At 43.4% G+C, this 68,285-nt stretch overlaps 2 protein-coding genes and 2 non-coding genes across 4 annotated transcripts in view; 3 read left to right on the top strand and 1 right to left on the bottom strand.

Annotated features, from left to right (window-relative positions):
• Positions 1-23,415: 23,415 nt before the first annotated feature.
• LCA5L (LCA5L, lebercilin like) lies at positions 23,416-49,614 on the top strand. Its single transcript, XM_027546519.1, has 7 exons — positions 23,416-23,738; positions 30,156-30,670; positions 33,997-34,134; positions 39,141-39,225; positions 42,553-42,659; positions 42,824-42,941; positions 48,078-49,614. The coding sequence occupies exons 1-7, from the start codon at positions 23,420-23,422 to the stop codon at positions 48,806-48,808; spliced, it is 2,013 nt and encodes a 670-aa protein (XP_027402320.1). The 5' UTR covers positions 23,416-23,419; the 3' UTR covers positions 48,809-49,614.
• LOC113899680 lies at positions 27,253-27,332 on the top strand. Its single transcript, XR_003512956.1, has one exon. It is a non-coding gene; the product is annotated as a small nucleolar RNA U2-19 (small nucleolar RNA).
• Positions 27,462-27,531, top strand: LOC113899668. The gene has a single exon (XR_003512953.1). It is a non-coding gene; the product is annotated as a small nucleolar RNA U2-30 (small nucleolar RNA).
• Positions 49,615-61,438: 11,824 nt separating the features above from the next.
• The window catches only part of WRB (tryptophan rich basic protein), a 15,032-nt gene continuing 8,185 nt past the window's right edge, over positions 61,439-68,285 (bottom strand). Inside the window, exons 2-5 of the mRNA XM_027546507.1 lie at positions 68,259-68,285; positions 67,183-67,250; positions 64,059-64,173; positions 61,439-62,342 (exon numbers count right to left, since the gene is read on the bottom strand). The exon at positions 68,259-68,285 is cut by the window's right edge and continues 139 nt beyond it. Coding sequence (XP_027402308.1) covers positions 62,269-62,342; positions 64,059-64,173; positions 67,183-67,250; positions 68,259-68,285 — 284 coding nt within the window. The 3' untranslated portion in view covers positions 61,439-62,268. The remainder of the gene's footprint in view (positions 62,343-64,058; positions 64,174-67,182; positions 67,251-68,258) is intronic.

The following is a 68,285-nucleotide window of genomic DNA, read 5'->3' as shown; positions in this document are numbered from 1 at the left end:
AATAAAATCATAGTAAAGTGTCACTTTAATATATATATATATGTGTGTAGTTATCATTTATTTATTTGACTGTTCTGAGTATTGCTTGCTCTGTGGATCTAGTTCCCAGTTCAGTCTCTCAGTCGTGTCTGACTTTCGCGACCCCATGGACTGCAGCATGGCAGGCCTCCCTGTCCATCACCAACTCCCGGAGCTTACTCAAACTCATGTCCATTGAGTCAATGATGCTATCCAACCATCTCATACTCTGTCGACCCCTTTTCCTCCTGTATTCAATCCTTTCCAGCATAGGGTCTATTCCAATGAGTCAGTTCTTCATATCAGGTGGTCAAAGGATTGGAGTTTGAGCTTCAACATCAGTCCTTCCAGTGAATATTCCAGACTGATTTCCTTTAGGATTGACTGGTTTGATCTCCTTGCTGTCCAAGGGACTCTCAAGAGTCTTCTCCAACACCACCGTTCAAAAGCATCAATTCTTCAGTGCTCAGTTTTCTTTATCGTCCAACTCTCACAGCCATGCATGACTACTAGAAAAACCATAGCCTTGACTAGATGGACCTTTGTTGGCAAAGTAAGGTCTCTGCTTTCTAATATGCTGTCTAGGTTGGTCATAGCTTTTCTTCCAAGGAGCAAGTGTCTTTTCATTTCACGGCTGCCATCACCAGCTACAGTAATTCTGGAGTCCAAAAAAAAAAAAAAAAGTCTTTCACTGTTTCCATTGTTTCCCCATCTATTTGTCATGAAGTGATGGGACCAGATGCCATGATCTTAGTTTTCTGAATATTGAGATTTAAGCCAACTTTACACTGCCCTCTTTCACTTTCATCAAGAGGCTCTTTAGTTCCTTATCTGCATATCTGAGGTTATTGATATTTCTCCCGGAAATCTTGATTCCAGCCTGTGCTTCATTCAGCCTGGCATTTCACGTGATGTACTCTGTATATAAGTTAAATAAGCACGATGAAAATATTCAGCCTTGATGGACTCCTTTCCCAATTTGGAACCAATCTGTTGTTCCATGTCCAGTTCTAACTTGCTTCTTGACCCATATACAGATTTCTCAGGAGGCAGGTCAGATAGTCTGGTATTTGCACCTCTTTAAGAATTTTCCAGTTTGTTGTGATCCATACAGTCAAAGGCTTTGACAGTCAATAAAGCAGTAGTAGATGTTTTTGTGGAACTCTCTTGCTTTTTCAATGATCCAATAGATGTTGGCAATTTGATCTCTGGTTCCTCTGCTTTTTCTAAATCCAGCTTGAACATCTGAAAGTGCATGGTTCACCTACCATTGAAGCCTGGCTTGGAGAATTTTGAGCATTACTTTGCCAGCATGTAAATGAGTGCAATTGTGCGGTAGTTTGAACATTCCTTGGCATTGCCTTTCTTTGGCATTGGAATGAAAACTGACCTTTACCAGTCCTGTGGCCACTGCTGAGTTTTCCAAATTTGCTGGCATTTTAAGTGCAGCAATTTCACAGTATCATCTTTTAGGATTTGAGATAGTTCAACTGGAATCCCATCACCTCCACTAGCTTTCTTCATAGTGATGCTTCCTAAGGCCCACTTGACTTCGCATTCCAGAATGTCTGGCTCTAGGTGAGTGATCACACCATTGTGGTTATCTGGGTCATGAAGATCTTTTTGTATAGTTATTCTGTATATTCTTGCCACCTCTTCTTAATATCTTCTGATTCTGTTATGTCTGTACCATTTCTGTGCTTTTTGTGCCCATCTTTGCATGAAATGTTCCTTTGGTATCTCTATAGTTTTTCTGTGTATTCTTGCCACCTGTTCTGAATATCTTCTGCTTCTGTTAGGTCCATACCATTACTCTCCTTTATTGTCTCTATCTTTGCTTGAAATGTTCCCTTGATATCTCCAATTTTCTTGAAGAGATCTAGTCTTTCCCATTCTATTGTTTTCCTCTATTTCTTTGCATTGATCACTGAGGAAGGCTTTCTCATGTCTCGTTATTCTTTGAAACTTTGCATTCAGATGGGTATATCTTCTCTTTTCTCCTTTGCCTTTCGCTTCTCTTCCTTTCTCAGCTATTTGTAAGGCCTCCTAAGACAACCGTTTTGCCTTTTTGCATTTCTTTTTCTTGGGGAAGGTCTTGATCACTGCCTCCACAATATCATGAACCTCCATCCATAGTTCTTCAGGCACTCTATCACATCTAAACCCTTGAATCTGTTTGTCACTTCCACTGTATAATTGTAAGAGATTTGATTTAGGTCATACTTGAATGGTCTAGTGATTTTCCCTACTTTCTTCAATTTAAGTCTAAATTTTGCAATAAGGAGTTCAGGATCTGTGCCACAGTCAGCTCCCAGTCTCATTTTTGCTGATTGTATAGGCTGTATATTGTCACCCTGCTTATTTAACTTATATGCAGAGTACATCATGAGAAATGCTGGGTTGGATGAAGCACAAGCTGGAATCAAGATTTCCAGGAGAAACATCAATAACCTCAGATATGCAGATGACACCACCCTTATGGCAGAAAGCAAAGAAGAACTAAAGAGCCTCTTGATGAAAGTGAAAGAGGAGAGTGACAAAGTTTGGCTTAAAGCGCAACATTCAGAAAACTAAGATTGTAGCATCCGGTCCCTTCACTTCATGGCAAACAGATGGGGAGACAGTGGAAACAGTGGCAGATTTATTTTGGGGGGGGGGGGTCCAAAATCCCTGCAGATGTTGATTGCAGGAATGAAATGAAAAGACACTTACTCCTTGAAAGAAAAGTTATGACCAACCTAGACAGCATATTAAAAAGCAGAGCCATTACTTTGCCAACAAAGGTCCATCTAGTCAAGTCTATGGTTTTTCCAGTAGTCATGTACAGATGTGAGAGTTGGACTATAAAGAAAGCTGAGCGCCAAAGAATTGATGCTTTTGAATAATGGTGTTAGAGAAGACTCTCGAGAGTCCCTTGGACTGCAAGGAGATCCAACCAGTCCATCCTAAAGGAAATCAGTCTGGAATATTCATTGGAAGGACTGATGTTGAAGCTGAAACTCTAATACTTTGGCCACCTGATGTGAAGAACTGACTCACTGGAAAAGACCCTGATACTGGGAAAGACAAGGCAGGAAGAGAAGGGGAGGACAGAGGATGAGATGGTTGGATGTCATCACCTACTCAATGATCACTGAGGAAGCCTTCTTTATCTCACCTTGCTATTCTTTGGAACTCTGCATTCAAATGGGTGTATCTTTCTTTTTCTCCTTTACCTTTCACTTCTCTTCTTTTCTCGGCTATTTGTAAGGCCTCCTCAGACAAACATTTTGCATATTTGCATTTATTTTTCTTGGGGATGGTCTTGATCACTGCCTCCTCAACCAATGTCACAAACCTCCATCCATAGTTCTTCACGCACTCTGCCCATCAGATCTAATCCCTTGAATCTATTTGTCACTCCCACTGTATAATCATAAGGGATTTGATTTAGAGCACACCCGAATACTCCAGTGGTTTTCCCTAATTTCTTCAATTTAAGTCTGAATTGGCAATAAGGAGTTCATGATCTGAGCCTCAGTCTTGCTTTTGCCAACTGGAAAAACAGCCCTAATATTTTTTGATTTATAAGGATCAGATCAGATCAGATCAGTCACTCAGTCGTGTCCAACTCTTTGCGACCCCATGAATCGCAGCACGCCAGGCCTCCCTGTCCATCACCAACTCCCGGAGTTCACTCAGACTCACGTCCATCGAGTCAGTGATGCCATCCAGCTATCTCATGCCATCCAGCCATCTCATCCTCTGTCGTCCCCTTCTCCTCCTGCCCCCAATCCCTCCCAGCATCAGAGTCTTTGCCAATGAGTCAGCTCTTCACATGAGGTGGCCAAAGTACTGGAGTTTCAGCTTTAGCATCATTCCTTCCAAAGAAATCCCAGGACTGATCTCCTTCAGAATGGACTGGTTGGATCTCCTTGCAGTCCAAGGGACTCTCAAGAGTCTTCTCCAACACCACAGTTCAAAAGCATCAATTCTTTGGCGCTCAGCCTTCTTCACAGTCCAACTCTCACATCCATACATGACCACAGGAAAAACCATAGACTTGACTAGACGAACCTTTGTTGGCAAAGTAATGTCTCTGCTTTTGAATATGCTATCTAGGTTGGTCATAACTTTCCTTCCAAGGAGTAAGTGTCTTTTAATTTCATGGCTGCAGTCACCATCTGTAGTGATTTTGGAGCCCAGAAAAATAAAGTCTGACACTGTTTCCACTGTTTCCCCATCTATTTCCCATGATTTATAAGGATATCAACCCTAAATATTGGAAGGACTGATGCTGAAGCTGAATTTCCAGTACTTTGGCCCAATAGTCCAGTGGTTTTCCCTAGTTTATTCAATTTTAGTCTGAATTTGGCAATAAGGATCCTGTTCATGATCTGAGCCACAGTCAGCTCCCAGTCTTGTTTTTGCTGACTGTATAGAGCTTCTCCATCTTTGGCTGCAAAGAATGTAATCAATCTGCTTTTGGTATTGACTATCTGGTGATGTCCATGCATAGAATCTTGTCTTGTGTTGTTGGAAGAGGGTGTTTGCTATGACCAGTGCATTCTCTTGGCAAAACTCTGTTAGCCTTTGCCCTGCTTCATTTTGTACTCCAAGGGAAAATTTGCCTGTTACTCCAAGTATCTCTTGACTTCCCGCTTTTACATTCCAGTCCCCTATAATGAAAAGGACATGTTTTGGGGGTGTTAGTTCTAGAAGGTCTCAAAGGTCTTCATAGAACCGTTCAGCTTCAGCTTCTTCAGCATTACTGGTTGGGGCATAGACTTGGAATACTGTGATATTGATTGTGTTTGCCTTGGAAACAAACAGAGATCATTCTGTCATTTTGAGATTGCATCCAAGTACTGCATTTTGGACTCTTTTGTTGCCTAGGAGGGCTATTCCATTTCTTCTAAGGGATTCTTGCCCACAGTAGTAGATATAATGGTCATCTGAGTTAAATTCGCCCATTCCAGTCCATTTTAATTCACTGATTCCTAAAATGTGGTTATTCACTCTTGCCATCTCCTATTTGACCATTTTCAATTTACCTTGATTCATGGACCTAGAACGTTAGGTTCCTATGCAATATTGTTCTTAACAGCATCGGACTTTACTTCCATCACCAGTTACAACCACAACTGGGTGTTGTTTTTGCTTTGGCGCCATCTCTTCATTCTTTCTGGAGTTATTTCTCCACTGTTCTCCAGTAGCATGTTGGGCACCTATCGGCCTGGGGAGTTCATCTTTCAGTGTCCTATCTTTTTGCCTCTTCATACTGTTCATGGGGTTCTCAAGGCAAGAATACTGAAGCGGTTTGACATTCCCTTCTCCAGCAGACCATGTTTTGTCAGAATGCTCTACCATGACCATCAGTCTTGGGTGGCCCTGCACGGTATGGCTCATAGTTTCACTGAGTTAGACAAGGCTGTGGTTCATGTGATCAGTTTGGTTCAGTTCAGTTCAGTCACTCAGTCGCATGCGACTCTTTGCGACCCCATGAACCACAGTATGCCAGGCCTCCCTGTCCATCACCAACTCCTGGAGTTTACTCAAACTCATGCCCATTGAGTCGGTGATGCCATCCAACCATCTCATCCTCTGTTGTTCCCTTCCTGCCCTCAAACTTTCCCAGCATTAGGGTCTTTTCAAATGAGTCAGCTCTTCGCATCAGGTGGCCAAAGTATTGGAGTTTCAGCTTCAACATCAGTCCTTCCAATGAACACCCAGGACTGGTCTCCTTTAGGACGGACTGGTTGGATCTCCTTGCAGTCCAAGGGACTCTCAAGAGTCTTCTCCAACACCACAGTTCAAAAGCATCAATTCTTCCGCACTCAGCTTTCTTCACAGTCCAACTCTCACATCCATACATGAATACTGGAAAAGCCATAGCCTTGACTAGACGGACCTTTGTTGACAAAATAACGTCTCTGCTTTTTAATATGCTGTCTAGGTTGGTCATAACTTTCCTTCCAAGGAGTAAGCATCTTTTAATTTCATGGTTGCAATCACCATCTGCAGTGAATTTGGAGCCCAAAAAAAAAAAAAAAAATAGCAACTGTTTCCACTGTTTCCTCATCTATTTGCGATGAAGTGATGGGACCAGATGCCATGATCTTAGTTTTCTGAATGTTGAGCTTTAAGCCAACTTTTTCACTTTCCTCTTTCACTTTCATTAAGTGGCTCTTTAGTTCTTCTTCACTTTCTTTCAGTTTGATTAGTTTTCTGTGATTGTGGTTTTCATTCTTTCATTCTGGTTTCCAAACTAGAGATCAAACCCAGGGCCCTGCATTGGGAGTATAATCTTAACCACTGGACCACCAGAGAAGTTCCAAGGTGTCACTTTGCGACAATAACATGGGCATACATTTTTTTTTAAGAAATACGATTACCCTCAATGTGGATTAAGGTTTGGAGACATTTATTGTTTCACCCACCAGGGAAGCTCTATTGTACCACTAAAAACTCCTCATCAATCACTCATTTTTTTTTTACTTTTCCTTGGTACTTTTCTCTACATGGTAATTTGTCTTCACCAAATATGCATTGCTTTGGGATCACATTTTCTGCTACGGAGAAATCCATCTTTATAGAGTTTAACACGGGCGCTGTGCTCTAGGTACACGGCCCTACCAGGCTGGGGAGCGGACATACACATCGGACTTGGATTCAACACAGCCGGTGCGCGGACGCGAGGGACCCGACGCGGGAAGGATCCGCGGTAACTCCGCGCCCACAAGGACGCCGAGGGGCCGTCTCCCTCGCCACGAGCGCGCCAGGACGCAGGCGTGGTCCTAGGCGCCGAGGAGGAGCGGTGGGAGGCTTGTTTGCGAACATCTTCGCAGCCAGCTGACTTTACCCTAACAGTCCATTGGGACGGAACTCACGTCCCGGCCCAGGCCGCACGGACGCGGTCTCGAGTGCGCGTGTGCGCAGGCCTTGCGGGCCCGTTCCCTAGCCCCTTCCGGCTGGCGGGCCAGTCCCAGGAGGCCCCGCGCGCCGGTTTCCAGGGCGACGCGTCAGAGCCGGAGGCCGCGGGGCTGGCGCTGCCGCGCGAGTAGCGCTGAACCGTTAACGGCCCAGCCGCCGCCGCGCCCCAGCCGAGCCTCCTGCTAACCTTTCTGAGCCCTCCGGTGTCTCCCGATCACTCAGTCCGCCCCTGCCCAACTCGGGCATCGCAGCCTGGCTCTGGAGTTGGTAACGTAGCCGGGTCTTCAGGCCGCTTCCTCCTGCAAACGCGGTCTGGTGAGGAGCGGCCCTCGGCGTCCTCTTTCCTGGTTCAGACACTGTGACTCAGCCCACACAGCGCACTCACAAGCCCACGCTGTCCCGGGCGGGTGGCGGGTCGCGGACCCGCCCGCACGCAGACTGGCCGCCAGAGGCTGACGGGCAGGGGACGGCCGGGCCCAGTCACCCCACCCCACCCCCCCACCCCCGCCCCATCACGCGGGGGCAAATTTCACCCCTTCCCCAATTTACTCGCTTTCACTATTTCCCTTTTAAATCTGACACCTTCATTTATGCATCTACCGGCTTGCTTTTGCTTTGCTTTGTTTTCTTCTAATCTCAGCGCTGACGGTCCCTTAATCCCCATCCCCTGGAAGTCTGAACCCTTTGCAACAGCATCTGTATGTTTGCCCCTCCCCCGCTGAACTCAGGCTCGGAGCTCTCTGTCCGCAATTTCCCGGTGGCGCATTAACATTTCCTTGCCACACTTGTGCCAAAAGGTAACTTTTTTCAGACCAGATTTTCACTGCGGAACGTGACCTTGAGTCTTTTTTTTTTTTTTTAATCTACACTCACTTTCTTAATGAATTCATCCAGTGTCATAGGCTCAAAACCAATCTCAATGCCGATGAACCCCAACTGCGTTTCTCCTGTCCTGAGCCTCCTCTGAGCTACAGACTCGTGTCTTCTGCCCACATCTCTCCATAGATGACTAACCATCTCCTACACAGCAAGTCCAGAACGCTTCTCCCAAACCTACTCGTCCCCGGCTTTTACCCATCCCAGTTACTAGAAGCCATTGTCAGTTGTCTGGGCCTTGGGAGTCCTCCTATACTCCCTTTCTTCCTCCATCTGCACCTTCAGTCTGTCAACACATCCTTCAGAATGTACCTAGAATAGATGTACAGTCCTACCATTTCTCCCAACACCCACTGTCACCACCCCGGTCCAGTCCTGGATTATGTCAGAAGCCTCCTAATTGGTCTCTCTGCATTGAGTAGAGACAGTCTTAGGCTATTTTCCCTTTCTCTGTTATTTCATGTGAGTTAGGTGGGGTTATTTTTTTTTAAGGATTTGAATTTTATAGTTTATAGATAACAATACAACATTTTTAGTATGTATTTTGAGAATTGTGACCTTTAAACCAGTAGATAAAGCTCCGTAAGTGCCTTACTATTAAGCTAAAAATCAAAAGATGCCCTTTAGCTTTCTGAGGCTTAGGACAGTGTCTCTGGATAGAGCTATGGCAAGAACATTAAAACTAACTGATTTTAGGGAAGAAATAAAGAATCTGTAGACTTCTTCCCAGTGAGAAAAAGAAGTCGTGGAGGAATTTTACACTCTATCTGTTAGTAGTCTTTCTTGTTTGGTGTTTTAGAGAAGCACCAAGAGAGGTGAATTGAAATGGGGACACAGTAGCATTCCTGGGCTGATCCCTTTGGTAGCAAGTCCTGTCAGTCACAGAGTGATGCAATGACTGACAAGACTTGTCCGCTACTCTCTGGGAGCGGATGGCCCCGCCCACCTGTCCCCTGGCCAATCGCAAACGCCCACCTTCGTTTTCTTTTTTTTTTCCATCCCGTGAAACCCTGACTGAGGAAAGGAGCAACAGTAGAACAATTGCGATTTGCAGAGGGTTTGTGGGATGTTCCACTCTCCCGTGGCTCCTCCTCATCCCGCGTGCTTTTACGTCCCAGAGCCTCTTAAAGCCACAGGAGGGGACTCTCCTCCAGCTCCAGCCACCACCGCAGCAAGCTCCCCTGCCCGTTGGGTCTTACCCCTCCTGCTTGCTGTTACTTTTGGCTGCCCATTCTTTCACCCGTGTCATCACCTCTCCCATCTCTGCTGGCTCTTTCCCTTGGCTTTTAAACATGTTTAAGACCTCCCATTCCAATCCCAAAGAAAGGCAATGCCAAACAGTGCTCAAACTACCGCACAATTACACTTATCTCACGGGCTAGTAAAGTAATGCTCAAAATTCTCCAAGCCAGGCTTAAGCAAAACGTGAACCGTGAACTTTCAGATGTTCAAGCTGGTTTTAGGAAAGGCAGAGAAACCAGAGATCAAATTACCAACATCCCCTGGATCATTGAAAAAGCAAGAGAGTTCCAGAAAAACATCTATTTCTGCTTTATTGACTATGCCAAAGCCTTTGACTGTGTGGATCACAATGAACTGTGGAAAATTCTGAAAGAGATGGGAATACCAGACCACCTGACCTGCCTCTTGAGAAACCTATATGCAGGTTAGGAAGCAACAGTTAGAACTGGACATGGAACAACAGACTGGTTCCAAACAGAAAAAGGAGTATGTCAAGGCTGTATATTGTCACCCTGCTTATTTAACTTCTATGCAGAGTACATCATGAGAAACGCTGGGCTGGAAGAAGCACGAGCTGGAATCAAGATTGCCGGGAGAAATATCAATCACCTCAGATATGCAGATGACACCACCCTTACGGCAGAAAGTGAAGAGGAACTCAAAAGCCTCTTGGTGAAAGTGAAAGAGGAGAGTGAAAAAGTTGGCTTAAAGCTCAACATTCAGGAAACGAAGATCATGGCATCTGGTCCCATCACTTCATGGGAAATAGATGGGGAAACAGTGGAAACAGTGTCAGACTTTATTTTGGGGGGCTCCAAAATCACTGTAGATGGTGATTGGAGCCATGAAATTAAAAGACGCTTACTCCTTGGAAGGAAAGTTCTGACCAACCTAGATAGCATATTGAAAAGCAGAGACGTTACTTTGCCAACAAAGGTCCGTCTAGTCGAGGCTATGGTTTTTCCAGTGGTCATGTATGGATGTAAGAGTTGGACTGTGAAGAAAGCTGAGTGCCAAAGAATTGATGCTTTTGAACTGTGGTGTTGGAGAAGACTCTTGAGAGTTCCTTGGACTGCAAGGAGATCCAACCAGTCCATTCTGAAGGAGATCAGTCCTGGGATTTCTTTGGAAGGACTGATGCTAAAGCTGAAACTCCAATACTTTGGCCACCTGATGCGAAGAGTTGACTCACTGGAAAAGACTCTGATGCTGGGAGGGATTGGGGGCAGAAGGAGAAGGGGACGACAGAGGATGAGATGGCTTTATGGCATCACCGACTCAATGGACATGAGTTTGGGTGAACTCCGGGAGTTGGTGATGGACAGGGAGGCCTGGCATGCTGCAATTCATGGGGTCGCTAAGAGTCGGACACGACTGAGCGACTGAACTGAACTGAACTGAAGACCTCCCATCACAAAAGAAAGAGAAACAAGCTCCCTGACCCGCGCTCCTCTTCATTTTCTAGTTACTAACTGTCGACTAAAAAAACATGCACAACGTGAGAGCTGCAAGTTAAGTTTTATGTGGGGCAAAATGAGGACTGCAGCCTGGGGAGGCAGCACCTCAGATAGCTCTGAGATACTGCCCTAAAGAGGCAGTGCTGTGCTTAGTCACCCAGTCGTGTCCAACTCTTTGTGACCCTGTGGATTGCAGCCCATCAGGCTCCTTTGGCCAGGAGATTAACCAGGCAACAATGCTGGAGTTGATAGCCATTCCCTTCTCCAGGGGAGCTTCCTGACTCAGGGATAGAATCCAGGTCTCCTGCATCACAGGTGGATTCTTTACCACATGAGCCACCAGGGAAACCTGAAGAGGCAGTGGGGGAAGATCAATACATAAGATTTTGGTGAAGGGGGAGCCAAAGCAATGAAGTACTAACTTTAAAAAAGGTTTTCTGCTAGTCACTAACTTTAAAAAAGGTTTAGTGCTTTTCTAGATATAAGGAGATGCAAAGATTGAGATCATGCAGTCAGTTCCTGAAAATATCTATCTAAAGACTTGTCCCACGTTTCCTTGGAGCACAGAGTGCCTCACTCTCCACCCTATATTCCCTTCAGGGAGTGTTGAAGGTCAGTAGCTGCAGCACAGGCAGATGGCAAATGTCCTTCTTGTTTTTTGTGTGTGTGCGCTAAATCACTTCAGTCATGTCCAACTCTTTGCAACTCCATGGACTGTAGCCCACCAGGCTCCTCTGTTCATGGGATTCTCCAGGCAAGAACACTGGAGTGGGTTGCCATTCCCTCCTCCAAGGGATCTTCCAGACCTAGGAATTGAACTCACATATCTTACATCTCCTGCATTGGCAGGCAGATTCTCCACCACTAGCGTCACCTGTTGTTATTCAGCTGCTGCCAAATGCTCTTGGCAAGTGCCAGTTTGTAGTTGACATGTCCTATTTCTCATCCCCCTCGACAGGCAAACTTTGGTAAAGAATCGCGGTATTCAGTGTATCCATTCCTCATCTCTCATTCCTCAGCCTGCTCCAGTCTGCCCTCCACTCTCACCTCTGCATTAAAACAAGAACCGCTAATCAGACATCCCTGGCCATTCAGTCTTGCTCAGTCTCCCAGCAGCATTTAAGTCTGACCCCACAGCAAAGGGCTGCCTTCCCTCGGCCCCTGTGCCCTCAACCTCCACACTTCCTGCTCCCATCCCAGCTGCTGTCCTCTCCTGGCTTCTTAGCACTGCAGTTCCTCAAAGTGCAGTGTCCTCCCCTCAGGCCCCCAGATTCCAACACTAGGCACAAATCCATGCCCACCATCTCTATGCTCTTGGCCCCCCAACTTGATCTCTCCACTTGGCATCTTCTGAGTTCAACCCATAGGTCAAGCTGTTGGGTGGCAACACAACTTAATACCTCTCAGACCCCCTGCAACTTAGCACACACAAGCCCTGATGGTCTCCCCCACCCACCCCACTGGCACCCCTGCACTGGAATCCAGGATTCCTCCTTGACATTTTCCCTCCCGCCAGCATCCAGTGGGCCTCCATGCCCCAGTGACATTGTCCCCCATGCATCTTTCAGATCATCGCAGGCACCTCGGTCCAAGCTCCCGCCTTCCTTAGTCCCACCTTCTGCATCCACTACTCTCTGACATTTCCCTCTTCTGTTCTCCATCTTGCACAGGGATGGGGAATGCAGCCAGAGTCACCTGTTCAGAAGGCAGCTCATCATATCCCCCTTCCCCAGCCTCTCTCTGTTCTTAGTGCTAGCTGTCTGTTCCTCTTGGATGAATGAGCCATATCATAAATGTGCCTTCTGATGACCTGAAGCTTGCTCACCTCTTGGACCTCTGGAGACCCATCTGCACCCCCTGGAGTTTCTCACTGGGCCCCAAACATGGGGCCCTCCTCCATCGACAAGCCCTGGTGCTGCCTCCTCTGTCCACACCGTTCTTCCCTCATACCAAACATTTCTCTCTGCCCAGGCAGTTCCCACTGACCCCGTATATCTCAGTCAGCTGGCACTGCTCTAGAGAAGCTTCCCAGGTCACTGTCTGGATCAGGTTTTTTTGTCACGTGTCCTCACAGACTTGTAGCTCTTTGCTTTAAAACACATAGAACAGTCACTACAGTGATTATTTTATTACTGACATACTAGCTCCACAAAAACAGACACATTTCTGTGTTCACTATACCCTCCACACCTCACACAGCTCCTGGCACGTGGTAAGCACTCAACTGTGTGTTGAAAGAGTGAATGAATGAACATCCAAATGTGTAAGATCGAATTTGGGATATTTTTATGGAATTTTATTAAAATAAACATTGTAATGAAAAAGAGTCAGGTCAACACTGGAAATTAAAAAGATATGTGGCAGCGGCTGGGAGGAAGAGCTAAAAGTTTACACATCTATAAATTTAGCCCTAGAATGTTGAATTTTTCTGTAGCCCATGCAATAGTTGGGCTTCCCTGGTGGCTCAGACAGTAAAGAACCTGCCTACAGTGCAGTAGACCCAGGGTCAGGAAGATCCCCTGCAGAACGAAATGGCTACCCACTCCAGTATACTTGCCTGGAGAATCCCTGGACAGAGGAGCTTGGTGGGCTACAGTCATGGAGTCGAAAGGAGTCCCCCATGACTGAGCGAGACTGAGCACAGACGAGTGCGGTAGTTGCATTTGCCACTGCTTGGTAGGAGTAGAACTTCTAACCCTGAAGGTGCTTTTTTGGGAGGCCTAGTCTGGTAATGGATTTGAACAGTTTGTCAAAAATAAATAAAATACATAAAATTGTTAAATACCCAAAACCTACATAATTTGTCTATAACCATCCAAACCTTGAACATGGCACAATTCCATGTTATCCAAGAAAGCTTGCAACTTCTGATGTATATAGATATATTTAATGTATGGATTTTCGTGCTGGACTAAACCTTAGACATCATTGAAAGCAGAAATTTTCATACATTAAACCACTGAGACCAGACAGCTAGATATACTGCCAAGAGCAAGAGCTCAGATGCCACACAAGCCTTTTTCCCTTCTATAGTATGCTCTCTTTCTTCTCAACCCTGTGTTCATTCTTAAACTGCCTTTCTTCACTATTAGAGAGATCACATTTCTGAAGCCAAAAGTTGGGACACATCATCTTATTTATTTTTAATTGGAGGATAATTGCTTTACAATATTGTGTTGGTTTCTGCCATTACTGTTGTTCAGTTGCTAGGTCATGACTGACTCTTGCAACCCCATAGACTGTAGCCCACCAGGCTCCTCTGTCCATAGGATTTCCCAAGAATACTGGAGTGGGTTGCCATTTCCTGCTCCAGGGTATCTTCTTGACCCAGAGATGGAACCCAGGTCTCCTGCATTAGCAGGCAGATTCTTCACCACTGAGCCACCTGAAAGTTCTGGTTTCTGTCATATAGCAATATGAATCAGCCATATGTATACATACATCCCGTCCCTCTTGAACCTCCTTCCCTCCTGCCACCCCATCCCACCCCTCCATGTCATTGCAGAGCACTGGGTTGAGCTCCCTGGGTTATACAGCAACTTCCCACTGACTGTTTTACCCATGGCAATGCATATTCAATGCTACTCTGCCAATCTGTCCCACCCTCTCCTTCCCCCACTGGAACATCATCTTAAAGGTGGATACAGTGTTCAAAATCATGTTCTTGAAAACCCTAAAATACGTGATCATCTTACGTATGTAACACTGGTTTTGTAAGCTAAAGGAAGAGCTTTTGTATTCATTTTACATTCTGCTGAACTTTGTGTCAAAGAGTTCAGGCTTTTCCTCCTGTAGAATGACCCTCAACCTGGGTCCAGCTGGTGTCTCCCCGTGACCCAACTCAGGCCAGTTCCTGGCAGGGAGATTTCAGGAATGACCCTTTCCCCTTAGCAGTCTCCAGGGGGCATATGAGATCCACCTGTCCCACTGGTGGTTCAGGCCTTGCTGACCAGATGACGATCAAGGTGTCTGCCAGGTTTCTGCACAAAGCCACCCTCTTTCCATGTTTTTGGTTAATATTATGCACAATCCTGTTCCTTATCAGACTTACACTCACTGGCACTTAGCATTCAATGGCAGGTCCTGCCTGTTTCAACTAACTCCCTGATAGGCATCAGTCATTGTTTCTTTCCTCTGTTCCTTCTACATTTATTAGCTGTCATTGTGCCATAAGGAAGAGCTTTCTCTTCCTTTCTCTATTTATTTATTCATTTGTATTAGTATGGACTCATAGGTTCCTATCTTATTTAACAGGTTGTCATCTTATTTCATCCTTATTTATTTTGATGTTCAAATTGTCCTAGATTTAATGGGAGAATACTTCAAGTTGGCTTCCATGTCCTTTAAGCACATACCAGGTTTATCTTGAACTTTACCTGATCCATGCCTGGAATTATCCATTTCTCCAAGGAACTCTGATTCGAGTTAGTAGTTGTTGTTCAGTCACTGAGGTGTCCAACTCTTTGTGACCCTGTGGACTGCAGCACACCAGGCTTCCTTGTCCTTCACCATCTCCTGGAGTTTGCTCAAATTCATGTTCATTGAGTCAGTGATGCCACCCAACCATCTCATCCTCTGTCGCCGCCTTCTCCTGCCCTCAATCCCTCCCAGCACCAGGATCTTTTCCAATGAGTCAGCTCTTTGCATCAGGTGGCCAAAGTATTGGCGCTTTGGCTTCTGTATCAGTCCTTCCAATGAACATTCAGGGTTGATTTCCTTTTGTAAAGAATGGTATTTAGTGAAGAATGGAGCTCAGTGTGCTCATTGTTACAGGGGTGTCATTGCTTCTAGGTCCTCAACAGAGTTAGGAAAAATACACACACACACACACACACACACATCTGTATTTCTATATCTGTCCCTGTGTGTATAAAATGTGTGTGTATGTGTATATATATATATATATATATATATATATACATATATATACATATATATAAAACCTAACACTTCAGGGTTATTTTGAGCCTTCCCCCTCTCTGTGTAAGTAAAACTCTCTCAGGCAGAAAACAACTTGATTTCCTCAATGATCTTATTTGCTCTGTGTAGATAATCTCCCGATCTTGCTGTCATCTTTTGTCACCCACTGCCCCCTACACACATCATCTCCTCCCTACCCAGCTTTCTCAGCCTCCAGCCATGCCACCACTCCACCAATGCCTTTGCACCAGACAGCCTTCTTGGTTTTTAGAATCTCCACCCTGAGTGTTTGATGAGAGAGCTGGCTAGTTTCTCTAGCTAGTTTTTCCAAAGCAAACAATCCCACCAGCTCTCCAGAGTTGGTGATCTTTTTTCTAGATGTAGTCTGGACCAGGTATAGAAAGCTTCTTTTGAGAACATTAAGTTACTTTCCCAAAGCACTTGAAGTTACCCTCTTCTTTGACTTTAAACTGTATAATACTTTATCTTTTTATTTTACATTTTAATAGCCTATTTTAGTCTCATTTTGATTCATAATGATTTTCAAGACAATCTCTAATAGTTTCCTGTCATTGCTCTAACAAATACCACAAGCCCAGTGACTTAAACCAATACAAATCTGTTCTGGAGGTCGGCAGTCTGAAATGTGTCTCATGAGGCTAAAAATTAAGATATCAGCAGGGCTGGTTCCTTCCAGGCCTTCAGGGAAGAATCCATCCCCTTGCCTCTTACAGCTTCTAGAAAAGACTGTATTTGGCCTATGACCCCTTCCTCCATCTTCGAAGCCAGCATAAAAACGAATGGGGATATCACCGCAGTGCACAGACTTCTCATTGCAGTGGCTTCTTTTATTGAGGAGCACAGGCTGCAGGCACACTAGCTTCCATAGCTATGCACACAGGCTCAATTGCTCTGTGGCATGTGGAATCTTCCTGGACCAGGTATCAAACCTGTGTCCCCTGCATTGGCAGGCGGATTCTTATCCACTGTATCACCAGGGAAGTCGTAAAAAACTTTTTTTATATTTTTGGTTGTCTCTGTTGCTGTAATGTGCTTGGTATATAATGTGTTCATACCCTTCGCCCATTTTACTCATGGATTATCATGAGTTCTTTATAAATTAAGGAGTTGAGTTAGCTGTTTGTCATATATGTTGAGAGTAGTCTTCCCAGTTTCTGATGTGCCTTTTAAGTTTATGACTTATTTTTTGTTATAGAGAAGTTTTAAAATTTTTATATATGCACCCAACATGCTGCTGCTGCTGCTAAGTCACTTCAGTCGTGTCCGACTCCGTGAGACCCATAGACGGCAGCCCACCAGGCTCCCCCGTCCCTGGGATTCTCCAGGCAAGAACACTGGAGTGGGTTGCCATTTCCTTCTCCAATGCATGAAAGTGAAAAGTGAAAGGGAAGTCGATCAGTCTTGTCCAACTCTTCATGATCCCATGGGCTGCAGCCTACCAGGCTCCTCTGTCCATGGGATTTTCCAAGCAAGAGTACTGGAGTGGGGTGCCATCGCCTTCTCTGCAACGCTATGAGACTAGAAATACCTACAAGGGGAAAAAAAGGCAAAAACACAAACACATGGAGGCTATCTGCTACTAACTAACCAAAGGGTCACTGAAGAAATCAGGATATAAAAAAAATACCTGGAGACAAATGAAATTGAAAACACAAGGATCCAAAAGCAGCAAAAGCAGTTCTAAGAGGGAAGCTTACAGTGGTACAAGCTTACCTCAAGAAACAAACAAAAACAATTCTCGAATAAAACTTAACCATACCACTAAAGAACAAGGAAAAGAACAAATGAAACCCAAAATTGGTAGAAGGAAATAAATCAAAAAGATCAGAGCAGAAATGAAATAGAGACTAAAAAAAAAAAGTCTAAAGAATAGAAAAGATCAGTTAAACTAAGAGCTGGTTCTTTGAAAAGATACACAAAATTGTTAAATCTTTACCAAACTCACCGAGAAAAAAAAAGAGGGTCCAAATCAATAAAATTAGAAATGAAAAAGAAGTTACAACTAATACCACAGAAATACAAAGGATCATGAGATGACTACAGCCAGCTGTATGCCAATAAAATGTAAAACCTAGACGAAATGGACAAATTATCAGAGAAATGTAAAATCTCCCAAGACTGAATCATGGAAAAATAGAAAATAATAAACAGGCCAATTACTAGTAATTAAATTGAATCAATAATGTGAAAAAAAAAAACTCTCAGCTAACAAAAGTTCAGGACAAGAAGGCTTCACAGGTGAATTCTATGAAACATTTAGAGGAGAGTTAACACCTGTCCTTCTCAAATGATTCCAAAAAATTGCAGAGGGAGGAAAAATAAAACAAACTAGTGAATATAACAAAAAAGAAAAAGAGACTCACAGGTATAGAGAAGAAGCTAATCGTTACCAGTGAGGAGAGGGAGTAGGGAAAAGGCAAGATGGGGTAAGGGATTAAGAAGTATAAATTAGTATGTATATAATAAATAAGCTACAAGGAAATATTGTACAGCACAAGGAATATAGCCAGAATTTTATAATAACTATAAATGGAGTACAATATTTTAAAATTGTGAGAATCACTTTGTTGTACCCCTTAAAGATATAATATTATAAATCAACTTTACCTCAATAAGAAAACTTCTTAAAATTTTGTGCAGTTTTTCTAATTGTTTCCTTTGTGGTTTGTGGGCTTTATTTCTTGCCACCCCCCCATGTTTTCTTTTAACATTTGTTTTTCACATTTACATTTTCAATTCACCTAGTGTTTATTTCAGTGTAAGAAAGGTAATAAGAATTCACTTTTGTTTGATTTCCAGATGGAAGTCTAGTCTGTTGCCCCCACCCCATCATTTCTTGAATGTCTACTCTTCTCCACCTTTATTTTATGCCAAGTTTCCATATGTTTCTGTTTCTGAAGTCTTTATTTCATTATATTGTTCTGTCTATTCAAGCACTAGAATCAAACTCTTTTACTAACTGTAGTTTTATACCTTAGTATCTGATAGAGGTGGTCCTTTCTCATTTTTTTCAAAATCTTTTTTGTTCTCATTTTTCATATTTATAACTATGTGAATTTAGTATCATTTTGTCAAATTTCTAAAAAATTACTCAACATTTTTACTAGGAATATTTTGATTATGTAAATTAAATTAGGGAGAATTTACATCTTTATCACCAAAGTCCTTCCTATATAAGGACACAGTATGTGTTTCCACATACATAAATCTTTTATTTCAGTAGTTTTAAAGTTTTCTTCATATTATTTGTATTATACTTGTATCAGATGTTTTTGATTTTTTAGCTGATATAGTAAGTGGGGTCTTTTCATCTGTTTTCTAAGTCATTTTAATTAACATATAGAAAACATTGCTTTTATATGCATTTAATAACCTATGGCTTTATTGAATTCTCATTATTTTATAATGTTTTATGAGGTTTTCTAAGTTTAAAATTATATTATCACACATAATAAATCGGAGAAGGCAATGGCACCCCACTCCAGTACTCTTGCCTGGAAAATCCCATGGACGGAGGAGCCTGGTAGGCTGCAGTCCATGGGGTCGCTAAGAGTCAGACACGACTGAGCATCTTCACTTTCACTTTCATGCATTGGAGAAGGAAATGGCAACCCACTCCAGTGTTCTTGCGTGGAGAATCCCAGGGATGGGGGAGCCTGGTGGGCTTCCGTCTATGGGGTTGCAGAGTCGGACACAACTGTAGTGACTTAGCAGCAGCAGCACATATAATAAATAATTTGCCTTTTTTCCCCAACATTTATACCTGCTATTTTTTCTCATGTCCAATTTCAGTGGCTAGTGCCTACATAACAATTATTAATCAACAGAAGTGAGCATTGGCACCTTTATCTTAATTTTTACAACACTGTAAATTAATGTTTCACTGTTAAGCATGAGGTTTGCTTTTAGTTTTAGATATGTATTTCTTTATTATATTGGCAAGCATTTATTTAGGGCATTGAGTCGGGTCACTAGTGAGAAGTTTGTCAGGAGTAATGGATATGGAGACAGGAATTAAGCATACAGGCACCCTGAACATTAATTTATTTAATCAATATTTATTGAACACATTATTTCCAAGGAACTCTTCTAGGCACAGAGGATACAGCATAGACAAAACTATCAAAAATACTACCATCATGAAACATATAATTTACAAATCACTTTGATAGAGAAAAAGCCTTATAGTATGTGAAGTATAAAGCAATTCATATGCAAATGAATGAATATTAATAATGGTTCAAAACTTTTTTAAAATTTAATTAATTTATTTATTTTACTTTACAGTATTGTATTGGTTTTGCCATACATTGACTTGAATCTGCCATGAGTGTATATGTGTTCCCCATCCTGAACCCCCCTCCCACCTCCCTCCCCATCCCATCCTACTGGGTCATCCCAGTGCACCAGCCCCGAGCACCCTGTATCATGCAGCAAACCTGGACTGGCGATTCGTTTCACATATATTTTACATGTTTCAATGCCATTCTCCCATAACATCCTGCCCTCTCCCTCTCCCACAGAGTCCAAAAGACTGTTCAATACATCTGTGTCTTTTTGGCTGTCTTGCATACAGGGTAATAGTTAACTTCTTTCTAAATTCCATATATATGCATTAGTATACTGTATTGGTGTTTTACTTTCTGGCTTACTTCACTCTATATAATAGGCTCCAGTTTCATCCACCTCATTAGAACTAATTCAAATGTATTCTTTTTAATGGTGGAGTAATATTCCATTGTGTATATGTACCACAGCTTTCTTATCCATCCATCTGCTGATGGACATCTAGGTTAACTTCTTTTATAAATGTTTGTATATGGGCTCTTAAAATTTTACTTCTGTAATATCATTCTAGGTTTTTTGAAATACATTATTTTCTTAAAAAGAAATCAAAACATGTCAAAAAAACACTATCCTGAAAACTTCATAAATACTACAGTGTGAAGACCCCTCCACTCAGGACATAAAGTTGATTTTTCATACACTTTAGGAACATCTGGTAAAGAACACCAGGTATGCATTAATTCATTTTATCTTTATTTTAAATTGTATTCATTTTTATTTTTTGGCTGCGCTGGGTCTACATTGCTGTGTGCAGGCTTTCTCTAGTTGCTGCGAGTTGGGGCTGTTCTTTGTTGCCATGCACAGACTTCTCACTGGAGTGGCTTCTCTTGTGGAGCAGAGGCTCTAGGCGCATGGGCTTCAGTAGTTGCAACACGTGGGCTCAGTAGTTGTGACGCAGGGGCTTAGTTGCCCTTCAGCATGTGGAATCTTCCCAGACCAAAGACTGAACCCATGTCTCCTGCATTGGCAGATGGATTCTTATCCACTCCACCACAAGGAAGTCCACATTTATTCATTTTAAAACATTTTTGCTTGTGTTTATTTTTCGGTTGGCCTTGTTATAAAAGCAGAATTGAGCAACTATACAACACTGTAGAATTCAGAATTATTCAGATATAAATCTTGCTCTTCAGCAATCTTATTTCTCATTCTATAATTAAATGAATGTGATTTACAAATTTATTGTATATATAAGCAGACACCCCTTTTCACTACAGTGCATTCCAGAAAAATCATATCATCAAAAGATTCACCATTTTCCATTAGTCTTTTTAATTGTGGGTTATATTCCTGAGTCATTGTTGTTGCTGTTCAGTCGCTAAGTTGTGTCCAACTCTTTGGGACCCCATGGACTGCAGCATGTGAGGCCTCCCTGTCCGTCCCTATCTCCCAGAGTTTGTCCAAGTTCATGTCCATTGAATCGATGATGCCACCCAATCATCTCATTCTCTGCACTCTCTTCTCCTTTTGTCGTCAGTCTCTCCCAGCATCGGGGTCTTTTCCAATGAGTCAGCTCTTTGCATCAGGTGGCCAAAGTACTGGAACTTCAGTTTCAGCATCAGTCCTTCCAATGAGGATTCAGGGTTGATTTCCCAAAAGCATTCAGGGTTGATTCCCTTAGGATTACCTGGTTTGATCTTGCATTCCAAGGGACTCTCAAGAGTCTTCTCCAGCACCACAATTTGAAAGCATCAATTCTTTGGTGATCAGCCTTCTTTATGGTCCAACTCTCACATCTGTACATGACTACTAGAAAGACCATAGCTTTGACTATATGGACCTTTGTTGGTAAACTGATGTCTTTGCTTTTTAAAACGCTCAGATTGCCATATGTCATAGCCTTCCTTCTAAGAAGTGTGTTCTAATTTCATGACTACAGTCACCATTTGTAGTGATTTTGGAGACCAAGAAGAGAAAATCTATCACTGCTTCCACTTTTTCCCCTTCTATTTGCCATGAAGTCATGGGACCTGATGCCATGATTTTAGTTTTTATATGTTGAGTTTTAAGCCAACTTTTTCACTCTCCTCTTTCACTTGCATCAAGAGGCTCTTTAGTTCCTCTTCATTTTCTGCCATAAGGGTGGTGTCATCTGCATATCTGAGGTTTTTGATATTTCTCCCAGCAATCTTGATTCCAGCTTGTGCTTCATCCAGCCTGGCATTCCACATGATGTACTCTGCATGTAAGTTAAATAAGCAGGGTGACAATATACAGCCTTGTCATTCTCCTTTCCCAAATCTGAACCAGCCAGCTGTTTCATGTCAGGTTCTGTTTCTTCTTGACCTGCAATTCCGGAGTCATATGTAACAGCAAAGAGACTACTAATACTATAAACTCTATAATGATAGAAACATAGTGAAATCATGCTTCAAGTGCAATAAAATGGGAATCGTTATACTGTAAACACTGATTGTTCAAAATGTAAATGCAACTGAAAATCTGAACTGTACACTATCATAAATTGGATATATCAAGATGTAGCATGCTGTATGTTCCCCATGGTCCAGAGGTTAAGAATCCGTGTGCCAATGCAGGGAACATGGGTTCAGTTGCTGGTCCAAGAAGATCACACTTGCCATGGGACCATGTGTCACAACTACTGAACCCTTGCCCCCTGGAGCCCATGGTCTGCAACAACAGAAGTTACTATGATGAGAAGCCTGCACTCCAGAACTGGAGAGTAGACCCTGCTGGCTGCAACCAGGGAAAGCCCACGGGCAGGAACGGAGACCTGTGTGTGTGTATATATAATATTATGTACATTAAATTATATTAATATATTATCATAGATAACATTAGTTATTTATTATAATATAAATATTATATAAATAATGTAAATATAACATATTTATCATAAGTGCAAGTGAAAGTGTTAGTCACTCAGTCATGTCTAACTGTTTGCAACCCCATGGACTGTAGCTCGCCAGGCTCCTCTGTACATGGGATTCTCCAGGCAAGAATACTGGAATGGGTTGCCATTCCCTCCTCCAGGGTATCTTCCTGACCCAGGGATCGAACCCAGGTCTCCCACATTGCAAGGAAAGTCTTTACCATCTGAGCCACCAGGGAAGACCATTTATTATAAACAAATAATATTAATTTATTTATTACAAATAATAAATGTATTAAAAAATAAATAGATAAATAATTTTTTTTTAAAAAAAGAGGGAAGTCAGAGTCCTTTAGTTACCTCACCTTGGAAGCCACCTCTGAGTCACACCGGAGTGAAGGGGATTACACCAGAAAGTGGAAATCGGTGCAGGCCATCTTAGATGCTGCCTGCCACCTGTGTGCATTCCAAAGTCAACGTCCTAAGGATAAATGTGGCTCTCCTCTTGATCACTCTCTGGGAAAGAACAGGGACTACACATGGAGGAGTCAGCTGGTCATTTTCCCAGGTGAATGAATGAATGTAGTTAGGTGATCCTCACCACCCAGTAAATGGCAACCCACTCCAGCACTGTTGCCTGGAGAATCCAATGGACAGAGGAGCCTGGCGGGGTACAGTCCATGGTCCAAAGAGTCGGACACAACTGAACACACACACATAATAAAGCATAGGTCTGTTTTTAGGGCTATAGCTCTAAACCTAAAACTACTTTTCTTGTATTAGGTTGTTTACTATGTCATTGGCTGGTCCAACAGAAACAAATCTGGGTGGACATTTCCCGGGCACAGCCGTCGAAAATGGCGGGAGTTCCTCAAAAAGGGAGAGCAGCAGCCCAGGTTTTCCCAGGAACAGCGACGCTTCTGACAAGAGTGTTGATTATAGCAGATCTCGGTGTTCCTGCAGAAGCCCAAGCTCCCACTACGATTATTCCGAAGACTTTCTGTCTGCATGCTCAGAAACCACAGCTAGAAACAACTACTTAGAGAAGCCCACAGTAAAAGAAAAAAAGGAGAAGAAGAAGTATAATGTTTCTAAAATCTCCCAACTTAAAGGTAAGAAGCAAAATCTCCCAACCAAGACCAAATTTCGGGTTATAATGACATTATTATTTAATGAACTGGTAATTGGGAGTGGCCCATATTCAGTTTTATTGTTTTTCCAGATTGTACCAGTACTTACAAAATTATAAGTATTACAAGTGAATTTTTTTATAGAAGGAGTAGGAAATAGAGAAATTAAGAATAATCACAAAATTGACAGAAAGCCCTCTTGCCCAGCTCACCCTCCTGGAACCCGTGAGTGAGGTTAGTTCCGTTTTTAGTTAACAGGTGGCCCTGTTACAGCGCACCACAGTACTTGGATTTCACGGGCTTCTTGCCTTTCATCTCAGCTGAAGAGGCAAGGTTTCAATCTCCAATGAAATGTAACTATCTGTCTCAGCACCCCACGAAGATGGTCTTCGAGTCCGGTGAGGCATATTGGCAAAGATGCTCTTTAGGAACAGGGCTGGTCAAAAGGCTGTTAATGTCATTTCCTTGCGGATTTTAAGAGTAGCAACAGCATCAGCTTCTAACTGTCCAAACTGGGAGTAGCTCTGCACCATCCTCGACCTCCTCATTTCCTGCCCCCTTGCCTAGACTGTGGTTATTCCCAGACATGCAATGCCGGGCTTATAAATATTCCCTGTGTAGAAACCACTGCCACTCTTTTCCGGCTGGGACCATCAGAACTGGTGTCAGTAAGTGGCCGAAAAACAATTAAGAGCCTGTTGCATGTGGAGCACATCCAGTGCCACATTCCCCCAGGGCCTGCCTCCCACAGCCAGCCTGCCTGGGACCCTGTGAAGAGCTAGAGTCTTCAGTTGCCCTTCTTCCCAGCTTCAGAGCAGGGAGTCTTCATCTAAGACCTGACTCTGGGAGCCTTAGGGAATCCTTTGCATTTTGTGTGTGAGTGTGTGTATCTGTGTGCATCTATTTGTGTTTGTGAACTTTCTAGGGAGAAGGACTCATAGTTTTCCTCCAGGTTCTCGAAAGGTTTCACAGCCCTTCCTCTGGAGAGGTGGGAGTCCTGCACCCACTGGCAAGACCAGGGCAGAAGACCCTGCCAGGAAAAGGCTGAGCCACCAGGAAAGCCCATCCCAAAGAATAAACCCCCCAAAATTCAGAAGTAGTCTGGCCCCCATGGGTTTATGACAAGAAATCATCAAACAATATACTACATCTTACACTGAGTCTAGAATTTCACAGAACTGTGTAAGAAGGCAGTTAGTGTTTATAAAATTATTTCTATAAGAAATAAAATGCATGTTGAGTTCTAAGAGACAATACAAATTTTTTAAACTGATTCCTCATTTATTTATTCCACAAATATTTATTGTGTCCTTTATGCAAGATACTTATTCATAAATTGGCAGCAGCCCAAATGAACTATCACTTCACAGTGGACTAGAACCTAAATTCCATGATCCAAGTGAGGGTTTCCCAGGTAAAGAATCTGCTGCCAATGCAGAAGACTTCGATCCTTGGGTATGGAAGATCTCCTGGAGGAGGGCATGACAACCCACTCCAGTATTCTTGCCTGGAGAATCCTATGGACAGAGGAGCCTAGAGGGCCACAGTCCGTTGGGTCACAAAGAGTTAGACACTGCTGAAGTGACTGAGCATGCAGAACCTGCTTGTTCTCCCTTGGGTACTCTTTTGTGTATGAATACTCTTGAATTATTTTAAATAAATCTTGGCTGCTTCTTTAACCCAAATTTTATGCCCCTGAAGATCCCTGTACCCCAATGTATCATTCAGTTCAGTCGCTCAGTCGTGTCCGACTCTTTGCGACCCCATGAATCGCAGCATGCCAGGCCTCCCTCTCCATCACCAACTCCCGGAGTTCACTCAGACTCATGTCCATCGAGTCGCTGATGCCATCCAGCCATCTCATCCTCTGTCTTCCACTTCTCCTCCTGCCTCCAATCCCCCCCAGCATCAGAGTCTTTTCCAATGAGTCAACTCTTCACATGAGGTGGCCAAAGTACTGGAGTTTCAGCTTTAGCATCAGTCCTTCCAAAGAACACCCAGGACTGATCTCTTTAGGATGGACTGGTTGGATCTCCTTGCAGTCCAAGGGACTCTCAAGAGTCTTCACCAACACCACAGTTCAAAAGCATCAATTCTTTGGCACTCAGCTTTCTTTATAGTCCAACTCTCACATCCATACATGACCACTGGAAAAACCATAGCCTTGACCAGACGGACCTTTGTTGGCAAAGTAATGTCTCTGCTTTTGAATATGCTATCTAGGTTGGTCATAACTTTCCTTCCAAGGAGTAAGCATCTTTTAATTTCATGGCTGCGATCACCATCCGCAGTGATTTTAGAGCCCGGAAAAATAAAGTCTGACACTGTTTCCACTGTTTCCCCATCTATTTCCCATGAAGTGATGGGATCAGATGCCATGATCTTCGTTTTCTGAATGTTGAGCTTTAAGCCAACTTTTTCACTCTCCACTTTCACCTTCATCAAGAGGCTTTTGAGTTCCTCTTCACTTTCTGCCATAAGGGTGGTGTCATCTGCATATCTGAGGTGATTGATATTTCTCCCAGCAATCTTGATTCCAGCTTGTGCTTCTTCCAGCCCAGCGTTTCTCATGATGTACTCTTCGTAGAAGTTAAATAAGCAGGGTGACAATATACAGCCTTGACGTACTCCTTTTCCTATTGGGAACCAGTCTGTTGTTCCATGTCCAGTTCTAACTGTTGCTTCCTGACCTGCATACAGGTTTCTCAAGAGGCAGGTCAGGTGGTCTGGTATTCCCAGCTCTTTCAGAATCTTCCACAATTTATTGTGAGCCACAAAGGCTTTGGCATAGTCAATAAAGCAGAAATAGATGTTTTTCTGGAACTCTCTTGCTTTTTCCATGATCCAGGGGATGTTGGCAATTTGATCTCTGGTTCCTCTGCCTTTTCTAAAACCAGCTTGAACATCTGGAAGTTCACAGTTCATGTAACTGTGTTGATGAAGCCTGGCTTGGAGAACTTTAAGCATCACTTTACTAGCGTGTGAGATGAGTGCAATTGAGTGGTAGTTTGACCATTCTTTGGCATTGCCTTTCTTTAGACTAATGTAAATAGCAAGCAATATATTTCTATAATTTGATTTTCAAAATGTGGTTATTTCTTTCTTTTGTAGAAAAATTTACTTTCAGACTCCTTCAGTTATACCCTTCCTTGCTGTGATTTTTCAGTACAATGCCAAAACCTGTGTGCACATGGGTGCATGCTAAGCCCCTCGGTCACGCTGACTCTTTGTGACCCCATGGACTATAGCCTGCCAGGCTCCTCTATCCATGGGATTCTCCAGGCAAGGTTCATTAGTGGAATACTGGATGGGGTTGTCATTCCCTAGTCCAGGGGATCTTCCTGATCCAGGGATCAAACCTGCGACTCCTTATGTCTCCTGCACTGGCAAATAGGTCCTTTACCACTAGTACCACCTGGGAAGCCCACCAAGATGTTTTGTGATAGTCATTCAAAAAACTGGTGTACCTTCTCTGAGATCCTCTCTCACTGAAGTGGATCAGTGATGTAAATAGCCAAATCTGAGCCTCAGAAGAGCTCCCAGTCTGCCTGATGCATGATCTCTGTAGTTCTGAGAAGGAAGAGAATAATTTAAAATAAGGTGTGTGTGTGTTTGTGTAAAGGTGACTGTGGATAACTGAGGACTTATTGGTGGGTGAGTGAGAGCTGGCTGTGGGTGTATGTGTATGAAAGACTGATCATTTCTAAGCAATGATGAAAAGGTTTTATTGTGGATCTTTATAACTATGAAGGTTTCTACACTTGCTCTGAGCTCAGAAATTTTAAAAAGGGGGGAAAATGGTATAGCCAAAAAGAAAAATTATTTTACTGCATTCATTTGCTTGGGACACCTTTTGCCCTATTGTCTTTGGGCAGAGGTGGGTGGAAGCCCTAAGGTGGGGTTGAGGAGGTATGCTTTGCGACTGATGCTGGAGCTGTGGAGAACAGGAAGGGGAAAGGCCTTTGAACCTCTTCCTACCCTGGTCCTTGGAAGAAGGGGCCACCTTCTTTAAGGTGACCTGGAAGAGAGAGAGGACCCAGCACAGGGTAGAGCCAGCACCAGCAGGAACGTGGCTCAGGATGAGGACCTGAACCAGACTGAGGGTGCCGACGGCAGGAACAGAATGGGACTGCGACACAAAGATGAAGATGACAGGACCATGACGGGGCAGGGAGGATGGGCACAGCAGTGTGACAGGAGGACAGAGGTGCTTTGAAAAGGAGGATGGGGGTGAGGGTGCACCTGGGGAAAAGGCTGAGGAAAGAGGAGAGGCTGGAACCAGTGAAGCGGGGCTTGGGCTTAGGTCTGTTCAAAGAGCTTATTTCACTGTTTGTACTGGGAAGGCATGACTAGTCTTGAGTAGTAAGAGTCACTTTTTTAACTAACTATGAACCTAGATGTACATGTTTTTGGTGAAATAATTTAAGTGTTTTAGCTTAGTAGTTTAACAACTAGGTATCTTAAGAGTAGTTTAACCATTCAGCTTTTTTAAAAAAAGGAAAGTGCTAATCGCTCAGTCGTGTTTGACTCTTTGTGACTCCATGGACTATAGCCCGCCAGGCTCCTCTCTCCATGAGGATTCTCCAGGCAAGAATACTGGAGAGAGTTGTCACCTCCTTCTCCAGGGGATCTTCCCAAACTCGTGATCAAACCCATGTCTCTTGTGTCTCCTGCATTGGCAGGCAGATTCTTCACCACTGAACCACCTGGGAAACAGTGTGGTCACTGTGAAATCTGTGTGGTCTGTCACCCTCAAGATCCACATGCTTTATCCCCGGAAAGTGTCCTCTATCTCTGCTGGCTCATTGTTTCCATCACAGGCAGAATTGCCTTTCCCACCACGAGACCAAACACAGTGAGGCATGTCTCAAACAATGTGTCCTCACTTGGGCCAATAGCTCAGTGCTAAGACCCCAGTGACACTGGCCACTAAGAGCCTTTCTCTCTGCAGGATGAGGATCATACATTTTTAAATTCTAGAATCCAGTTCCAACTGCTCTTTCTCAGAATATAGGTATCCTGATATGTATACAGGCACACATATGTGTACATACACAGATGCACATATGAATATCATATAAACGCACATACCCGTGGGGAAGGGGCAAAGGCACACAGGCCTGAGTCTGTTTCACCACTTACTAGCTGTGTGCCCATTGATAAGCATCATCATTAAAATGGGATAATAGACACTACTGACACTATTTATAAAATAGATACTAATGAGAACATAATATATAGGGAATTCTACTCAGTGCTCTGTGGTGACCTAAATAAGAAGGAAATCCAAGGAAGAAGGGATGTGTGTACACATAGAGCTGATTCACTTTGCTGTACAGCAGAAAGTAACACAACACTGTAAAGCAACTATACTCCAATGAAAAATAATTTAAAAAATAAAATGGGATAATAATACAATGATGTTACATATACAGTTGACATACACAAATTCAGTTATATGAGCTTGGTGTAATATCATTTAGACGCTTTTTGATTAAAATAGTTTCCTGAGCACAAACCATCTAACTGGTTAATTGAGTGCCTAGCCAAAAGCAACACAGGAAAAACTGCCTATGTTTGATATATTGAGAGATAGAATACTTATATGAATTCTCTAAGCAATTTAATGGCTCTTTAAACATCTTTTTAAATCTATGAGACCTTCATATATAACTCTTGGCTCTAATGTTACCCTCTAATTGCCTCATAACATTTTGTTGGCAGAATTACATCAGATAATCTATTACACAAAGCATTTAATCCAATGCTTCACATATGGGAAATGCTTGGTAAATGTTATTTATTCTTATGGTTTTTAGTTTACCTTTTATAATAGAAGTAAGTGCGGGTTTTAGAGTCAGAGAAGACCTGATTTCAATTCCTTTTATGTCACTTTGTGGTTATGTAACCATGGACAAATGACTTATAATCTCCAGCTATAAAATGGACTACTACTGACCTTAAAGGATTGCATTAAATGAGATAGCTAGACATAAAGTACCTAGCCTAAAGCACGAGTATTCATTCAGTGTTAGTTCCTTCCCCTTCTACCTTGCGTGTGTATGTGTATATGTGTGTGGGAGTAGGGGAGAAGAGCGGGTGTGGGTATTACAGATACCTGCATACTTACATATCTATATGCATGATTGGGCTTCCCTGGTAACTCAGCTCATAAAGACTCCACCTGCAATGCAGGAGACCCTGGTTTGATTCCTGGGTCAGGAAGAGCCTCTGGAGAAGGGATAGGCTACCCACTCCAATATTCTTGCCTGGAGAATCCCCATGGGTAGAGGAGCCTGGCGGGCTACAGTCCATGGGGTCACAAAGAGTCGCACGTGACTGAGCAACTAAGCACATACATATGACTGTAGTAACAAACTGGATTATCTTCTTACACAGGCCAGAAGGAAATCTCGGTTAGAAAAAAGCACAGCTGGAATGTACCATTTCTCAACTCTCAGATCAGTGTGGCTGCTCAGCGACGTGATGCCATGATCCACCGCATCCTGTCAGCGAGGCTTCATAAGATCAAAGAACTGAAGAATGAGTTAGCTGATCTGCACCACAAAGCGGAAGCTACAGTCATAGAAAACCAGTTTCTGAAACAAGTCCAGCTTAAGCACTTGAAAGCTATAGGAAAATATGAGAATTCACAAAATAATCTACCTCAAATTATGGCCAAACATCAGAACGAAGTGAAAAATTTAAGGCAGCTCCTCAGGAAATCCCAGGGAAAGGAAAGAGCCACGTCGAGGAAGCTGAGAGAGATGGACGGTGAGCTTCTGAGGACAAAAGATGCCTTGCAGGCACTGCAGAAGATTTCTGAAGAGAACAATCTTCCAGAGAGAGAAGAGCTCACTAAGAGGTTGTCCATTCTTACAGCTAAGATGGAGGCAAACGACAAAAAGATACAGGTCTGTACTTCAGAGGCCTAGGAATGTTAAGGTTCCAAAAGCAATGTGGAGAGGGTGCACATTCATCCTACTTGCCTGAGGAATGAAGCACTACTGAGCTGAGCACACGGATGGTGGTATCCGGTGGGGATGGGGTGGGGGCAGGGAAGGGGAGGTGCACAGGAGAAATAGCAACAGCCCCTCTTGTTGTGGACTGAGCCAGGGCTCCTTCTGTGTTTGTGTCACCCAACCTAACTCAGGTCCACTCGTCCACAGGCAGCAAAGCCAGTCTACTGACACTGTGCTGAAGTGCTAAAGGAAAGCACAGCATTTACTGCAAATGTCAAGCAAGGAGTCCAGTTAGTTAGTGATCAAAACACCTGAACTCCCCCAGTGGCTTTCAGGGAAAATTTTTTAAAGACAAGGTTTGGGGTGGTGTGTTATGTGATCAGTTCATGGATATTCTTCTTGATTGGTTGGTGGTGAGGTATTCAGGAGTCAGCGTCATCAATCTTCTGGTTCTAACCAGTCTGGGGTTTATGTGCTTGTGGGCAGCATGCAGTTAAACTTCTTCCACCTGGTGGGGGTTCAGTATCTGCAAAACAGCTCACAGGAAATGGCTCAGAATATTACCTATAGCCCTTGAGGAGGAACTACAAGTTCTTAACTTTAATAGCTAAACTATTATTATTTTGTCTTGTGCTGTGTTTAGTCGCTCAGTCATGTCCAACTCTTTGCTACCCCATGGACTATAGCCCACCAGGCTCCTCTGTCTATGGGATTTTCCAGGCAAGAATACTGGAGTGGGTAGCCATTCCCTTCTCCAAGGTATCTTCCTGACCTAGGGATCAAACCTGGGTCTCCTGCATTTCAGGCAGCTTCTTTACCGTCTGAGCCACAGGGAAACAAATTGTCTTACTTTACTATTTTCATTTCTTTCTGCATCTTCTCACTTCTCTGATTAAATTTGCTCTTTGGAACTCAGGCAAGTTGTAGGAGGCTAAAGTTTTTCTAAAGACAGGAGGCAGACGGAGGACATGTGGTGAGGAGGGGTCCCTGTTCTAGAAAAAGCCCCATAGTGTCCTGCTCGGTTACAGTTGGGCTCATTTATCTGGAAATGACCATTCTCTGAGACGCTCTGGCTGCCAGGGTTAGGGGAGTCTGTTCATATGCTGGAGGGCAGTGTGTTGTGCTATGTCGTGTTGTGCTATGTTGTGGGAAACCTCTCTTAGAAAGTGAGCCTCTGCTCCAAAGTGCTTCTGAAAAGATCACTTCCCTAAACTGTAAGTGCATCTCCTCACCCCCTTCCTTGTTCTCTCCCTCATCCATCTGTACAGTCATCACCACAAAGACCCATGTCCTGGAAACAGAAAAGTTTTCTAGGTAATATTCCTGGAGACAGATAGGGGAAAGGAATGTAAATCACTGAAGGAATGGATAGGTTGCTATTCCTCAAGGGTGCATGGTGGTTAAAAGCTTGGGTTTACACGGGGTGATTTGGGAGAACACTGATTACACTGGGAATTCTGCCTATTCTACATTAGGTGGTTTGGTCACTATGAACACAAAATGGAATGGACACAAATGGAATTAACTTACTCTTTCATTCCTTAATGGCGAAGGACAAGTATTTTCTATGAAATAGAAATCATTCGTGAAGTAGACAAGTATTTACTTGAAATAACAAGACATTAAGTTCATTTCAGCCATTTCTCAGTTATTTCTTTTTTGGTAAAAATCCTTCTCTATTTTCAAAGAGAATTTTCTCACATAAAATGGATATGTGAGCCACAGGACATAATGAGGAACCTCCTTTTTTACTGATGTAAATAGTGTACCAAGGTTCTAATGTTTGGCCATTCAGGTAGCATTGAATCCATCTTAGCATCTGTCTGTCATGTGAAAGTACATGTATTTGTATCTCATCTACATATTTTTAAACATATGTTTAAGTAGCTCATGTTTCTATGCTGCTGCTGCTACTGCTGCTAAGTCGCTTCAGTCGTGTCCAACTCTGTGCGACCCCATAGACGGCAGCCCACCAGGCTGGGATTCTCCAGGCAAGAACACTGGAGTGGGTTGCCATTTCCTTCTCCAATGCATGAAAGTGAAAAGTGAAAGTGAAGTCCCTCAGTCATGTCTGACTCTTAGCGACCCCATGGACTGCAGCCCACCAGGCTTCTCCAACCATGGGATTTTCCAGGCAAGAGTACTGGAGTGGGGTGCCATTGCCTTCTCCGATGTCTCCATACTACAACCAAAACCAAAAAGAATTCAAGAACTACTTACCTATTTTCTTATCAGGAGCACTTGGTCATATAGGAGATTTCATTTGGTTTTAGGGCATTTGGTGGGGGGAAAACATTTGTGGAGCAAAACATGTAAGTATTTTTTTAGTGTTAATATTTTAGAAAGTGTGATTTTAAAGATTATTTCATTTCAACCCCATTAGTTTACCATATTTTACACTTTAATGAGAAAGTGTTAATGTTATAATGAGGGAATCCATAAAGGGAAACTTTATGGTAAAAAAGGAAAGAAAGGTCTTTTTAGGCCAACCTCCTATTAAAGTCCTGCTCAAACAATTCTCCAGTAAAACAGGTCTCATTCCAGAAAGGTGAATATGCAATAGTAAATCCTGCATTTTTATAGAAGATTATTGGAGAAGGAAATGGCAACCCACTCCAGTACTATTGCCGGGAAAAACCCATGGACAGAGGAGCTGGTAAGCTACAGTCCATGGGGTCACAAAGAGTCGGACACAACTGAGCAACTCCGCTACACTCCATTGTGCTACTAAGTCAGTCATTTCGCTGTCTCACATATAACCCATTCACACGGGTGTGGCTCTGTGAGGCCCCAGCATAATTTCCAACCTCGGTTATCTGAGAATCACAGTCCCACAGAATCATGATCTGCACTGATGCTGGTAAAGCTTTCAGCAAGAGATGCTTGAAAGATTTTCACAGAGTGCACTATATGCCAAGTTGCATAATACTTCATTTCAACACAATTGCTTAGGTTTAGTTTGAAAGTATAACACTGATTATACTTATTGATTTTCAGGCTCTGTTCCAAAAAAAAAAATTTCTGTTTTATCAAATTCCAGAGTGTAAAAAACATCAGACTGTAAACATGATATTTATTCTCTAGAGTTGGGATCTGAGATTTTGGGGCTTTGTGCCTCTCTGTGTGTGTATGATAATTTTTAGTTCTAATATGTGTTCTCCCCACTAAAATTATATTAAAATCTTGAACTTTTCATAAGTGTAATTAGTTTCATTACAGTTGAAGTTTTGTATAATACTACACTGGTCACAAAGAGCTGAAATATGTACTGTTTTCAGGACTTGGAGAAACAATTGAGGCTGAACAATAAAGCCTTTACTCGGCAGCTGACCTTTGAGAACCGGAAGACCTTAGCAGCTCAGGCTGCCACAAAGACTCTGCAGATGGAAATAAAACACCTTCAACAAAAACTTAAGGTACTTTTTTTTAAAAGCAAAATGTACGAAAACTTGTGAAATTCAGCTTCCAAAAATATCAGAGCTGTTGTTGTTCAGTCACATCTGACTCTTTGTGACCCCATGAACTGCAGCACACCAGGCTTCCTTGTCCTTCACTATCTCCCGGAGCTTGCTCAAACTCATGTCCATTGGTTCAATGATGCCAACCCACAATCTCACCCCCTGTTGCCCCATTCTCTTCTTGCCCTCATCTTTTCCAGCATCAGGGTCTTTTCCAATGAGTTGGCTCTTCCCATCAGGTGGCCAAAGTATTGGAGTTTCAGCTTCAGCATCAGTCCTTTCAATGAATATTCAGGACTGATTTCCTTTAATATTGACTGCTTTGATCTCCTTGCACTCCAAGGGATTCTCAAGAATTTTCTCCAACACAACAATTTGAAAGCATCAATTCTTTTGTGCTCAGGCTTCTTTATGATACAACTCTCACATCTGTACATGACTACCAGAAAAACCATAGCTTTGACTATACGGATATTTCAATTCAGTTCAGTCACTCAGTTATCTCTGATTCTGTGACCCCATGGACTGCAGCACACCAGGCCTCCCTGTCCATCACCAGGTCCTGGAGTTTGCTCAAACTCATGTCCATTGAGTCAGTGATGCCATCCAACCATCTCATCCTTTGTCGTCCCCTTCTCCTCCCGTTTTCTATCTTTCCCAGCAACAGGGTCTTTTCAAATGAGTCAGTTCTTCACATCAGGTGGCCAAAGTATTGGATTTTCAGCTTCAACATCAGCCTTTGTCAGCAAAGTGATGTCTCTGCTTTTTAATATGCTGTCTAGGTTTGTCATAGCTTTTCTTTCAAGAAGCAAGTGTCTTTTAATTTCATGCCTGCAGTCACCATCTGCAGTGATTTTCGAGCCCAAGAAAATAAAGCCTGTCACTGTTTCCATTGTTTCCCTGTCTAATTGCCATGAACTGATGGAACCAGATGCCATGATCTTAGTTTTTTGAATGCTGAGTTTTAAGCCAGCTTTTTCACTCTCCTCTTTCACATTCATCAAGAGGCTCTTTAGTTCCTCTTTGCTTTCTGCCATAAGGGTGGTGTCATCTGCGTATCTGAGGTTATTGATATTTCTCCCAGCAACCTTGATTCCAGCTTGAGCTCTGTCCAGTCTGGCATTTCACATTACATACTCTGAATATAAGTTAAATAAGCAGGGGACAATATACAGCCTTGACATACTCCTTTCCCAATTTTGAACCAGTCTGTTGTTCCATTTCTGCTTCTGTTTCTTCCTGACCAGCATATAGGTTTTACAGGAGACAGGTAAGGTGGTCCGGTATTCCCATCTCTTTAAGAATTTTCCACAGTTTGTTGTGATCCACACAGTCAAATGCTTTAGCATAGTCATGAAGCAGAAGTAGATGTTTTTCTGGAATTCCCTTGCTTTTTCTATGATCCAATGGATGTTGGCAACCAGTTGATCTCTGGTTCCTCTGCCTTTCCTAAATCCAGCTTGTACATCTGGAAGTTCTTGGTTCATGTACTGTTGAAGCCTGGCTTGAAGCATCTTGAGTATTACCTTGCTAACTTGTGAAATAAGGGCAGATGTACCATAGTTTTTACATTCTTTGGCATTGCCCTTATTGGGAACTGGAATGAGGACTGACCTTTTCCAGTCCAGTGGCCACTGCCTAATATATCTTTAAATTACTTAAAGAATAGCTTTCTCAAATTAAGTTTTTCCCCTAGGAACATAAATTATTAGAATGAGTTAACAGCCTGATGAATATGCATTATAATTAGAAAAATTAAAACTCTATTTACAAAACTTCTGTTATCATTTTTTATCTCATCACATGAAGTAATAGTATTGTACCTTGTTAACACTTTCAGTTCAGTTCAGTTCAGTCGCTCAGTTGTGTCCGACTCTTTGCGACCCCATGAATTGCAGCACGCCAGGCCTCCCTGTCCATCACCAACTCCCAGAGTCCACCCAAATCCATGTCCATCGAGTCAGTGATGCCATCCAACCATCATCCTCTGTCATCCCCTTCTCCTCCTGCCCTCAATCTTTCCCAGCATCAGGGTCTTTTCAAATGAGTCAGCTCTTCGCATCAGGTGGCCAAAGTATTGGAATTTCAGCTTCAACATAAGTCCTTCCAGTGAACACCCAGGACTGATCTCCTTTAGGATGGACTAGTTGGATCTCCTTGCAGTGCAAGGAACTCTCAAGAGTCTTCTCCAACACCACAAAATAGTGTCAAGTGAAATATGTCAAACAGAGAAAGACAAATACTGTATGATATCACTTAAATGTGGAGTCTAAAAAATACAACAACCTAGTGAATATAACAAAAAAGAAGCAGACTCATGAGTATACAGAACAAACTTGTGGTTAACAGTGGGGAGGGAAGGGTGGAGGGGTACTATAGGGGTAGGAAAGTAGAAGGTATAAACTAAGCTACAGCTCGATAAAGGACAAAAATGGTATGGACCTAACAGAAGCAGAAGATAGAAGATACTAAGAAGAGGTGGCAAGAATACACAGAAGAACTGTACAAAAAAGATCTTCACGACCCAGATAATCATGATGGTGTGATCACTGACCTAGAGCCAGACATCCTGGAATGTGAAGTCAAGTGGGCCTTAGAAAGCATCACTATGAACAAAGCTAGTGGAGCTGATGGAATTCCAGTTGAGCTATTTCAAATCCTGAAAGATGATGCTGTGAAAGTGCTGCACTCAATATGCCAGCAAATTTGGAAAACTCAGCAGTGGCCACAGGACTGGAAGAGGTCAGTTTTCATTCCAATCCCAAAGAAAGGCAATGCCAAAGAATGCTCAAACTACCACACAATTGCACTCATCTCACATGCTAGTAAAGTAATGCTCAAAATTCTCCAAGCCAGGCTTCAGCAATACGTGAACTGTGAACTTCCTGATGTTCAAGCTGGTTTTAGAAAAGGCAGAGGAACCAGAGATCAAATTGCCAACATCTGCTGGATCATGGAAAAAGCAAGAGAGTTCCAGAAAAACATCTATTTCTGCTTTATTGACTATGCCAAAGCCTTTGACTGTGTGGATCACAATAAACTGTGGAAAATTCTGAAAGAGATGGGAATACCAGACCACCTGATCTATCTATTGAGAAATCTGTATACAGGTCAGGAAGCAACAGTTAGAACTGGACATGGAACAACAGACTGGTTCCCAATAGGAAAAGGAGTACATCAAGGCTGTATATTGTCACCCTGCTTTTTTAACATATATGCAGAGTACATCATGAGAAATGCTGGGCTGGAAGAAGCACAAGCTGGAATCAAGATTGCTGGGAGAAATATCAATCACCTCAGATATGCAGATGACACCACCCTTATGGCAGAAAGTGAAGAGGAACTCAAAAGCCTCTTGGTGAAAGTGAAAGAGGAGAGTGAAAAAGTTGGCTTAAAGCTCAACATTCAGAAAACGAAGATCATGGCATCTGATCCCATCACTTCATGGGAAATAGATGGGGAAACAGTGGAAACAGTGTCAGACTTTATTTTTGGGGGCTCCAAAATCACTGCAGATGGTGATTGCAGCCATGAAATTAAAAGACGCTTACTCCTTGGAAGGAAAGTTATGACCAACCTAGATAGCATATTCAAAAGCAGAGACATTACTTTGTCAACAAAAGTCCGTCTAGTCAAGACTATGGTTTTTCCTGTGGTCATGTATGGATGTAAGAGTTGGACTGAGAAGAAGGCTGAGCACCGAAGAATTGATGCTTTTGAACTGTGGTGTTGGAGAAGACTCTTGAGAGTCCCTTGGACTGCAAGGAGATCCAACCAGTTCATTCTGAAGGAGATCAGCCCTGGGATTTCTTTGGAAATAATGATGCTGAAGCTGAAACTCCAGTACTTTGGCCACCTCATGTGAAGAGTTGACTCATTGGAAAAGACTCTGATGCTGGGAGGGATTGGGGGCAGGAGGAGAAGGGGACGACAGAGGATGAGATGGCTGGATGGCATCACTGACTCGATGAATGTGAGTCTCAGTGAACTCCAGGAGTTGGTGATGGACAGGGAGGCCTGGCGTGCTGCGATTCATGCGGTCGCAAAGAGTCGGACACAACTGAGCGACTGAACTGAACTGAACTGAACTGAACTGAAGCTACAGGGAAACACAGTACAATACAGGGAATATAGCCAATATTTTACAATAAGGAGTATAACCTTTAAAACTTGTGACCACTATACTACACCTGTAACTTATATAATACTATATATCAACCATACTTCAATTTTTCTCAGAAAACCAGGGTGTCAAACCTTTTGTTTTGCCAAGACTTAAAAAGTCAGCACTGAAATCTCAAGCTAAAGAGCAGTATTTTTGTTGCAGGTCCCACCCACCCTGCACTGGCTGTACAGACAAAACTTTCTGTGATGAGGACAGTGTTCTCTCTCACTGTCCAGCCTTGTGGTCACCACTCTCATGCAGGACTGAGCAGCCACAATACAGGTCATGTGACTCTCAGAACTAACTATTTTTAATTCTACTTAATCCAAGGAGCAACATGACTAGTGGCCACTGCATTGCACCACAAAGGACAGTAAACTTCTTAGAGTAGACCCAGGGAATAGAAAAAAATACTGTGAAAGAATTTGGCTTGCAAACTCTTCAAAATATTGTCTGAGTCACAATGGTTTATCACTCTGTTTAAAAGCTAGTGCTTTTTTGGGACTTCCCTGGTGATCCAGCGGCTAAGACTCCCCAAAGCAAGGGACCCAGGTTCAATCCCCAGTCAGGGAACAAGATCCCACATGCCACAACTAAGACCCAGTGTGGCCAAAATAAATAAATATTGTTTTTAAAAGAACTTATTTTTTTTTATGTTGGGAATGATATACGATGACATGGCCAATTTCTTTTCCTGTTAGAGCTTACCAAGCTCCTCACATTAAATAGTTTTTTACATAAAATGAAGGTTGATAAAAGTAAACACTTATAGAAATATTGGTATTGTGGTTCTTTATAGGAGAAGGATCGAGAGCTTGAAATTAGAAACATCTATTCTAACCGGATAGTCGGAAATTTACATGACAAAGAAGATTATCCAAAAGGTAAAGTGTGTTTCAATTAGTTTTGCTTGAAATCTGTTTTAAAATGTGTAGTTAAATTTTCCTAACTAATATCATCAAGATAATGGACATTTTTAAAAAATTTTATTTATTTAATTGGAGGCTAATTACCTTATTGCAGTGGTTTTTGCCATACATTCACATGACTCAGCCATGGGTGTACATGTGTCCCCTATCCTGAACCCCCCTCCCACCTCCCCCACATCCCATCCCTCAGGGTCATCCCAGTGCACCAGCCCTGAGCACCCTGTCTCATGCATCGAACCTGGACTGGTGATCTACAAATCATCCCACCCTCGCCTTCTTCCACAGAGTCCAAAAGTCTATTTTTAAAAAAAAATCATTTTGTTAGGCACTGTAATGTAATATAGAATAATGAAACCGCCCCATGGTTGAAACAGCTAGAAGAAAACAGAGATGCAGTCCTCCCCCATCATCGGCTCAGTCTTATATGTCCTCACTCAGGTGAATGAGGGGATAACTTGCAGTTTAATGCAAAATGTCTGCCAAATACTGAACTTTCTAGGTAGATCTGTCATCCAGTGTGTGGATTTTTTGTTTTGTTTTCTGTTTGGGTTTTGTGTGTGTGTGTGTGTGTGTGTGTGTGTGTGGAGCCTCATGGCATGCAAGATCCTAGTTCCCAGACCAAGGAATGGAACTCACACCCCTGCAGTAGAAGCACCAAGTCCTAACCACTCACTGGACCACCAGGGAAGACCTGTGTAGATTTTTAAGGTTAACTTTATTTAGGTACCTTTGGCTCAGATGATAAAGAACCTGCCTGCAGTGCAGGAGACCAGAGTTCGATCCCTGGGTTGGGAATGGCAACCCACTCCAGTATTCTTGCCTGGAGAATTTCACGGACAGAAGAGCCTGGCAGGTACAGCCCTTGGATTGCAAAGAGTCGGACACGACTGAGCAGCTAACACTCTCACCTCAATACAGTGGGTTTCCTGGGTTGCTCAGTGGTAAATCCACCTGCCAATGCAGGAGACAAAGGAGAGGCAGGTTCAATCCCTGGGTCAGGAAGATCCCCTGGAGAAGGAAATGGAAAACCCACTGCAGTATTCTTGCCTGGGAAATCCCATGGACAGAGGAGCCTGGCAAGCTACAGTCCATGAGGTCACTAAGAGTCAGACACAACTGAGTATGCATAAACCTCAATGCAGTGCATCCATTTTAAGTGTGCAGTCCAGTGGGTTTTGACATGCGCTTATACCCATGTAACCATTACCTCGATCTAGATGTAGAATATGGCCATCTCCTCAGGAGGTGCACTTATCCCTGGCAGTCAGGTCAGGGATCCTCCAGCCCCAGCCCAAAGCCACCTCTGACCTCCCTTCAGTCACAGTTGTTCAGTTTGCCTGTTTTACAGATTCACAAGTGGGATTATACAGCAGGTCCTCTTTTGTATCTGTCTTCTCTTGTTCAGCATAGTGTGTTTGAGACTCATCTATGCTGTGCTATTTTCATTAGTTTGTACCTTTTTATTGCTGTGTTGTGTTTGTGTTTCGTCGTTCAGTCATATCCGACCCTTTGTGACCCCATGGACTGTATGTAGCCCTCCAGGCTCCTCTGTCCATGAGATTTCCCAGGCAAGAATACTGCAGTGGGTTGCCATTCCTTTCTCCAGGGGATCAGGAGTACCTTTTCCTTCAAGACAGGATGTACTTACTCACTCCCCAACCCACCCTTGACAGACAAGACCTTCCAGCAAGATTCTGCTAAGAAGAGAAACAACAGAAACACTTACCTCTTATTTTGCTAGAGGAAGTAACTATGTGTTTACTTTTCTTTTTTTTTTTATTTTATTTTTAAACTTTACAATATTGTATTGGTTTTGCCAAATATCAAAATGAATCCACCACAGGTATACATGTGTTCCCCATCCTGAACCCTCCTCCCTCCTCCCTCCCCATACCATCCCTCTGGGTCATCCCAGTGCACCAGCCCCAAGCATCCAGTATTGTGCATCAAACCTGGACTGGTGACTCGTTTCATACATCATAGTATACATGTTTCAATGCCATTCTCCCAAATCTTCCCACCCTCTCCCTCTCCCACAGAGTCCATAAGACTGTTCTATACATCAGTGTCTCTTTTGCTGTCTCATATACAGGGTTATTGTTACCATCTTTCTAAATTCCATATATATGTGTTAGTGTACTGTATTGGTGTTTTTCTTTCTGGCTTACTTCACTCTGTATAATAGGCTCCAGTTTCATCCATCTCATTAGAACTGATTCAAATGAATTCTTTTTAATGGCTGAGTAATACTCCATTGTGTATATGTACCCCAGCTTTCTTATCCATTCATCTGCTGATGGGCATCTAGGTTGCTTCCATGTCCTGGCTATTATAAACAGTGCTGTGATGAACATTGGGGTACACGTATCTCTTTCCCTTCTGGTTTCCTCAGTGTGTATGCCCAGCAGTGGGATTGCTGGATCATAAGGCAGTTCTATTTCCAGTTTTTTAAGGAATCTCCACACTGTTCTCCATAGTGGCTGTACTAGTTTGCATTCCCACCAACAGTGTAAGAGGGTTCCCTTTTCTCCACACCCTCTCCAGCATTTATTGCTTGTAGACTTTTGGATAGCAGCCATTCTGACTGGCATGAAATGGTACCTCATAGTGGTTTTGATTTGCACTTCTCTGATAATGAGTGATGTTGAGCATCTTTTCATGTGTTTGTTAGCCATCTGTATGTCTTCTTTGGAGAAATGTCTGTTTAGTTCTTTGGCCCATTTTTTGATTGTGTTTACTTTTCAAGGCAACAATCTCTTTGCTTTTGGTTTATAATCCAGAATAACAGCCAGCAGAGATGATAAAATCAAACATGGGGTTATTTAAATAGGATAAAACCTCTGAGGAAAGTGGCTACCAGATTTAGAAGTCATGAACTTTAGCATGGGCGATCTAACCATTGATAACCAAGAGCTCTGACGCAGGAGACATGGTGGTGCCCCTCTCGCAACTGCAGAACTATGCTCCTGAACCTCTCCTGCCAGCAGGGGCCGCTGTGTCCTCCCAGAGCAAGGCCCACCCATCCTCATGCCTGCTTGTATGGGTACCACTGTGATACCCATAACTTTCGCGGCCCAAAACAGGACAAAAATGCTGACGTGGTAGAGGAGAAAGTGAAACTGGCAAATGTTTGATATTTACTGAACATCTTTAGAAAATGTCTAGTATACTTTGTTTCGTTATTACATTACCAACTTCAGTTGTTATTTTCTATTTAAAATCAACATTGCTTCCAAATGCAAGCTATGCTTCTTACATATATTGAATGTACCTGTTCTGTAGTTTCTTCAACGAAGTCAGTACAAGCAGACAGGAGAAGTTTTCCATTTATAAGTATGCGACACCAGGAAACCCAAAAATCGGAAGATGTTGCGTCTTGGACAACTAAGGTACAGCAAATTTGAGTTCTTGAAGTGTCTAATTACACATACTTTTGCAAACATAGGCTTTACACACTCGTTCTATAAAAAAGTAGTTGTAGTCATCAAATAAAGCACAATTTAAAATTATCTCTACCACCAAAAAATATTTTTTGCCACTTTTCTAATTATAGAGCAAAAAGACAACAGGAAACAATGGTCATAAAGAAAAATCTATTGAAATAATCCATGCAATGCCTCCCTGTATCACCAAACTACCAAACCAAGAGGATTCCAAGAGAAAATATGAAGGTAATTTTAACAACTAGTAAAAGTCTCCTTTACACTTTGTTTTCTTAAGTTGTGAATTACTCACTGTGTGTGTGTTTAAAAGTATACATAAAACAGATGTGTTCAGTTGAGAGAACCGTTATAAACACCTGCATAGCCACTACCTTGTTTAAGAAACAGAACATGAGCATCCCCTGGGACACCCTGTGGGCCCTTCATAACCATAACGTTCTTGCCCTGCCCCATCACCACCACCAAAAGCAACCTCGACATTCCATTTTCTGCCACAGCTCCCAAACCTGTGTGTATCCTAAACAACATATTCACTTTTGAAAAACTGAGTCTCAAACCCAAACCCAGCTGAATTAAGGAAAGCACCGCCCCTGAAGAAGATTCCAGAGCAGGCAGGCTGGACACAAACTGGCTGCAGCTTCCCTGAGGGCACAGGGCCTGGCCAGGGTCAAGGTCACTCACAGTCCTGGGGGATGGGGACCCATAAGAGCCAGACACGTGGCAGGGTTGCTCTGCTGGTGCAGGGAGAGGCCCTGTGCACTGGGCTCTGGAGCATTCTCAGCCCACCCAGGCTGCAGACACCACAGGGGGAGGGACGCCTCCACCAGGCTGTGGGCCAGTCAGGATGGACCAAGGACGCTAGAGGCTGGGGAGTTAGCTAGCAGAGTCTTGGTGATGCCAGCCTTTAAGGTTTAAGCCCTTGGCGTCAGGCCTGGTGGTGCCCTTTGCCTCTGTGGTCCAGGGCACAAGGTCACAACCCTTCCTGCTGGTTCCTCCCCCCTTCTCCCCCTCCTCCCTGTGTCCTTCTGTAATGAATGCCATCCTGGACAAGGAGCAAAACCTCTACTGGCTTTTTGAGAAACAGGTGCACATTAGGCAACCCTGTGCACCTTTCCCTGGGGATGTCATGGTTCTACCCTAAACTTGGTTAGTAATGGACTGGCAAGAAAATTCTAGGCTGAAGATCATTTTCCTTCAGACTGTTGAAGACACTCCCCCATTGTTTCCGTGTTAAATTATTGATATAGGGGCATCTGGGGACCCTCCACCCAGCTGGGCAAGCACAACCCCCTGGAAAGAGCAGCCATGGGAAAGACCTCCCAGGGGGGCCTCAGGGCCTCGGGCAGTGGGCCTGGAGAGGCCACATCTTAGCTGTGGGGCCCAAGTGGCTTTATTTTCCTTTTGTACTGTTTATTTAGTTGGCCATGCCAGGTCTTAGTGGCAGTATGTCCAACTCTTTGTGACCGCAATGGACTATAGCCTTCCAGGCTCCTCTGTCCATAGGATTCTCCAGGCAAGAACACTGCAGTGAGTTACCATTTCCTTCTCAAGGGGATCTTTCTGACCCAAGGATCAAACCTCGGTCCCCTGCTTTGCAAGCATATTCTGAGCCACCAGGAAAGCTTTATTTTCTTTTTGTAATGTTTATTTATTTGGGTGGGCTGGGTCTTAGTTGCGACATGTAGGATCTAGTTTCCTGACCAGGAATCAAACCCAGGCCTCCTGCATTGGGAGTGCAAAATCTTAGCCACTGGACCACCAGGGAAGTCCCCAAATGACCTTGCTGCTGCTGCTGCTGCTAAGTCGCTTCAGTCGTGCCCGATTCTGTGCGACCCCATAGTTGGCAGCCCACCAGGCTCCCCCGTCCCAGAATGAAGTTTAAACAACCCCCAGGTCTGGCTGCACCACCTGGAAAGCCACTGCTCCAGTGCAGTAAATACTGGTATTGTTTATGTTTTCCACCTGTTTTTAGTCCATTTTGGTAATGGCTCAGAAGATAAAGTATCCGCCTGTACTGGTATTGTTCACGTTTTCCGCCTGTTTTTTAGTCCATTTGGTAATGGCTCAGAAGATAAAGTATCCGTCTGTAATGCAGGAGACCTGAGTTCAGTCTCTGGGTTGGGAAGATCCCCTGGAGAAGGAAATGGTAACCTGCCGGCTCCAGCCCCGGCTGATCCAGGGAATTCGAACGGGAGACGGCGTCAGCGAGTACACTGGCTTTAATTAAATATTAATCAAAGATATAAAGAGTAATAGAATAAGGATAGCTCAGTAGGAAAATTCAGTGGAGGAAAGAGGCTGAGTAACTTGGTTTATGCGGAAAACCAATAAAACTTCGAGACAAGAAGTTTGCACCACTTACGTAGGCCACAGGCGTCCTTCCGTTCTCCTGTGGGAGAGGAGACACTGAGGCCTCCCCGGATGGATCTTAGAAGCCCAGGCAAAATTAGTAAGCTTGGCGGGGCTCCGCTCTCCAGATGGGAACTCAGCCAGAGGTTGAAAGAAAGAATGACATGGGGAGACCAAGCTTTGGTGAGCAAGGCCCGTAGCTTTATTTTCAACAGGGGCTTTTATACCATAAGTTGTACATAGAGGATAATAGAGGGTGTGAAATCATGCAAAGTCAGCAGTCTTTGATCCTTATCAAAACCAGGGTTTCTTTTCTGCAAACTTATCATATACAAATGGTTTAGGTGATTTACATCATCTTCTGGCCAGAAGGCCTATTAACATTTTATGACTCTTACAAAGGTTTGTCAACCATAAGGCTTATTTTCTCTAAGAGTAATTATTTTAAAGTTTGGCGCCATCCTCCGAAGGTGTTAGATAAAGTTGCATTCCTATAGGGCAGAGGTGCAGTGGGTTTACAACAAAGGAAAGAATTTATTACCTTAAGGGTCTAAAGTTGCTAACACCAAGGCCACTACTTATTTTTTCTACATACCAACTATATTAATTAATATACATTCAAGGATACAATACAGGGGATGTGGAAACTTGGCAGCAAGCATTGGCTCATCAATGAAATCTTCTACTAGTTTTATTCTGACAGCTTCTAACTCTCCGAGAGGCTCTAAGCTATTTGAATATCTTAAGCTTCCCGTGCCTCTCACGGTTGGGAGACTGTAAACTATCATATGCATAGCTGTAGGAGTCCGGGTAAACTTGTCAGGCAAGTTAGAGAGCCATCTGACGGGTTTGGATTTAAACACTCCTATTATGCCCAGGAACTTTATTAACTGGAGCTGTAAGTTAACCCTTTATCAGAGAGAGCAAGATGGTGGTGGGGGAGAGCCCCCCGTAAAGTCAGAGGTGAGAGCACAAAGCAGTAAAGTAGGCAGACTCTGGTTTTGGGGGTAGATGCTCGAGAATATCCAGGGGAACTCCTGAGGCTCGATCCCACCTTTGCGTATGCCGAGCCTCCTTCCTCATGACCTTTGCCATGGACGGAGTTCCTCACGCTGGCTCCTGGCAGTAACCCACTCCAGTGTTCTTGCCTGGAGAATCCCATGGACAGAGGAGCCTGGTGGGCTACAGTCCATGGGGTTACAAAGAGTCAGACACCACTGAACAACTAACACACACACATATTGTCCTAGAAATTTTCTTCATTTGCTTGACAAATATTTTCTGAGCATATACTGTGTGTCTGGGACTGTTCCAAATACTGGGGGAAAATGCCGCGCCCTCGGGATCCTGTGCCCTTGGGGAGATCGGCAGTGACGAAGGGCAATGGGTATGAAAAAGAGGGTCCAGACTAAGGAGGGGGTGGTGAGGGGGGGTGGAGGGAAGGACGAGGTTGAGTCCAGACAGCTCAGGAGAGACCAGTAAGGACATGACCTACTCCTGGCACAGAATGTCCTAGAGATACCAGGGCCAGAGGAGGAGTCATACAAAGGCTGTGGCCTCCAGGAAGGTCCCCAGGAGCTGGAACCAGCTGGAGCAAAGGAGGGAGCAGACCCACTTCTGCTCCAGAAGGAGGCCAGGAGGGGGCAGGGGAGGCAGGGGAAAACAAGCATGTTCCCCCCGTGGTCTCAAATGTTAACATTCTCATCAGGTGTTATAGGGCATAACATTAGCAGTTATTTACAAGTCATTATATGTTTGACTAGCTTCTAGGCTCACCGTTAATTCTTGAAACATACTACTTTCTCCTCCTAGTATTTTTTTTTCATTTTCCTAGAGTGTAGGTAAATTATTTTATTCAAGAATTTATTCCCATGAGAAAACATTTCAACTCTCTGCATACCCAACTGTGTCCCCATTCTCCCTCACAAACAATGGCCTCGCTGAGTGGCTGGCAGGGAGTGATGCTGTTTCCTCAGAACCCATGCAGGTCTGGTCCTGGGACAAGCAGAGGGCTGCACAGAGGACTTCCTGGGTGCCTGGGGAAGAAGCAGCAGAGGAAAGAGCATCTCTACACTCGACAGTGTTCTGCAGTTGTCTCTTCTGTCAGCACATGCTACCTTCTCCTTCTCTATAATTACTGCCCAGATTGCACAGCCCCACGTGTTCTTGGGGGCTTCCCAGGTGGCACTAATGGTAAAGAATATGTCTGCCAATGTCAATGCAGGAAACATAAGAGACTGGGTTTGGTCCCTGGGTTGGGAACATCCCCTGGAGTAGGAAATGGCAACCGACTTCAGCATTCTTGCCTGGAAAATCCCATGGATGGAGGAGCCTGGGGGTCTACAGTTCTTGGGTCCTAAAGAGTTAGACACGACTGAAGAGACTTAGCATGCATGCACTTGCTCTAATTGATTCAACCAGGACTCCTTCCAGGGATATTCAGGATGTTTCACTCTTACTAAATCAGGCTACAGTGAACATCCTTAGACACACTTTTGTATATTTTGGTAGGCTTTGGTTCTGAAAGGGAAGTTGTTGGGTCTAAGGGCATGCTCACCTAAAATTTTGATAGATATTTCCAAATCACCATCCAAACTACCTACCATCTTACTCATCCACCAATGGGGAACAAAAGTTTCCATTTCCCCATATTCTCACCAGTTCTGAAAATTACTTGCCAATTGGATGAGTGAAAAATACTCTCATTGTTTTTTAATTGGCACAACCTAGCTGGTGATGTTGAACATCTGTTATAATATATTGGCAAAGTTTATGAGCATCATTTTCTTTTGGCTTCATACTTTTCACTTACCTGGTATGTTCTAAAAAGTATAACATCTCAGACTTGCTAATAGCACCTTTCCCTGTATTCTAGGGTTGTATGCATTACTTTTATTTCCTCTTTGTCATTTTAATGTGCTTGTCAGGAGGTGTAAATAAGAGTGCTCAACATGCCATCTTGAAACAAATCTATTAATTTTAAAGATCAATAAATTGACCATTTTTCTACTACAGATTTATCCAAGGAAGAACAACATTTGGAAGCACAACCATCTCTGAAGAATACTGGACAACAGAGATACAGAACAGAAAATCAAGAAAAGAAGATCACTTTAGTGAAAGAAGAACAGGAACTACCACCAAAAAGAATTGAAGTAATCCATCCCGAAGGGGAAGGTGGTCAGGAAGACGATACAGAAAAATACAAGTTTAAAAGAAGTCCAGAAATCAGTGACATGGGTGATATGCCAGATAAAAATGCTGCTCCACATATCAAAATACCCTTCAGACAAAGAAAGCATTATTCATTCACGGAAGCAATCGAAAACCTGCATCACGGGCTTCCCGCCTCAGGTGGGCCGGCCAACGCAGGCAGCACGAGGTACCCTCATAGCACAGGCAAGCACCACAGTCACTCGGAAGAAATGAAGCTGGAGCATCCTGCCATCGCCTACGAACCCTCCTTCGCTAAATCTTACAGAACAAAGGCAAAAGACACAACTTTCAGGGAGAAGAAAAGCAATCTAATGGAGGAACTTTTTGGATCAGACTATGTCTTAAAAAACAACCAAACAAGTACTACTGTTATGAAAGAGCCTGAGGAGACTTTGCAGAGTACGAAGATACATCATCTACCCCCTAGCCAGGCGTCCGCCAGCAATGCTTTTGGAGATTCTGGAGTAACTGTAGTAAATTCTATTAAGTCATCTTCACCCACAGAAGGAAACAGAAAGATAATTATTTAAATATAATCAGTATCCTAACCCACTCTGGCTTTATGGGCCTTTAGTCTTGTAACTTTAATGTGTGTGTTTTCAATACTTAAACTGATTTTTAAAAATTAAGGTTTTGTTTTATTTCTAATCTAATTTTAAAAGTCCATTGTATATTAGCCAATTACATTTCAAATACAAAATTACATCTTTTTTCCTACAACTGAAACATGTCCACTATCGTTTGGAAGACTAATTCATTATATTATTTCAATATTCCATAGGGCTCCATAGCTAATAAGTCTAAGTTAGTCAACCCAAAACATACACATCTCATACCTGTCAGAACCTTATCAGGAATCAGACTGCATTGTAACTTAAAAACATGGAAGCAGCTCTGAAAGAGAATATAAGAAATCTCTCTTTTTTTTTTTAAAGAAAAGACAAAAAAGCACATTGATTACCAAGCTTGGTTTTATGAAAATTATTTTTGAGCATCTCTTATTCAGGTAAACTGGGTATCCAGTATCCTGCCCTGGTTGTTAACACTTTCCTCAAGTACACCCAAGAGTCCATATTTTTTATTTATATGTGTTTAATACCTGTAACTTAACCCTTTTTCTATCAATCTTTAACAGTATATTGTAATAATTAGTGTCCACTGGGTTAGCTGCTCAGTCCTAATGAATATATTGATTATACTTAGAATATTTTATATTAGGACTGTACAGAGGAGACTGTACTCCCAATGTTAATTAACTTACCTTCATTCATAATATCAGTTCAGTTCAATTCAGTCGCTCAATCATGTCCAACTCTTTGTGACCCCGTGGACTGCAACACGCCGGCCTCCCTGTCCATTACCAACTCCTGGAGTTTACTGAAACTCATGTCCATTGAGTCAGTGATGCCATCCAACCATCTCATCCTCTGTCATCTCCTTCTCCTCCTGCCTTCTTTCCCAGCATCAGGGTCTTTTCCAATGAGTCAGTTCTTTGCATCAGGTGTCCAAAGGATTGGAGTTTTTAGCTTCAACATCAGTCCTTCCAATGAATAGTCAGGACTGATTTCCTTTAGGATGGACTGGTTGGATCTCCTTGCAGTCCAAGGGACTCTCAAGAGTCTTCTCCAACACCACTATTCAAAAGCATCAATTCTTTGGCACTCAGCTTTCTTTATAGTCCAACTCTCATATCCATACTACTGGAAAAACCATAGCCTTGACTAAATGGACCTTTGTTGCCAAAGTATTGTATGTATAAGGGTAACTTATTTTCCACCCTTATGGCAGAAAGTGAAGAGGAACTAAAAAGCCTCTTGGTGAAATTGAAAGAGGAGAGTGAAAAAGTTGGCTTAAAGCTCAACATTCAGAAAATGAAGATCATGGTATCCAGTCCCATCACTCCATGAGAAATAGATGGGGAAACAGTGGAAACAGTGTCAGACTTTATTTCTGAGGGCTCCCAAATCACTGCAGATGGTGACTGCAGCCATAAAATTAAAAGATGCTTACTCCTTGGAAGGAAATTTATGACCAACCTAGATAGCATATTCAAAAGCAGAGACATTACTTTGCCAACAAAGGTCCGTCTAGTCAAGGCTGTGGTTTTTCCTGTGGTCATGTATGGATGTGAGAGTTGGACTGTGAAGAAGGCTGAGCACCAAAGAATTGATGCTTTTGAACTGTGGTGTTGGAGAAGATTTTTGAGAGTCCCTTGGACTGCAAGGAGATCCAACCAGTCCATTCTAAAGGAGATCAGCCCTGGGATTTCTTTGGAAGGAATGATGCTAAAGCTGAAACTCCAGTACTTTGGCCACCTCATGTGAGGAGTTGACTCATTGGAAAAGACTCTGATGCTGGGAGGGATTGGGGGCAAGAGGAGAAGGAGACGACAGAGGATGAGATGGCTAGATGGCATCACCGACTCGATGGACATGAGTCTGAGTGAACTCCGGGAGTTGGTTGATGGACAGGGAGGCCTGGCGTGCTGCGATTCATGGGGTCGCAAAGAGTCGAACACGACTGAGTGACTGATCTGATCTGATCTGATCTGATGGTTTTTCCAGTGGTCATGTATGGATGTGAGAGTTGGACTGTGAAGAAGGCTGAGTGCCAAAGAATTGATGCTTTTGAACTGTGGTGTTGGAGAAGACTCTTGAGAGTCCCTTGGACTGCAAGGAGATCCAACCAGCCCATTCTAAAGGAAATCAGCCCTGGGATTTCTTTGGAAGGAATGATGCTAAGGCTGAAACTCCAGTACTTTGGCCACCTCATGCAAAGAGTTGACTCACTGGAAAAGACTCTGATGCTGGGAGGGATTGGGGGCAGGAGGAGAAGGGGATGACAGAGGATGAGATGGCTGGATGGCATCACTGACTCGATGGACATGAGTCTGAGTGAACTCCAGGAGTTGGTGATGGACAGGGAGGCCTGCCATGCTGTGATTCATGGGGTTGCAAAGAGTTGGACACAACTGAGCAACTAAACTGAACTGATTTATAATTTAGACCATATTATTTCAAATATGTTTATGAGTTGGTGTGTAATATTGTTGATCTAAGACTGTAGTTGATCTAAGAAATGTTAAACTTCATTCAAGCCAAGCTGAGGATTAAAACCTGGAGTCAACCTTTCAGAAGGCTCTAGGACTGTTCTGCCCACTAAAGGTCAAAGTGCAGTTATGTAAGTTTTGTGCAGTTATGTAAGTTATGTACATTTTTAAGGCAAAGGGTTATCTATCAAAAGATTATCTACTGTTGCTAGTTTACACAATCCAGATCTACACATACAAACAGTGAATCACCATGATCTTGTCACATCAAGAAGGGAGGTTATCTTCCTGAGCAGTGGTGATCCTTCCTGAGACTAAGAAGGAATGTTATCTCCTAAGGAGGTCTGGTTAATGCAGACACACAACAGACACCAAAGGGGAGAGAGAAGGCCCAATTGGACAGAGGAAATGTTTATGTTTAAAGTCTCACCATAAAATAAGAGCTTTATTTCTTTTGAAATAGCAACACCCTTTTGAAAACTGGGAATAGCCAAATAAATTTTCCAAAGGAAACAGAAGTCATGGTTGGAAAAGAATTATATTTAAAACCAAAGTTCTAAATGCCAGTTCTTTTTTTTTTTTTTTTTAATTTTACTGAAAAGCGGGGTCCCCCCTACTTCTCTAGAGCCCCTCAGCAGCCCTCCTCCCTGGAGGTCTTCAGAAGGGCCAGCTGCAGCCCCTAAATGCCAGTTCTAAATACTAGAACTGGTATAAGCTTTGATCTTTATGAAAATCACAGTGGGGGATAAAAACAACAAAAAGATAAGGGGAGAGAGGGAGGGAGGAGAGTTAGAATTCTGAGAGGCTTCTAGAGGGGGAGACCTTAGTGCACATGACATTATACAACTGCTCAGCTCTACATTCTGGAGAAATGTACTAAAAGGATTCTTAGAAATGGTCGTGGTGGTGGTGTTCATTTGCTAAGTCGTATCCAACTCTCTACAACCCCATGGACTGCAGCACACCAGGCTTCCCTGTCCTTCACCATCTCCCAAAGTTTGCTCAAACTCATGTCCATTGAGTTGATAATGCCATCCAACCAACTCATCCTCTATCATTCCCTTCTCCTCCTGCCTTCAATCTTTCCTAGCATCAGGGTCTTTTCCAATGAGTCAGCTCTTTTCATCAGGTGGCCAAAGTATTCAAGCTTCAGCTTCAGCATCAGTCCTTCCAATGAATATACAGGATTGAATGAAATGGTGTACAGAATAATATTACAATATTCCAACACCTACTCCTGCTTTATAGCAGATGGAGAATTTCAGGGGATCTTTTCTTATGCCCACAAGAGAAGCACAAATCGTAACATTAAATCAGAGCAATCTAAAAGAGCTTCTGTAGGGAATATTTTAAAATATAATCTAATATAAACTAAGATGGTTATTTTCTGGTCATCTTATTTTAAAAATTATAGGTGTAGGAAGTTAGAGTAATAAATGATTTTTTTTATTTCTGAGATTGTGGCCAATTTTTAAATTTATTCTTGGCTTTTTTTTTTTTTTTTACTGTGATTTTCTATAATGAACACAATTTTGTAAACAGGAGGAAAAAAGGTTTCAAAATAAAAACAAGAGAGCCATTTCATGTAGGCTGGTATACAAGGTCCTCTGGGTCTCCTGCTGTAAAAAGGCTAAAAATGCCATAGTAACTATATAAACACATTTCTTGATCAGTTGTTGAGTGGGTAAACACTCAGGAAAGTGGGCACCAGGGAGGCAGGAAGGAGGGCTCTGAAGTCAGCTTCCGCCTAACAGGTTGTCGACTGAAAAAAAGTTATGCTTTATTCCACAGACAAAACTGAGGACCTAAGCCTGGGACTCATCATCTCAGGTCACTCTGAGGGATTGCTCTGAAGAGGTGAGCAAGGTGGGAAGCCAGGGTATATAGTTTTCACAACAAAGACCAGGTAGTCAGAACATCAAAAGATGACTGTTAAAGAAAACCAGGCATCTAAAGTTAAGGAATTTAGTGCACCTACATATGAGAAGATGCAAGAGTCTGGGCTCACTGAAATCATTCCTTTGATGCACACTTGTTCTGAGGCCAGGATCCTGTTTTTTCACATGCTGAGTCTCCTCAGGGCGCACTGCCAGGGCAGCTGCAGCAGTTGACCGCTAGATGGCGGGCATCCTGTTCCACTGGCGCTCACCTTGGGGAGGCTGCAACACCGCGGCTGCAGCATCCTCTGTTAATTGACATGGTGGGGACATTTCTAGTTCCCCGAGCATTTGATAAGTATCCAAAAAGCCTCCAGGATAAAACCCAGAGGACAAAACCAGCCCAAGTAGGAGCCTCAGAGGAGTTCCCTCCCACATAAGGGGACATCCAGCCTCCATGAGCTCCCAAACTGTCTTAAACTCTGAAACTCTGTAACCATAATCAGCATTCATCCTCAGGAAAGCCTGAATTGGGTTGTTGTTGTTCAGTCACCAAGTTGTGTCCTAATCTTTGCAACCCCATGGACTGAAGCATGCAGGCTTCTCTGTCCCTCACCATCTCCCAGAGTTTGCCCAAGTTCACGTCCAATGAATCGGTGATGCCATCCAACCATCTCATTGCCTGTTGCCCTCTTCTCCTTCTGCTTTCAATCTTTCCCAGGATCAGGGTCTTTTCTGGTGAGTCAGCTTTTCCCACCAGGTGGCCAAAGCACCTTGGTGCTTCAGCTTCAGCATCAGACCTTCCTAAGAGTATTCAGGGTTGATTTCCTTTAAGATTGACTGGTTTGATCTCCTTGCAGTCCAAGGGACGCTCAGGAGTCTTCTCCAGCACCACAGTTCAAAAGCATCAATTCTTCAGCACTCTGCCTTCTTTATTGTTCAACTCTCACATCCATACATGGCTAATAGACCATAGCCTTAACCATATGGTTACCCAGTATTTATAATCTAAAGTTTAAAGTGATCGAGGCAAGTGGTATCCCCAGGGCAGTAGATAGGCAAACCCTCTCTGGAAGAAGCTAGCTTTGATCCAGGCCTCAAGAAATTCCCAAGAGAGGTAAGAGAAAGACACAAGAAAACAAAGTGCTAAGAGAACAAACAGGAACAATAGATAATGGGGTCAGCTCTGCAAGTTATTAACATGTTAGTGTTAATACCACTGTGGACAAAAAATCTCATCTGCCATTTCAGTAAACAAAGGATGCTGGGGCCAGAAAACCATCAGCCACTGCAGCTGCCCCTGATGGCCGAGGGAAATTCAGGATGGAGAAAAACAGGATACAGGCCCTGGAGAGTAAACATGTATATCAAAGGAATTGTTTCAGTAAGCCCAGACATCTCAGGGCATGGCTGCATTCCAATAAAGTAAACACACTCAGCCTATAGGCCAAGTCCAGCTGCTGCCTGATTTTGCAAATAGTGTTTTGTGAACCTTGTCCTAACAGATAAACTTCAGGCAGGAGAAAAGTGACTTGAGATGTTTAAAAGGTCTCATGCAAGAGAGTAGTAAATGTGTAATTTTAAGTGACTTACTGCTTTTAAAAATTTTGTATTTATTTTCAGCTGTGCTGGGTCTTCACTGCTGAGCAGGCCTTTCTCTAGTTGGGTCAAGAGGGGACTACTCTCCAGCTGTGGCTCATGGGTTTCTCACTTCAGTGGCTTCTTTTGCTGCTGAGCACAGGTTCCAGGGCACATGGGCCCAGTGGTTGCAGTTCCTGGGCTCCAGAGCACAGGCTCAGTGGTTATGGCACAGGTTTAGTTGCTCCGCAGCATGTGGGTTCTTCCCAGAACCATGTCTCTTGCATTTGTAGATGGATTCTTTACTACCAAGCCTCCAGGGAAGCCCCGACATTACTGTTTTTTATTTAACTTTTTATTTTGTATTGGGATATAGCCAGTTAACCATGTTGTGACAGTTTCAGGTGGGCAACAAAGGGACTCAGCCATACATGTATCCATTCTCCCCCAAACTCCCCTCCCATCCAGGTTGCCACATAACACTGAGCAGAGTTCCCTGTGCTATACAGTAGGATGAACAAGTTAAGGAATTTAGTTTTATATAATTGGTCCCTCATGGTCTTGCAAAAAGGTAAGATACAGCTGAAGTATCCTGTATCATATAAGTTTATGACAAGCATAGCATTCACACTGGGAGGAAAGGACTGGAGTTAAAGTGTTGTGAGTCTTATACTGCTGATAAGAGTAAAATACTAACTTTTAAGCTCTGATATAAAAATCTAGGGTAAGCACTAAAGCAAAAATCAACTTCAAAACATATGGGAGAGACAGATGTGAAAAACAAAAGGTAATCGTGAGATAAAACAGAGAACATGTCATGGTCTCTGCCCCTGGTTCTGGGCACAAGGCTCCTGAAACACTGGCGATTCCAGTAATGAGATCACCAAGGGCATCTTTTGTTCTGGTATTTGGTCCTTGCCTCCAGCTCCTGGCACTGAGCTCCAGAAGCCCTTGCCATTTCCTGGGTGATGGGAGGGTCTTTTTTCTATGAATTGACTCCGGGTGGCTCCTGAATGGCTCCTGGGTGGGGGCTGGTCACCACGAAGACCAAGCCATGGTTGGAAGTTTGGATCTGTCAGCCGTGCATTCCACTGTCTTGAGTGGGGAGGGGCTGAAATGGAGTTAATGACAATCATGCCTACATGCCTACATGATGAAGCCTCCATAAAATCCCAACAGTACAGGGGTGGGGAGCTTCTGGGTTGGTGACCCCATGAAGATTTGGGGAGACTGGCATGCCCACAGAAGGCACAAAGCCCCTGCACTACGAATTCCTTCCTCTTGATGTTCATTGGGGTTCTTTATCCCATCCTTTATAATAAAACTAGTAATAAAACTAGTAAATGTACATCATTTTGCAGACAAAGGTCTGTATAGTCAAAGCTATAGATTTTCCAGTAGTCATGTATGGATGTAAGAGCTGGACCGTAAAGAAGGCAGAGTGCTGAAAAGTTGATGCCTTCAAACTGTGGTGCTGGAGAAGACTCTTGAGAGTCCCCTGGACTGCAAGGAGATCCAACCAGTCAATCCTAAAGGAAATCAATCCTGAATACTCATTGGAAGGACTGATGCTGAAGCTGAAGCTGAAGCTCCAACACTTTGGCCACTTGATGCCAAGAGCTGACTCACTGGAAAGGTCCCTGCAAAGATAGAAGGTGGGAGGAGAAGGGGACGACAGAGGATGAGATGGTTGGATGGCATCACCGACTCAATGGACATGAGTTTGAGCATACTCTGGGAGACGGTGAAGGACAGGGAAGCCTGGTGTGCTGCAGTCCATGGGGTCACAAAGAGTCAGACATGACTTAGCAACTGAACAGCAAAACAGTTAAGTATGTGGTTTTCCTGAACTCTGTGAGCAGCTCTAGCAAATTAATCAAACTGCAATTGCTGAGGAGAGGGCTGTGGGAACCTCTGATATTCAACTGGTCGGTCAGAAGCACTATGACAACCTAACTTGGGATTGGCATCTGAAGTAGGGGAAGGGGAGGGGGCAGTGTTATGGTACTGAGACCTTCACCTGTGGCATCTGAAACCATCTCCAGGTAAAGTTTGTCAGAACTGAGTTAACTTGTTGGACACCAAGCTGGTGTCCCAGAGAGTTGGTTGTTATGGGGTGTGAACTTAAAAAAATATTCACAGCCTTAAAGTTGAGAGTTATGTTTTATTCATTGAGAATTTTTAGGACTTTAAGCCCAGGAGGCAGCACCTCAAGTAACCCTGAGAGAACTGCTCCAAGGAGGTGAGGGGAGGAGCAATAAAACATGATCAATATGCAAAAATCTATTTCTATATACCTGAAACAAAAAATCTGAAATTTTAAAACAATTCCATTTATAGGCATTAAAAGAATAAAATACTAATGCATAAATTTAACAAAAGATATGCAATATCTATCATTTGAAAACTACAGAACATTGTTGAGGGAAATTAAAGATCGAAATAACTGGAAAGACACCCTTTCAGTGCACAAGGACTGAAAGATAATGTCAAGATGGCAACACAACCCCAGCTAGCATCACTGAAGAAGCTGAAAAGCTGATTCTAAAATTCAGATGGAATCACAAGGGACCTAGAACAGCCAATAAAAATCTTTCAAAAGAAAAATATTGGAGGCTTCACACTTCCTAATTTCAAAACTTAATACCAAGCAACAGTAATCAAAACACCATGGAATTGGTATGAGAATGATATGTAGATGGATGGAATAGAACTGAGTCCAAAAAACAAATCCATGTATTTATAGTCCACTGATTTAAGTCTCTTTAACAAATGGCGCTTGCACAACAGGCTGCATGCGTGCATTCTCAGTTGCTGAGTCGTGTCCAACTCTTTGTGGCCCCATGGACTGTAGACTATTGGCTCCTCTGTCCAGGGAATTTTCCAGGCAAATATACTGAAGGGGGTTTCCGTTTCCTCCTCCAGGGGATCTTCCTGGATCATACCCAAGTCTCCCACGTTGGCAGGTGGATTCTTTACCACTGAGCCATCAGGGAAGCCTGGACAACAGGATACCCACATGTAAAAGAATAAAACTGAATCCTTACCTCACTCTGTATATAAAATTAACTCAAAATGAACCAAAGACCTAAATGTAAAAGCTAAAACTATAAAACTCTGAAAAGAAAACAGAGGCATAAACCTTGAACTTGGATCTGGCAATGGAGTCAGGAATGACACCAAAAGCACAAGCAACCTCTAAAGCATCAGCAGCATACACAGCGTTCATTCAACTTAAGGTTGGACTCAACAGCAAGAGCCGGTGCTCTCCATACTGAACGAGGAATGCGTACACTTTACGTTCCAAACACACAGGCAGCAAAGCCGACACACACAAACAATGGTGAACCTGGGACTTCCCTGGAGGGCCAGTGGCTAAGACTCCGCACTCCCACTGCAGGGAGCAGAGGTTTGACCCCTGGCCCAACAAGCTAAGACCCAACAAGCAGCATGGTGCGCACAACACCCCCCGCCCCCAAAAGGAAAAGAACAGTGAACGCAGACAGAAAACGAGCCGTGTGTCCCAGGATCCACATGGGGTGCAAACACACAGAGCTGTGGATCTGGTGAGACCACCAAAAGGCTCCACCATGAACTTGTAAGAGAACAGCACCCAAGGAAGCTCCCCTAACTGCTAATTGGTAACAGCTCAACTGTGAATACTCCCTGAAAAGGTGTACATGGGCCTTAGGTGAAAACCATTATTTGGTGGAGTTTTTTTTTTAAGTTAAATATTCCTGGGTTTTGACTTACAACATGCTGGGAGGGGTATAAAAAAGCCTAAGCAACAGCCTCTGACCCTAAAGGCACTTACAGCATCAACAGAAGGAAAACCCTTTATCACAAAAGAAGTACCTAAACATTAGGAATCAGACTTCCCTAGTGGCTCAGATGGTAAAGAATCTGCCTGCAATGCAGGAGACTGGGATTCGATCCCTGGTTTAGGAAGATCCCCTGGAGAAGGAAATGGCAACTCACTCCAGTATTCTTGCCTGGAAAATCCCACGGACAGAGGAGCCTGGCAGGCTACAGTCCATGGGGTCGCAAAAGAGTCAGACAGGACTTATGGACTAAGCCACCACCAAACGTTAGGAATAAAAACACACAATAGCAGATATCACAAGTCAATACAAAATTTGTTGACAGATTAGTCATACTGACGCTACTTCAGATGTTCAGACGAGGAGGGGAAGAAAAAAGAAATCACTATCATCTAAAGTGGTCAGAAAAAGCTTCATAAATAATCTTAAAGGTCCAATAAAATATAAACAGGAGACATAAGAGACAGGGGGTTCGATCCTGGGGTTCAGAAGATCCCCTGGAGGAGAGCATGGCAACCCTCTCCAGTATTCTTGCCCGGAGAATCCCATGGACAGAGGAGCCTGGCGGGCCACAGTCCATAGGGTTGCAAAAGAGTCGGACATGACTGAAGTGACTCAGCATACAAAATATAGATTGGACAGAAGAGGCATCACACATACTTGCATGCGCACACACACACACACACACACACACACACACTGCCCCCACAGACCTGTGTATAAGAAAAATCATGGGCGGCCAAACAGTCTGGCCATGTCAGGGAAGAGTAAACTAGCCGAGGTAGCATTCCACCCTCCTGTGCTAGTAACAGACTGTATTAACCACATACTAAAATGATTATAGGTTTGTATATAAAAAGATTCCCCTGCTTGATTTATCATAAATTTAGAGCAAACCAAACCGGTATGGAGAGAACTTTAGATTTTATTTTTTTTTGGCTGCGGCCTGCAGCTTGTGGGATCTTTGTTCGCCCACCAGGGAACAAACCCTGGCCTGGCAGTGAAAGCACAGAATCCTAACCACTGGATCTCCAGGGAATTCCCACTTTAGACGTATTTTAAATCAAACAGATGTCTATTTTCATGTGAAGCCACAAACCATATCCAGTAATTTTTAATAGGAGCACAAAACCTAAAGCTATCCATAAAATTTTAGAAAGAAAGGAAACGCTCAAACGATGACACCACAGTCCCAGTTCTGTGGAATCTCGGGAGACTTCGCTTCCTAGTTCCTTTTCTGTACTTTCCAGCTAGGATTTTTAAAAAATAAATAAAACTTTTTGTGGAGAGTTTTTTAGGTGTTACTTTTAAAAAGTTATCTTAAAAGCACATGTATCAATTTTCATCAAGGTATGAAATACCACCGGAAGACACTGGTAGCAGTGACAACTCCGGAAACGAGGACGCGACAGCAGAAGCTTAGAAGATGTACTTTTATCACAGCTTTTTATATCTTTTGAATTCAGTCCCACATTTACTATTAAAAAAAAAAACTTTTCAAAAACCACAAGGATGTGAAACATGAGACATTTAAATGCCCCCTATTTAATCTTCACAAACTATTATTAATGTATGTGGAAAAAAGGGAACAGCTGTGAATTATAAACCTTTTCTAGCCTCAATGAGATCTGTCAAAACGCGTGCAGAAAGACTATATCCTTAGTAGAGAAATGAGGATCTAGCCCAGGAGACTTTCATGGATTAGTGATCCCAGGATGGGCCTGGGGGTGGGTACCTGGCCACCCGACTGTGGACTGTGTCACCCGCCATTTATGCCTGCAGCTCATAAAATCACACTGGGCATGCGGCTTCCCAGGGGCCCGGGACCCCACAGCTTCCTTGTGCTGCTGTAATTGCCTCCACTGATGAGGACGAGGTCAGGGCTCATCCCCTGCGGCTGAAATAAACCGTGAGGTGACCGGATGGTAGACACTGGTGTTGGCCATAAGCACGGCTGTCTTGCCCGTTCTGCATCGTCTCCCAGAGCTGGGGCAGCCTGGGGCTGAGTGAGTCTGAGATGAACCTGAAACCCACTCTGGTGATACCTGACTGAAGCAACACAGTTCTTGGTCCCTTCATAGCATGATCAGCAGAAATAATAATGAGCTTACTTATCACAGCATCAGGGAGTACAAGGATACACACATGATTTTTTAAAATTCGTGCTACATGAAAGCAACCTAGAAGTCCATTGACAGAGGATGCGATAGAGAAGGTGTGGTACACACATATAATGAGTATTCAGCCATAAAAAGGGAAGAAACTGGGTCATCTGCAGTGATGCAGATGGACCTAGAGTCTGCCACACAGCATGAAGTCAGGAGGAGAAAAACAAATACCACATATTAACACATATATACAGAATCCAGAAAAACGGTACCGGTGAACCTCTCCACAGGGCAGAACAGAGACACATGTGCAGAGAGTGGACCGGTGAACACAGCAGGGAAGGAGAGGGTGGGACAGACTGCAAGAGCAGCAGTGACGCGCACACCAGCACGTGTAAAACAGCCAGTGGGAAGCTGCTGTGAAGCGCAGGGAGCTCAGCTCGGTGCTCTGTGATGACATAGACGGCGGCTGCGACAGACGGGTGAGAGGGAGGCTCAAGGAGGAGGGGATATATGTCTACATATAGCTGACTCATGCTGTTGTACAGCAGAAACTAACACAACATCGTAAAACAATTATACCTCAATTCAAATAAATACTTAAAAAACAAAACAAAAACTCACGCTAGTATTTGGCTTTACAGGGCTGAGTCCCACTTAGTCATCGGTGCAAGCTCCCACCACAGATCAGTCGTAGCAAAAAGTGGCCATAAGGAACGAAGTCACACAAGCGCTTGCAAAAATTTTAATTAGAAAAAAGTGATTTAAAAAATACGTAGCAGAATTGTACTTGATGGGGCAAACAAGCAGTCACTCAAAGTAATTTAATCAGGGGTCCTAGCTTGTTTTTTAACTTTCTTCCATTCTACAGAGCATAAAAATTATATGCTTTAAAAAATACCCTTCATTGGAAATACTTTATAAAACACACAGTTTAAACATAAAACAATGCATTATGGGTTCATGAATACATTTATAAAACACAGCAATGAAACATTCGCTTCAAATATGTAGACAATATCTGAAGGTTTGCCCAACAAATGACTTGAAACAGAGGAAGAAAAGAGCACTGTCAATTAGTGTTACTCTCCCAGTACTACTGCATGAAATTAAAACACAGATTTTCAAATTCTAGTAGTGGTATTAAAATTAAGCTACTTGGTAATCGGGATTAAAAATAGCTCCAACTCTTTAAAGCACTTATGTTACTAGAAAAGTCTGACTTTCCAGTTGGCAAGATGACCTTTAAAACATGTCACGAGTGCCGATCACAAGTAACAACATGTAGCCCATAATGTCACACACTTCTCGTCCCAAATCTGGTGCCATGGTGGCCAGTGCACATGTGTGAGACTGACCTTCACGGCCCATGACAAGTATAGAAAATCGTGATTCTTCTAAGAATCTCAACATGAAGTCCAAGAACAAACATGTTCAACAACAACTAATCTGTGGCTTGTGTTTCTTTAAAAAAAAAAAAAAAGGATAAGTCAGACTTGCAACCTCCAAAGTGAAAATTTGTTCTTGAAAGTGCTGTAGTCAAATTCATCTTCGTTTTCAGCTGAAAGGGTGAAGCACAATAGCCACGACTTTGTTACAGACTAAAATCCAACAGGTAATTCCAACACCACCTAAAAACAAAGAAATTCAACATGAGAACATGCAGGAATGCCGCCCACATTTCCTGCCCCTGCTGCCTTTGACTTCTGGCAAACGGAGCACGCCAGTCCTCTCTGAGTCATGCTGGGCTAGGTCTAAGTTTGTGTTCTGTGGGTTCAAACTGATCATGCTTTCTACCGATTCACGGACCTGCAGGAATTACTCAGAACAATAAACAATGATTTGAATTTCTCTTTCCTGCCTGAGCTGTGCATCATTATTTATGACTGACTGTAATATTTATTATTTACGTACTGACTGACATTATTATTAACTGACTGTAGGACCTCCCTCTCAGACCACTTGTCTTTCCCTCCTCACAAAAGCATTACAAACACGGAGCAATGTTTCCCCGGGCTTTCCCTGCCCCACTGATGCTGAGAGACAGGACGGCAGGCCACAAGATGCCTGGAAGGGTGGCCTCTTAGCTCCTCGGCTCAGAACCACTGAGAACCACCGGCCGTGCCCTCCTGGTTGAATCCAGAAAGGGGGAAGAGGAGGGGAAGGAAGGGGGTTGGCTAAGCTGATGTAGTAATTCACCTCCAGTGTGACCACAAATCACAGCCAGAGACTGGCCAAGCAGCACGTGTCCTACAGCATCCACTCCACAGCAACTACCCGGGACTGAAACAAACGTCCTTTAGCAGGGAAAGTAATAAATGATAACACACCTAACTGAAGAACAGCTACTCCAAGTCCTTCATAAAGAAACCCCGTAATCTGCCCTCTCAGCATAGCCAGCAGCATTTCAGTCTGCTAATGTGAAGAAACTTAATGATATGGGAGAGTGAATGTCACTCAGTCGTGTCCAACCCTTTGTGACCCCATGGACTATACAGTCCACGGAATTCTCCAGGCCAGAATACTGGAGTGGATGGCCATTCCCTTCTCCAGGGGATCTTCCCAACCCAGGGATCAAACCCAGGTCTCCCGCATTGCAGACAGATTCTTTACTGTCTGAGCCACTAGGGAAGCCCAATGTGGGAAAAGGCTTAAATAATAGGAAGGGTAAAAATTATATGTGCCAGATAACTTTTACTGTATAAAAATATATAGCAAAGAAGACTGGAAAAAATACACCACACTGTTAAGAGGGATATCCAAGTCTTTAAAAAAATTTTTTCTGATATTTCTACTCATTCTACAAACACACGCACTAATTTTTCTTTTTTCTGGCCATGCCAGGCGGCATGTAGGATCTTAGTTTCCCAGCCAGGGATTGAACCTGAGCCCCATGCAGTGGAAGCACAAATTGCTAATCACTGGACTGCCAGAGAATTCCCAGGACATGGACTGATTTAACATCTGAACAAAATCCTTTCAAAAGTGAAAGAATGGCCAACAGCAGGAAATGCTGCTGAGGGACTAAGCATAGTATGAATTCAAAAGGAGCCACTGAATCTGGGAATTAGGAGTGGTGTTTCAAAACACAGGTGTCAGACCATGATGTTGGCCTTGGACTGCAGAGGCAGGCTTGGGCTGAATTATAGCTCTGCTAGTTCACAGTTTGGTCATGCGGGACTAGTTAAGTAAATCCTCCTGGTGTTGGCTTCCTTGCTGCAAGCCTCGTGGGAGGGGCGGACACAAGCACTATTCACCCCAGGCGGCAGGGGGAGGTCATCTGACTGCACACGCCCCACATCAGCCTTAGCCACACTCCCCTACCACGCTTGCCAGAACCCTCTCACCTGCGACTCTCGTAGGAAATGCTACCAGGCGGTCCAGGGGAGTTATCCACTTGCTTGGCACCACAGCCACAGGGACAGAGTAATACTTCCAGATGAGCGAGACCATCAGGGCGGCCTGTGGAGATATGGCTGGTGAACGGAGACACCCTGCCCGTCACACAACCCACCACCACGGAAAACAAGGAAACAGGAAGACAAACAGGAAACTCTCCCAATCAGTGACCTCACTCCCAGCCAATCCAGTCCTCACCATCCACACACACGATTAAATTAGCTGATACATTATCCAAGGTCTCCACAGTGTAAGTGTTCCCTTCCCATTAAGCAACTCCTCTGAGTAGCCAGCTTATGCTAAATACACCTCGTTTGTGACAAAAGTGATGTCTCACGGACCCTTGAGAAAACTAGCTGCTCCTCCCATCCTCAACCCAAGCGCAGCAGCAGCCCTCTGTGATGTTCAACGGCTCCTCTTTTCCCAGCAGCGTTCTGTCAGCTGTCTTCCGTCCTCTCCATGGTCTTGAAGATGCCACCCAGGTGACCAGACCTAAGAGCGTGGCTCTCGCAACTCCTGTCCCTGTGAAACCTCTCTTGTAGCAAAGTGACTGCCCCAGGATCAAAGTCCTCACACACCCAGACCACCGGTACTGTGGGGGCAGGGCTCCCAGCACTGACACTTGGAAATCACTGAAAGCAGCTTCTAGCCTCCGGTGCAACCCATCCACAACCTCAGGGTGGAAGGAGAGGAGCAGGGGCGAGAAATGAAACAAGGAAAAACCCACCGGATGAGAAAGTTGGGAAGCAGTGGTGCTGGACGTGGGTGAGAATAAGGCGTCCCCTGACGGAGAGACAGCTACTCGTCATCTACACGGGGACAAGCGACCGCCACATCACTGACCACCTTAGAAAATATAATGTCTAAATAAGTATCAACTACAAACAAAAGGGTTTCCCTGGGTGGCTCAGATGGTAAAGAATCTGCCAGTCAAGGCAGGAGATGCAAGTCTGATCCCTCAGTCAGAAGATCCCCTGGAGAAGGAAATGGCTACCCACTCCAGTGTTCTTGCCTGCAAAATTCCACGGACAGAGGAGTCTGGTGGGCTCCAGTCAGGGGGTCTCAAAAGACTTGGCACTAAACACGACTTGGCGACTAAACAACAGAAGCAACAGACAATAAATGCTGGAGAGGACGTAGAGAAAAAGGAATTCTACTGCACTGTTGGTGCAAATGTAAACTGGTATAGCCACTATGGAGAACAGTATGGAGACTAGGAATAAAACCACCCTGTGACTCAGCAATCCCACTGCTGGGCATATACCTGGAGAAACCACAGTTCAAACACACACACACTCCAATGTTCACTGCAGTACTATTTACAATAGCCAGGACATGGAAGCAACTTAGATGTCGATCAACAGATGAATGGATGAAGAAGCTGTGGTACATACACACCATGAAATATTATTCAGCCATAAAAAGGAACGAAGTTGAGTCAGTTGTAGTGAGGTGGATGAACCCAGAACCTGTTATACAAAGTAAGTCAGAAAGAGAAAAATAAATATCAAATATTAACGCATGTATGTAGAATCTAGAAAAACAGTACTGATGAACCTATCACAGAGAAGAAAAAAAAGATTCAGAGAAAGGACTGGTGGACACAGCAGGGGAAGAAGAGGGTGGAAAAGAGAGAGCAGCACTGACACGCATAGACCATCATGTATAAAACAGATAGCCAGTGAGAAGCTGCTGCGCAGCACAGGGAGCCCAGCGAGGCACTGTGATGACTTAAAGAGCGGAATGGAGGCAGAAGGCAGGCTCCAAAGGAAGAAGATATGTGTATATAATTATGACTGATTTGCAGATGTATGGCAGAGACCACCACAACATTGTAAAGTAATTATCCGCCAACAAAAAAATAAATAAAAGCAAATAGGAAGATGAAAAAATAATAATATGCTCTCTGACTTGACCCCCCGGCTCCCAAAACTGCAACATGGAAGAACTCCAGAGAAGCTCAGGTGCTAAAAAAATTCCAACGTTTAACAATTCTTAAAGAGAAAAGCTCGGTCACGTCTGACTACAGATACCATGACCTGTAGCCCTCCAGGCTCCCCTGTCCATGGAATTCTCCAGACAAGAATACTGGAGGGGGTAGCCAGGAGAAATATCAACAACCTCAGATATGCAGATGACACCACTCTAATGGCAGAAAGCAAAGAGGAACTAAAGAGCTTCTTGATGAGGATAAAAGAGGAGAGTGAAAAAGCTAGCTTGAAACTCAACATTCAAAAAACTAAGATCATGGCATCTTGTCTCATCACTTCATGGCAAATACATGCAGAAAAAGTGGAAAGAGTGACAGATTTTATTTTCTTGGGCTCTAAAATCACTGTGGACGGTGACTGCAGCCATGAAATTAAAAGATGCTTGCTAAAAAAAAAAGAAAAGCTAAGACAAACCTAGACAACATACTAAAAAGCAGAGGCATCACTTTGCTGACAAAGGTCTGTATAATGAAAGCTATGGTTTCCCAGCAGTCAGGTACAGATGTGAAAGCTGGACCATAAAGAAGGTGGAGGGCTGAAGAACTGATGTTTTGTAATTGTAGTGCTGGAGAAGACTCTTGAGAGTCCTTGGATAGCAAGATCAAACCACCAGTCAGCGTTAAAGGAAAACAACCCTGAATATTCACCAGAAGGACTGAGGCTAAAGCTGAAACTCCAATACCTGGGTCACCTGATGTGAAGACCTGACTCATTGGAAAAGACCCTGGTGCTGGAAAAGACTGAAGGCAGGAGGAGAACGGAAGAGGATAAGACGGGTGGATGGCATCACTGACTCAATGGACATGAGTCTGAGCAAACTCTGGAACATAGTAAAGGACAGGGAAGCCTGGCATGCTGCAGTCATGGGGTTGCAAAGAGTCAGACACAACTTAGTGACTGAACAACAACAAAGAGGAAAGCTAAAAGAGGCTAAGAGGAAGAAAGGCCGGTGTTCAGAGTCACACACCAGCAGGAGCAGCCGGCAGCTGGAGCGGGAAAGCCTGAATTCCCAGGCCTGGATTCTGGGTCACTCGGTTTTGGAGGACTTCAATGGCCTCAGGTGACACAACGGGACACTTACTTGCAATATGTAGAAGGCAACACTTATAACCCATTTTATCTTGGCCAATTGAGCTGTCCGTGCTTTCACTGAAAGGAAAAACAAATGCTATCAGTCCTTAAAAAAAAAAAAAATGAAGAAAATATTCAAGAACACAGAAATGTTTTTTCCTCTCATTAAATATTTTCTAACTATGTATACAACATTTGCTCACCATGCTTAGAAAATATAAAATGGAATTTCTTAAAAATCACTCACTATGCCATTATTTAAAATACAATCACAGATTATGAGACCTGAAGCTTTAATTTTAAAAACTCTTAAAACTATTCATCTAAATCAGAGATTCATTTTACAACGCACTTAACCAACAGAACTACACTTTCTTTCCAGACTTCCCAGCCCACAAAGAACACTAATCCACAGTCTAGTTTGTCTCAGGCCTGGGGAAGCTCCCTCGGTGTGTTTTATGAGCCACGCACACTCTTGGCACACAGGCTGACCTCCTCTCCATCCCATGAGAGAGTTAGGAACAGTGGCTGAGTAAGACCTGATCCCCACCCTGAAGTCAACACTCAGATAAGGAGACTCCCGGGCAATTTTTAGAGAGTGTTCACAAAAGCCCTTGAAAATTCACTGTAAGATTTTCCTGGGCTTCTCTCAGAAAAGTGTTGAATTTGAGAATATCAGCCTACAGAGAATGAAGAAAATCTAAGAGGATGTTAAAGCTTTCTGTGTGGGTTTTTTTGTTTTGTTTTTTCAGTTAAAAAAAATTTTTTTTGGCCACACCTCAAGGCTTGCGTGATCTTAGTTTCTGGACCAGGGATGGAACCTGGGCCCCCAGCAGTGAAAGTGCAGAGTCCTAACCACTGGACCACCAGGGAATTCCCAGGTGTCTGTGTTTAGAAAGCAAAGGTTCACCAGCACACTAAGGAGAAAGTAAGAATTATTGTCAGGTCTCTTCCAGACAACTTAAAACTCTCCATCAACATCAGAACATTGAAGCTCAAAGGGTGTATGCTATGCCAGCTTCATATAAAGGCTTCTCTGTGAATTAGCTCTTACAAAGCTTTCCAGGCTACAGCTGAGCACAGTACCATGAGTTTTGAGTTTATCCGTCATCT

The sequence above is a fragment of the Bos indicus x Bos taurus genome, chromosome 1, assembly GCF_003369695.1.
Source record: "Bos indicus x Bos taurus breed Angus x Brahman F1 hybrid chromosome 1, Bos_hybrid_MaternalHap_v2.0, whole genome shotgun sequence".
NCBI classification, from domain to species: domain Eukaryota; kingdom Metazoa; phylum Chordata; class Mammalia; order Artiodactyla; family Bovidae; genus Bos; species Bos indicus x Bos taurus.
Note: the sequence above shows the minus strand (reverse complement) of the source record. Positions and strands in the feature narration are given on the sequence as shown.

Excerpts from the sequence above, each read along its gene's own strand:
- LCA5L (XM_027546519.1), top strand. The coding sequence starts at position 23,420 with ATGTCATTGGCTGGTCCAACAGAAACAAATCTGGGTGGACATTTCCCG. Across the intron at positions 34,135-39,140 it reads ACCTTCAACAAAAACTTAAG|GAGAAGGATCGAGAGCTTGA; the intron begins GTACTTTTTTTT and ends GGTTCTTTATAG. Across the intron at positions 42,660-42,823 it reads TTGCGTCTTGGACAACTAAG|AGCAAAAAGACAACAGGAAA; the intron begins GTACAGCAAATT and ends TTCTAATTATAG.